This window comes from Physella acuta, unplaced genomic scaffold (genome assembly GCF_028476545.2).
Source record: "Physella acuta isolate Inbredline_101_S28 unplaced genomic scaffold, ASM2847654v3 ptg000389l, whole genome shotgun sequence".
Taxonomy (NCBI): domain Eukaryota; kingdom Metazoa; phylum Mollusca; class Gastropoda; family Physidae; genus Physella; species Physella acuta.
The window spans coordinates 1-72,089 of NW_026731908.1; the positions used below are offsets into that span (position 1 = coordinate 1).

Genomic DNA, 72,089 nt, shown 5'->3' on the forward strand with positions numbered 1-72,089 from the left:
ATAATAGACATGTAAGGAGTTTTTTTTTATTGTGGCCCAGTTGTTGATGTGATGTTATATTGTGAAGTGTGGGCTATAGCGAGAGTACCGGAATCCCTAATTACAATTAATTAGTCGAAGAAATGATTCAAGCTTCGTGATGTCTAGGGAAAATGCATTATTTGGAAGTTATATTGATCAATACAGATATTTGCCTACTTGGTGAAACTGCGCATCAAGAAATATCGCTGATAAAATTGCAACAAAACGTTACTGATAAGTTGGCCTATGCACACTCTCAACGGTTAATGTTAACACGTCAAAATGTTACAAACCGAAAACAAACACCGGGTCAGGAAAAAAATAAACCTCCTGATGAAACTCATCAGACATTGAAACTTTTTAAAAGATTACATTAAAATAACTGAGCAATAAATTCCTGTTGTTCTGGAGTAAACAAATATTTGTTTACGGTCGAGCGTGCGACTAAAGTTGAGTAAAAAATATATTAAATATCTAATTTATTGACCAGCGGAACGAAATGTTATCGTGATATCTGAATAATAAGCAACATAAAACCAGCGTATTATTGCCATCAGTAAACATTATAATGTAAGTTTAATTAAAATCTTTTTTTTTTAAAAGTTAAACCATTAAGTAAACGTTTCCCGTTAAAGTTGCCAGAAACCTAACTTTTAACTACGTGACGTAGACTGAAGAATTAGTCGCGTCATTTCTTAACAACACTAGATAGAGAAATGGTTTGAACTTGTTAAAAGGCTAAACAGTGTAGTTGAGGTAGTTGAGTGTATGTGTAGTAATGCAGAGGGCGTGACACCATTTAGGGGGGTGACACCAAGGCAAAAAATTGCAAAATGTACAGACTATAGATAAACATCGTTACTATTAAGTCTGCATGCAGTGATTAAAACTTATGCACATACATGTACTCGTATGTGGCATATATTTAAATTACAGGCCATATATGCCCACACATACACACACACACAAACACACACATATATATATATATATATATATATATATATATATATATATATATATATATATATATATATATATATATATATATATATATATATATAAAATTTGTTTCTTAGGGGGTTGACACCGCGAAGTGCCGCCCGGGTGACATCCTACCTTGCAACGCCACTGATCGAGGCGTAGCGAGGGGGGGAGGGGGGTGCGGACCGCACCGGGAGACACATTTAGGGGGGGGGGGGGTGACAAAATAGCAAAATATATAGAGAAAAATAATAACTCTAGTTAATTAAGTGATTCAGTCTGTTAAGAGGTGAAAATTCGAAAGTTTGAGGGGGGGGGGGGGGTGCAAATCAAAAGTTTCAGGGGGGGGGGGGGGGTTGCAAATCGAAAATTGAAAGTTTGTCCCCGGGGAGGGTCGCTACGCATTTGGGGGGGGGGGGGGGGGGGGTGACACCATTAAGTGCCGCACCGGGTGACACCCGACCTCGCTACACCACTGACACTGATTAAAGGATAAACTTACAAACCCACATACTTTCATATAAAATATAGTGAATCTATAGTAATCTACATCTAGATTCTAAATTTTTAGATACAAATCTACATCTAGATCTCGATTAGTTTTAATGATGCAAAAAAAAAAAATCTTTGGAGGAAAATGTTTTAAAACAACTATACAGGCCCCCCCCCCCCCCAAAAAAAATATAATGGGAAATACCCAATAAAATTATATTCGCTGGGAATTTCCCAAATCGAATTATTAGATCGTAGCTTTCATTTTTTTTAGACTTTCATATTTTCAATTGTTTTACATAGGCCTATTTGAAACAATTAGACCACTTTAGATCAAGAAACTGAAACCAACAACAAATGAAGACTTTCTTATTCTAACATGTATTGAAATAATAAATTTAAATAGGGCATAGATCTAGATCTAGGCCTAGGCCCTCCTATGCATTGGGCCTAGATCTATGCCTAAAATAAAAAAATTAAATTTTAAATAATTTTTGTAGAGGTAGGCCTACCTTACCACTAATAATTAAATAATACTAAATAAATAGTAAATAACTAATAATATTTTATTAATAATACTACTACTAGTACTAGACATTACTATTACTAGATCTATCTACTAACTTTTACTAAGATAAATAAATATAAGTGATATTATATTATCTTTTTATCTCGATCTAGACTTCTATACTCAGAAGTTTTCTCAGTATTCTAGATTAATCTAGAGTATTCTAGAGTGTCTAACTTAGTAACTATAGATTAGAAGCCGAAGAGTCAGAAGAGTTATAACTTTATAACTTATTGTATTATTGATTATTGTATTTGACCCCCCCCCCCCGAAAAAATTTTACCGCCCCCCCCCCCCCCTGAACGAAATGAAATTTATATAATTTATATAGAAAATATATACTTTTAACAGTGTCCCCCCCCCCCCCCCGAAAATTTCAAATCCCCCCCCCCCTCCCCCGGAGAAAAAAGTCTGGAAGAAACACTGGATGAGAGGACCTTGCGGGCCGCATACGGCCCGCGGGCCATAGTTTGGAGACCCCTGCTCTAGATCCATAACCTAAATATTAAATATATATCCTATATGATAGGGCATAGGGCCTATAATAGGCTATAGGCCTATAATAATATTCTAAAAAATGTATATGAGTAAATATCACCTAGCTTTTATAATAGTATATAACATATAGATTTTTACTGCATATAGTTACTATGTAATACTATATATATATAAACGCATTCATATAAAAATATATATAAATATTATCCTATACAGGCCTATACTATTATTATTACAAAATATGTAAATAGAACAATGCAGTTTGTATTTTATTATATCAATAAATAATATATAATTAAATACATTTCTCTTTATTCCATCTGAAAAGATAATAATAATGATAATGATAATAAATATATTAATAAATAATTAATAAATAAACACATATACATATATAATATGTATGTGTGAGTGTGTAAATATTTATGTCTCATTTGTGTAAGTGTATTTATACATACATTTTTTTTTTTAAAGAACCACACTACTCTTTAGCTCCAGTGATATGGCCAGTGACCTAGATGATATTTTTGAGGCCCTAAAAGATACCTTTCAGGAGTATATGCCAAATGAGGTGTCACAACTGATTGTTGACAAAATTAAACTATATGGTGAGTTTTGGTAAATATTATTATTTAAGCCACTGTACATATGTCATATAAAGAAACCCTCCCTTAGTTTATTTATTAGTTTTTTTTTTTTTGTAAAATCTATTTTTCTGTAAAGAAAACTACAACACTTCTGAAAATGGCATTCTATCCATCATGTTAATTATTAATTATAGCATAGTACTTAATCATAACATTAGCTCAAAAATTTTTGTTAATTCTCTGATATATCTTTAATTTGAGTGCACCTGAATTATTAAGTAAATTGAAAAATTCCTTACAATTTGTTTCATTGTAAATATTGATTAAAATGTTAAAACACTTTGTGTAGATCATTTATGTATTTAAATGTATATATATATATATATATATATATATATATATATATATATATATATATATATATATATATATATATATATATATATATATATATATATATATATATATATATATATATATATATATATATATATATATATATATATATATATATATATATATATATAATGTTACAGAAGGAAAGAAAATGATAGTTGAATTGGACAATACATCAACAGGGCTGTCAGTAACACATAGATTATTGGAATGGGTTTCAAACTCTAATGTTTGTTGCTTTATAGATGCATTAAATGATCTCTCCCTAGAAAAAGGTGGGTTTTTTTCTTTTTATTTAATATTACATAAGGATACATGTTGATTGCATGTTTTACATTTAGAAATTATCTCCTAACAATAGAATTAATCTGCAATTATTTGCTTCTCATTGATAATTATTTATGAATTATTTGTGTTATATAAAAAATTTTATTAGGTATGCTGTAAAAATGTACTAGAGATGTGTTTCATGTAAAGTATATCTAAAATTTTGCATCACTTATCACAGATGTACTTTTGAATAGTTAAAATGTTTAAAATTATTTATCCCTCCATCCTCTTTAGGATGAATCTGCATTGTCGAATGAGAACTATTTATATATTTTCTTTTTCTAGTTGAAAATATCTATGTCATATTTAAGACATCTATTACAAATTTGAATTTGTTCTCAGATATTCCTCTCTTGATGCTTCCTGAATCACTTGATGTGACACAAGATAGCAAAACATATGTCCAGTTTCTATGTCTTTTGTTAGATGGCAGTTTTATAACGGCACTGACCAAGCAGAATTTAGACGTCATCATTGATAATCTTGTTAAAGCTAATTGTATTTTACGGGTAAAATCTATTTTTTTTTAAGATTATATTTTAGCAATGATAAAAGTATAGACTTCGTTTTTGTAAGATAGTTTTTATTTTTTTTAATCATGAATATTAACAAAATTTATTTATGAAAATAATTATAGTTATGCAAGAAAGTTACATTTTGAATTACATTTTGCAATAAGGTATATTTTAAGATTAAAAATACAAATTTAAAAGTATCTAGAAAATATGGATATATATGTTCTTACCAGACATTCTTAATATAATTTTGTTTGGCTTGATCCAAAATTTCAGAAGTACATCCCTACTTGCAAGTGTATTGAAGATCCACATCATTGTTCAATGAAAATATTTAAATCTTTGTGTAAAAGAAAGCCAGTGTGGCCATTTATATTTATTGATGCTGCTCTTGTATGTCAGCCAAACCTTTCTGGTTTAATAAGTGATGGAGCTAGTTCTATTAACAGATGTAAATATTTGAATATTAAAATATTTAGTATACTTAGTAAAAATAGATAAAAAACATTTAAACTAATTATAACATTAATTCAGATAATGCTACTCACAATATTTTGTGTTTCAAAATTGTTTCTCTAGTATACTGTTCGCAGCAGTACCATTGAATGAAAAAATGTATATTTTCGTTTTCTTTACATACTGTTTATATAACTTTGTTTCCTGCACAGATAAGAGGAGATGTGTGAACTCACTTGAATTGCACAAAGATGTTTATATTCCAAAATCGGCATCAATAGCTAGTAGCTTACAAACATATTCTGTGACTTCAACAAGTTCAGAAGATCAGGATAATGAAAGTTTTACAGATTGTGATTTAGAAGGTTTTTAAAATTTGTGACAATTTACATTATTTTTTAGTTTTCCTCTTACGATCCTGCTATATAATTACCACATGCTGGAAGATCATGCATTATTTGTGTTCTATACATGTATTACTTTTTTTAAAAGAGTCATCCTATATTTTTTTAATTTAAAAATGTGTAAAAATGTACAGTAATTAATATTATTTTAAGGAGCTAAAAATGCAGCAAACCTAGTTCCAAGTGTTTTATTCTGCTGTTGATGCAATTTTAATTAAACACAAGTTACACTAATTAGTGACCATTTGGTGTTCACAAGTTATGGGACTGGTTCATGAATATATCTCCCTAATTTTTTTCCATGCTTAACTTGTAAGACAATAAAAATTATTGCTTGATCTAGAACAGGGCTTTTTGTTTTTAAAAATGTTCACAAAACAGTCATCAGAATTTTTAAAAGTACCCTTTTGGTGCAAATGAGGTAGTTATCAACTATTTCTCTAACCTCTACATTTTAAGGAATTATGTAGTCAGCAACATGTATGTGAACCTACTAAACTTAAGTTTCTTGACAAGTAATTTTCCATCATGATGAACTTAAATCATTTATGTTTAATGCAGGCTTGAAAATAAATATTTGGGATGACTGTAATGCGCTTTACTCTTCAACCATTCTTCCCTGTGAAATTCTTTGTCAATATTAATAATTCCTGATTTCACTTTAACCAGAGGACTTGCGTTATAAGCTTAACCCTGGAGATATTGGTGATTACAAAAATGAACAGATATGGAGCTTCATTTACACCTCTGGAGCTCTTGGTTATGATGAAATTTCTGAAGTTCCAAATAAAGAATCGGTTGTGGCAAGAGAGAATTTTGAACAATACAATTTCTCTGATGATGAAGATGAGGTAAACTCAGAACCTGACAATGACAATGAAGGTAATCTTCAGCTTATAAGTTTGTAATTTAATTATGCCTAAATGCTATATTATCATAAACTTTACCTCATATAATAAGACATTAAATTACATTTTATAATAAAACGCCAATAGGATATATTTTCCTTAAAACTTGAGCTTATTTTCAATTTTTTAAATGTCTAAGTCTCTAAAATTATTTTGCATTTAACAGTGTAGTAGATATTTTTTATTATTAATACTTTATTCTGTTGGTTTTTTTTCCTCTGATTGTTTATACTCAATGTCTGAATGGTATATTCCTGTACAGAAACTCCGGAGCTAGTACTAAGAAACTATCAGCATGAGCTTGCAGAAAATGCTCTGGAAGGAAAAAACACAATTATTTGTGCACCTACTGGGTCAGGAAAAACTAAAGTTGCTCTACACATCATACTTTCACATCTGCAAGAAAATATTCTTAAAAGTGTGTAAACTTAAAAAAAATTTGATGTATAACTAAGATTAATTTTATGCTAATATCTAATAGTTATAATCAATTTTAATTATTGATTTTAGATTTGACCATTGCTTTTTCTCCTGATCATTAATATTTCAAACTATTTCGATTTTTCTTCAGAAAATCAGCCATGTAAAGTTGCATTTATTGCTAAAACTGTACCATTGGTTATGCAGCAGTTTAGGTGTATTGAAAAGTTTTTGCCAACAAAATTTAAAGTATGTTTACACATTTCATCCTAATATTTAAATCCCTAACAATTGAGACTTAAAATAATACATTTTTTTTAAACATAAAAAAGTATTTGGTTTTAATTGTTAAATGTCTTTATAAAATTGAAATATGTATGCCCATAACAATAACTGTTTATTCCTTGTGGATAGGTTACCCACTTGACTGGAGATAGTGAGGACAGTACCAATCTTCACATTCTAATGAAAGACTTTGATGTTATTGTCATGACACCAAAGATCCTAGAAAACCACCTGATCAAGAAGTGCTTGCCCCACCTAGGTGTTTTTTCAATGTTGATATTTGATGAATGTCACCATACTCGCAAGGGGGAGACCTACAACAGCCTTATGTTTGAATACATAAAAACCAAATATAGTAATAACAGTCTAAGTCTCCCACAAGTAATGTTAATTATTTGTATTGTTGTTTTAATTAGATTAATGATAATTCAATTATTATAGAAATAATATTATTTAGTTAAGATATAAGATACTTTAATGTATAATTTATTCCTGAAGATATTACAAAACTTCAATTTTAAAGAAAATGTTTTGTAAATAATTTTTTCTTTATTACAATCTTGAAAATTAATTATATCATGACCAGATCTAAAATTTATCTAGCTATAAGAAAACATTACATCTTAATTGATAGTCTTAGAGTATTATTATTATAATAAAAAACACAGTGAATTAATTAATATATAATAATTTGTATACATTTTGATTTAATTGTAAAGATAATAGGTTTGACAGCATCAATTAGTATTGGAGGTGCAACTGAGGAGGAAGTAGCAGTAAAAAATATTTTAAAGATATTGGGAAACATGGATGTTGAATGCATATCTATGGTTGTGAAACATGAAGCAGAGTTGAAAGAAATAGTTCCAGTTCCAACTGAAAGTAACAAACTTAATTTTTTGAATATTTTATTTGTACTTAACTTTTTTGAGTAGCCTATTAACATAGAAATAATTCTGTTAAATTTTAAGACATTAATTATTCCCTTCTTAAAATACCTATGCATTAATTAGCTTACCTGTTTTGTGAAAAAAGGATTTGTTTCTCATTTTATTTCAGTGATGTTTCACCTGCAACAACGGCAGACTGAGGATTGTTTTGTTAAGATAATTTCATTAATTTCTTCATTGGAGCTCTTAATCAATGAACATGATGCAAGTGAGTGATAATATTTCAAGTATAAAATATATGGAAATTAAAAACACCTTTTTCACTAGCAATCTCATATAAACTTAAACCATCAAAAAATATTATTATTAATTTTTTTTTCAAAAACAGTATTTAACTATGTTTATGTTAATTCTAAATTTAATCTGTGTTATTAGATTTAAAGAGTACGTGGCTTGGAAATCATGTCAATAAAATGCCATGTCAAAAGAATGGCCAGCTGTATGGACAATGGGCAGTAAAACTGATGAATATTTCAAAGACTCTGCACAAAGTTAATGAGACTGAACAAAATCTAGTTTCTAATCAGTCTGCTAGATCTTTATACATAATAGCTGAGTACTTAATTGTAAGAACATAATAAAGTAATGTATCATAATTGGTTTTTATATATGAAAATAGATAAATTTCTACATACACATGCATATAAATATTGTATGTAACCTTTTCATGTACTACAATTTAATCTTTAATATTTTTTAAATATAGGCCTATAATTTTGCCCTTGAAATGTATGATCTTGTTCAAGTAAAAGATATGATGGATTATTTGAATAAACGTTTGGATAAATATAGTAAAAATAAAAAACAAACAAAAGTAGAAAAATTATGCTGGGATTATTTCCAGGGTAAGAATTCAAACAATTTTTTTTTTTTTTTTTTTTATATGAAAACAGAATTTTCATAACATATTTTATTTTTATTCTTCATTTTTTCTGTTTTGCATAATTTCTTATTGTCATAACCTTAATTAAATTGTTAATCTTCATTAGGTCTACTAAATAATTGATCCTGCAACTATTTATAAAAATGTAGTGTTTTCTTTTTTAACTTTTCAGATTTACAGGAATACATGAATAAAAACAAAGATTTGGATAACCCTAATCTTGCAAAACTTCGTGAGACAATTGTCAGTGTACTAACCAGTAATAATGATAGCAAATCCTGTGGAATAATTTTTGTTCGCACAAGAGCTCTGAGTTATGCTCTAACCTCTTGGTTGAAACGAAGTGCAGATCCACAGATAAGAAAGCTAAAACCTTCCATTTTTACTGGCACATCTTCGACCACAGATAAAGGAGGTTAGTGAACTGTAATATGTAAAGTAACATTTCTGAATAAATAAATTCTATTTTCAGATGAGTTTTTTAATATAAATATTTGTTCACCATAGTAAAATTTTGAAAATAATGTTAAAAACGGAATTTCTTCCTAACACCTCAATATAATAAAAACACCTCAATACAATAAAAACAGAAAATGTGTATAGTATCCACTGATGTAAGCACAGTTTGTGACTTTGTGATTGACAATATTATAAATGCTTAAAATATAAGCCTATTAAGCTGACAAGAAAAATAGCTTAAAAACCTTGAAAAACTATTTGGCATAACCTAGCATTCACTAGCCACTATTAATGAGTACAGTTGTTGTGATGTATAAATTTGTGTATATTTAGGTATGAGTCAAACAGCCCAAGAGAAGGTTATACAAGAATTTAGATCTGGTGTTGTTAGACTGCTTGTATCCACATCTGTGGGCGAAGAAGGGCTGGATATTCCAGAATGTAACTTAGTGATCAAGTACAATCATATTGGCAATGAAGTCACTACTGTGCAAACCAGAGGTAAATAATCATTCTTTATAATGTGTAGTTTAAAAAAAAAACGATTTTATTATTTTAGGCAACAAAGGCTTTCATTTAATACAGGGGTCTCCAAACTTTTCACCCCGAGGGCCGCATTAACTATCAAATATAAGTTCGGGGGCCAGAGTCTCTTCCAGGTCATCTCATTGGGGTGGCATTTTTCCGCAGCCACCTACAAAAAACATTTTTTTCCGTGGACAAAAAGATCTCCAAGGGCCGGATGAGGACCGTAGTTTGGAGACCCCTGATTTAATATAACATGATGTAGCTATTATGGAAAGCATTGAGTGTTTTATAAGTTTCTATAACTAATGCAAATGAATTCAGCAAAATATAAATGCATAAACACAAATTGATTAAATTAAGATACTATACAGTTTAAGAATGTATTGAATTTTGAGAACAGGTAGAAGTCGAAAAAAAGGTGGAATATCAATTCTCTTGGCAATGCCAGATCTCATAAATAAGGAGACTATCAATAAGGAAAAGGCTGAAATGATGCACAGAGCATTAAAGACTATCAGCGAGATGAAACATCATGAAATTTGTGATTCTAACCAAAAGAACCAGGAAGCAGCTTTAGATGAAGAAGCTAAAAGATTAGAAAGAGAGAAAAATAAAGAAAAAAAATTAATTAAACAACCTTTCAAGATGGTAACTATTGCTTCTAAACATTTTAAAAATTCTGTTTAATTTGAATAAGATTTTATATTATATGTTCTTTAAAATAATAATCAAACGAATAATATGGAAAACTCCACATAAAAATGAATTATTTTAGATGTTTTAAGGTGAAATATTTCTAAATTTGTAATACATATATGTATAAACATTATATAACACTACTACATCTGCTTGGTTATTTCACACACAAAACTTTTTAATGTGAGTAAACTGAAAAAACATAATTACATTTGTTGTTGTATTATTTCTTTTATATCAAAAGTGATACAAAATTATTTTTTTTTAATTGATTTGTGATTTAGGTTTTATAAGAAAGAAGAATGTGTAAAATATACTATTATGTGAAATATAGGCTACACTTTAACAACTAACATTATCCTAATAGTAACTTATCTGATTGTGAAATGAGAGTGACAATATATTGATTTTATTATTAGATATGCCAGATGTGTGGAAGCCTTGTGATTGACAGCAGTGACATCAGGACAATAAAACAATCGCACAGGGTTGTTGTAGACTGGTATGTTTTATCTTGAGCTTGATATTTATATTGACTACCGAATAGCTTATCAGCTTTATTCAAAAATGATCAAATGGAAACAATTCATTTTTAGAATTTAACGTGTTAAATATATTTTAGTTAATTTTTAACTTGAGCTTTATATTCCTTTTTTTAAGGAAGAGCATAACTTACACAATATCTAAGGCAGTTATATTTACTTAATGTACAGGAATGTATATTGTATGTGTCAGCTTTACAACACAATATTTCATACTGTTTTTCATTTGCAGGAAAATATTTGAGCAAGTAAAAGTTTATCCTTCTAGACAAACCAAGAGCTTTAATGGTGTTAAAAAAGTAGGATCAGTTCATTGCAGGAGGAATCCAGAAACTGGTTCTCTGTGCCATAATAAAATTGGCAGCATGATGATTTATTCAGAGATTCCATTCATAGCTCTAGGAATAGAAAATTTTGTTTTTAATTGTGATACAGAGAAAGTTGGCAATCAATTCTTCAAAAGATGGAAGAATGTACCTTATGTTATAGAGGAAATAACAGAAGCAGATTTTAAAAGGTATGAAATTTTATGGTCAAGATAACTGGTTGGAAAGGCAAATTTTTTTAGATTTTACTTATTTAAATCAAAACTTCATTTAATTTTTATTTTCACTGCTTTTCCTTTCAATAACTACTAACTGAATTTTATAGTAATAGCTGACTTAAAGTTGCATACAGAATTTAATGCAGAAAAGTGGGAATAGCTTTATATATACTAAAGGCTTAGTTACAAAATTTCTTGTAGTGTTTGATTGGAATAAATCATATGATTGGAGTTACAAGATGGGTTAAAATATCAATGTCACTGAGCTTCATTAGATTTACATATATAGTATTTATATAGAAGAATACAACTAGAAATCACCCAAAAATATTGGCTTGGTATAATTATTGTTCATTAACATTGACAGAATATGTTTTCACATAGGATTCTTTGATATAAAATATTACACACTTTATAGGGCCTGTTAGGTTAGCTTTCCAGGCACCTCTTTCCTGGGCTAGCCTCTCTAACTGTCCCCAGGTGTATCCAATCTTCTTGCTGTCTTCTTCCAGATCATGCCTCTAGGTCTTTCTTAGTCTGCCTCTTTTCCTTTTGTTCTGTGGATTCCAGGTGAGGGCCTGTCTTTTTATTCTGGCTACAGGCTTCCTCCATTTTCTCATAATTTTAGAGTAGTGCAATGTTAGTTTCAACATCTGCTGTCAGTGCTTCTGCCATCTATTCCTGGAACTTTCAAATTTTTAGCTACTTTATGGCTTTATGTATCTCTTCTTCTAAAGATGGGTTACAGTCTATAGAACTACCTCTTTCAACTAGTGGTATATATTGTGTGTCCTGATGTTTTGTTCTATTTAGTACTCCTTCAAAATGTTCTACCCATCTCTTTCTCTGTCCTTCCTCATCAGGTATTACATTTCCATCTTCTGTCTTCACTGGCCTCTCTGGCTTACTGAACTTCCAGACATCTTAATTGTACTAGAAAGGTCCCCAGTATTCCCATGGTAGAGTGCTTCTTCTGCTTCACTTTCCAGCAATTTTATTCTATATAATAGTTTCGCTGTCTCTCTATGTATCTATCTATCTATCTATCTATCTGTCTGACAAGAACGCTCTAGAGAAAACACAAGGAAATTAAAAACTCTCACAGTGAAACGAAAGACGAAGTATGACGCGGTCACATTTAGCATAGAGTAGAACATAATCTCAAACCAGAGAGTGCACACAGTAATATAATGACGTCATTGATTATCGCGTAAACATTGAATAAAAAGGAAATGTTGTCTAATCTAAATGGTTTGCGTGAAGAGTTTCTTGCATACAATTCTTCGGGTAGGGGCGAAGCCCCACCCCACGCGTAACAACGTCTGAGCCCCCCCCCCCCCCCCCCCCTCCCCAACTCAAAATAAATTTCTTCATCGATACTCTATAATAAAATTACCGCCTAATTAATGTGTCTAATCTAAAAAGTGGTTTTCTTGCAATTTCTTTAATGCAATTCTTCGGGTAGTGGCTAAGCGCGACACCAGTGTTTCTTTCAGACTTTTTCCTCCCCGGAGAGGGGTGGGGGTAATTGAAATTTTCGGGGGCGGGGGTAGAATTTTCGGGAAGGGGGGCGGACACTGGAAAAAGTATATAATTATATTTCGTTGAATGGGACGGTAGACATGATTTTTTTGGGAGTGGGGGGTGGGGGGTAGGGGTCGGGGGTGGTGGGGGGGGTGGGGTGGGGTGGTTTCCTCATCGATACTCTATAATAAAATTACCGCCTAATTAATGTGTCTAATCTAAAAAGTGGTTTTCTCGCAATTTCTTTAATGCAATTCTTCGCGTAGTGGCTAAGCGCGACACCAGTGTTTCTTTCAGACTTTTTCCTCCCCGGAGAGAAGTGGGGGGTACTTGAAATTTTCGGGGGCGGGGGTAGAATTTTCGGGGAGGGGGCGGACATTGGAAAAAGTATATAATTATATTTCGTTGAATGGGACGGTAGACATGATTTTTTTGGGAGTGAGGGGTGGGGGGTAGGGGTCGGGGGTGGTGGGGGGGGGGGGTGGGGGGGGGGGGGTGGGGGGGGGGTGGTTTCCTCATCGATACTCTATAATAAAATTACCGCCTAATTAATGTGTCTAATCTAAAAAGTGGTTTTCTCGCAATTTCTTTAATGCAATTCTTCGCGTAGTGGCTAAGCGCGACACCAGTGTTTCTTTCAGACTTTTTCCTCCCCGGAGAGAAGTGGGGGTACTTGAAATTTTCGGGGGCGGGGGTAGAATTTTCGGGGAGGGGGCGGACATTGGAAAAAGTATATAATTATATTTCGTTGAATGGGACGGTAGACATGTTTTTTTGGGGGTGGGGTTGGGGGGGTGGAGGTGGGGGGTGGTGTGTGTGGGGGGGTGGGTTGGTTTTAGTTTAGAGAAAAGAGACAGCACTATCAACCTAGCGCCCGGTGTATCCTTCCTCAACGGGCCATTTTTCTCGTATAATTATATTTGTCTTTTTTATGCTTTTTTTACTTTTTTTTGTTTTTGTATATTCTTCCAGGGCTTTGGATTTTACTCCCAGTGTTTGGCTGTTGTTTAATGTTGCCTTCTTCCTTTTTCTCTCATCAATAATTTTCAGGGTGTCTGTTGAGATCCAATCCTTATTTTGCCTTTAATAAATAATAGGGCTTTAGACTTCTTCACTGACTGATGTAATTAGATTGTTTTTTCACATTTTTCTTTAATGGTCTCTTCCACTATAGGACATATATTTCAAAGAAAAAATGAGATATCATGATGAGACTGATTTAATATACTTTTACCTGTTCAAAAATATTTTTTTCAGATATTCCACTGGACACACAAATCAAGCACAAATTTTTAATAACATAACTGGCAATGTTGAAGCAGTCAATTTATGAGTAACCAAAACTAGGCTGTAATAAAGCATATTATTTATCTCAACTCTCATTTGTCTATTTGTTATATTATATTGGTTTCAATGTTGTTTTAAAAACAGTGTTAATATTTAATGATATAACCCACATGTAAGTCTTTTCAACATGCTAAAAAACATGCTAAAAAAACACATTTCCAAGGTAAATAATAAAGTGTAACATTCATTAATCATAATCTTTACTTTTTTTAAAGTCTCTTTAGTCTTTAATTGATGTGTTGTATGTATTTAAAAAATTTTATCATTATTTTTTTGGAGGCCTAAATATAAAGTCACATCGACATAAATCATTTTCGTGTGTGTTACTTTTTTAAAATAAATTATCACACATTTTTGTATTTATACACACAAACTTTGCAAAAAAGTGAAGAAATCGTAGAAGTTTTAGAATGATTACCCAAGCAGATTTTTTTTAAATATCTGTCATAATGAATGTAGCTAAAAATAGTAAATACCAATGTTTTTGTGTATCCCTCCTAATCTCAAACACCTAATAGGCTTAAAAATTGATGATTAGTAAGCCACCCCTCTAATAAATTATCAAAAAATGTCTTAACATAAGTGTGTCACTGTATACCATATGCTTTGAAAGCCAATTTAATTCAAGGTATCATCACAGATCAGCACAACAACCCCTACCTACACACACAAATCCATTTCATAAAGATGTCACAAACTTATAGTATAACCCCCAAACTATAACCGAAAATTCACCCCAAAAATATTACTATAATCACACTCAGTAGGTCTTATTCTTATTGTGCATCATTAAGCCCTTGTGTTAAGAAGACTAATATACTACACCTCAAATTTTGCTTATGGGGTCGTCCGTAAATGACGCCACACACGTCGTAGAGGGGTCCGTAATGTTGTAACACTGTGTGGGGTGGGGAGGGGGGGGGGGGGGGTTCAGATGGTGTGACGTCACACTTTTGTATACAAAAAAAAAGCAATGTTAGAAAACGAATTTTAGCCGTTACCCTATTTCGCGTTTTAGAAAACTGTTTTAATAAAATGTAATGTAGGAATTAATTGAAAAAAAAACTCCATGTTGAAAAAGTTCAGACAAGATTTGGGAAAAATATTAAACTGCAATTTTGAGGGGGGGGAGGGGAGCGGGGAGGTTTGTAGGCTGAGGTGTGACGTCATTTACACTTTAGGGGGGGGGGGTGGTCTGGCTTTTCGTGACAATGTGTGACGCGAGAGGGGGGAGGTTAAAATTGTCCAAAAAAATGCGTGACATCATTTATGGATGACCCCTATGTAATTGTATGTAAACTATGTTGAATGTTAAGAACAGTCAATAATAAAACATCGCATTTGTCTTTTTATTTATTTTTTATTATCTAATTACTAATCGGATTTTTCCGTTCGAAATTTGCTTAAATCTCAAAGCTTAATTTTTAGGCTTAAAGTTTAATAATTAATTAAATAAAAATATTATTTTAAAGCATGGTACTGCAATTTTAATCTTTTTGTATTTTTTAAAACGCACATTCAATATGTAGTATGTAGACACTGCAATTTTGTTACCAATACCGAAACTGAAGCCGAAAGTGAAAACGGTATCGGGAAAAACTCTTGATAGGAAATACCCAAAAAAAATGTTTTATAAATAGAGATAGTACTCTAGTTAGATTGAAAAAAAAACAAAAAGATTGAACACTGAAATAACCATACCGAACCTTAAAAAATGAAACGGCGTCTTGGCTCTATAAATAATAAATATTAAATAAAAATTCTAGATCTAGATCTAAATCAAAATAAACATTTTAACTTAAACTCTCATTCTTCGTTGACGGCGAAGAAACTTTTTTTTTAATTCAAGTTGCTGGAATGTTGTCTACTAAATTTAACAATAATTAAATTTAAGAAAGACAGCATTATAATTGAAACATGGTAGAAAATCTGAATATTGATGATCTGCAAATTATACTGGACTCTCTTACAGACACATTCATCGCCTATTTAAAACCAGACGTCATCATTAAAAACAGTCCATTTCTGGGTAATTATATTTAATTATTTGTGCATTTAATGTGTATATTAAACTAATTAAACTATATTAGGCCTAATTATTTAATATATTAATATTTAAGCCGCAAAGCCTAATTTAATAAATGTATGATTGTATACAAAACTCTTGTGTTAAGTCTTAAGTTAAGTCTTAACTCTTACTCTTAAGATAATATAAAATTAACTCCCCCAACTTTTGCAACATTCTCATTATTTCTCTAGTTTCAATACTTTTTTTTTTCAAAATATGGATGATCTTTAAAATAAGATGAAATTATAATATAATCTGCTATTGTAAATGTGAAAAGTATGTTATGTTAGTATAGGTTACAATATTATGATAATGATACTTGAAATGATAGGCATTGTGATTCCAATGGGCAGAGCCCCCCCTCGGGCAGAGCCCCCCCCCCCCCCCCTCCCCCCCCCCCCGAAAATAGTCTACCCCCCGTCCCCCGAACGAAATGGAATTTATATAGAAAATATATACATCTAACAGTGTCCGCCCCCCACCCCTGCCAGAAGAAAGTCTACTGCCCCCCCCCCCCCCCCCCCCACCAAAAAAGCTGATATTTTGATAGACATTAATTTCTAAACAACCATCTACATAAGAATTCATATTTTTAATACTTCAACCATTCAGAGAGACACCAGGTTGATATCTTTTCAAATCAGCCACTGGGCAGAGAAGACAGTGTTAAGAAGCTTCTAGAATGGGTGCAGGATTACAACCACAGTACAGAGGAGTCAGCAATAAAGCACTTTACAGTAACTCTGATGCATTGCATGCAGGAGAAAGGTAGATATGTAAACAGTATCAATCCTGCTGTGTAGACCTTAATTATCTCTCTTGTATAGAGTTCTCTATCTTGTGTAGAGTTTTCTATCTTGATTCTGTGGAGGTAATCCATCCTGGTGGTTTCTGTATTTTGCAATTACTAAAGCTAAACAATGCGGTATAGATCTACCTGTTTGGTTGCGATACAGCTGTAGGCCTACTATATGCAAGGATAAACTGCTGCCCTATAAACTCAAGTGGTTTAGATAAATATTATGCCCCAGTGAAAAGCATTGCAGGTCTTGAGATTATCTATTCACATGTAACACTTCTGAAAAAGCGATGTATGTGTAATAACTGTGTAATAACTTCTATCTACTTAAATCTTTCTGGTCACTATTTTACAAAAGAGTTTATGTGAGACATTTATGTTAGACATTATGTTCATAATTGATTGTGGAGGGGATGAATTAAACTACATAAATAATAAATATTTCAAGATACATCAATTCAAAACACCAGATATCCATTAATGCTATTTTTTTTTTAAATTCTTTTTCTACCAGACAAATCAATTTTCTTACATCCTGTTCAAAGTGAATCAGAAATCAGCGAAGAGACTTATGTAAACACATGCATAGAGAATGTATTTAACACAGTCAATAAAGAGCTCTCACAAGATAAATGGTGTGTCATCCTTGATTACTTATATGAAAAGAAACTGATCAGTGAAGTGAGTATGGTTTTGATTTTATATGTTGCATCTTTTTTAAATTTATTGATAGATAAACTATATTTCGATATACTTTTATGTAGGTTTATTTATGAAAAAAAAATTATTTTATTATAGTTATGCCTTAAAATATTTTTATAACTGTGGGTTAAAACTAACACAGCGGAAAGCATTTTTTAAATTATAAAACGCCGGCATATGTGTTTTGGTGATTAAATATTATTGCAAATATCTGACTATTCTCTAATTCCAATTGTTCATTACAGAGAGACTTAAAGAATTGTAAGAAAACTAACTTATCCCAAGAGTGTTGCCTGGAGACATATAGATCAATCAAAAGACACAAACATGACTGGCCATTTCATTTCTATGATGCACTGGTCAAGTACAGACCTGATTGGTTTTCAAAACAAAATAATTCACAAGTTGAAAATCCACAAGGTAGTTTTATATAATTTTTCTGCATTGTTAAATGTATTCAATGTTATGTTTTAAGGAAATATTTTATATTTGTCACTATTATTATGTTAAAAGCAAACTTTAGCATCTGTCTGTCAGTGGAGTTGAAAGTTTCTGAAGTAATGAGATCTCCATGCCTTGAGTGCCTGCGATTGGTTTGCTGAACAAAATTTATTTGCAGACTCCCTTGTGAGCCTGGGTATGTTACCTCATGAAGATCATTACACAGTCGAAAGTGCATCATCTGCAGGAGAACTGAGTAGTTATGACACCCTCTCAACTGTTTCCAATGCTTCGCTACAACTAGAGAGTTTTAACAGTAGCCTTAAAGGTTTGTTTTAAATACATTCTGAGATATTTTAATACAAGTACTTTATGTTAAATAATTTTAAAAATCCACTAGATATCAAGCTTAAGTTATATCAAATTTATTTGTATGTAGCTTATACAATTGTAATCACAACAGTCAACACACAGTAAATCCATTTTGGGGTTAGTAAAGATATTTGATAAAATCACTAAACCAGCACTAGAATAAAGTCAAAACCCCATATAGCAAAATAATACCACCAGTGACCGATAAATCAATGAGAAATAAGTGCTATGTCATGAAGAAGGTATTTGTGAATAAGAATAAAGATTGTGGTGTCAGAACTGTTTTTTTTTGTGTGTGTAAAGAAAATCACAAGATAATAAAAATATTTTAAAAGTGTTTTTTTTTATTTAACAACAAAATGTATTTATCTTCATGTTTATAACTTCAAATTCTAATTAATTGATCAATATTTCTTTTTCATTCATAACTGCAGAAAACACAGGAGAAAAAGCAAAACTTTACATATCTGAAGAGGATCTAAAGTCTGGTCGCTGGCAACAACTGATAAAAAAAGGAACTGTTAAACTTAGTGACATAACAACTGAACCACAACATCAGAGAAGGAGGAGCTTAACAACCAGTGATTTTGACTTCTCAGATGAAGAAAGTTCTGATGAATCTAATGAGAAAAAAATTAGTTTAGGTTTGTCATATTACACAAAAAAGTCTCTCTTACTTTACACTTGTTAATGAATAATTTAGTTAATTCAAAGTTCTCATTTATAAAAAATAAAATTTAATAGGGGATTAAGTATACAACTAATTTAATAATAATTTTAAGGAACAAAAGGCTGTGTGACAATGAAAGTTAAAGCATTAGAAATTAATTATATTTATCAAGATATAAATATAATGTCATTTGGTTCACAGACAATGGTTTTCTTCAATGTAGAATATCTAACTGCTTTATAAAATGTCATGTTTGTTTACAGAAGCAGCTCTACAACCTATGAGAAAATACCAACATGAACTTGCAAAAGAAGCCCTTGCAGGGAGAAACACAATTATTTGTGCACCAACAGGCTCAGGAAAGACTAGAGTAGCCATGTATGTCATCCTGTCTCATTTACAAGCACAACAAGGTAGGCAAAAATATTTTTGTTAAACATACTTCATTGTTTTTTTATTGCAACAATCTTATATATTTTTTTGTACTAATGATTATTGTTTTCCTTTTGTGAAGGATTATAGTCATTATTGTTTTTAAAGAATGGAAATGGTTATTTCTTTCATCAGATGATGAGCCAAAAAGAAAAGTGGCATTTTTAGCCAGGACAGTGCCACTGGTTATGCAACAGTTCAAGTGTCTTAAAAAGTTTCTGCCAACACCTTTTCAGGTCAGTTGCTACTCCATCTCTATACATCTGATCGAGCTTTCACAAAAAAGTTGCCAGATTTTTAAATTTCAGCTTTGTCTAATGTCAACAACATAAGAATTCCTATTCCCAATTATTTTAATAAAGTTCCTCTTTAGATCTAGCGATCTATTGAGCAGATAAAGTAGAATTCATGTTCCTTGATCTCGGAATAAGAAGGACTACTGTGGTCAGCACTGTGCCTTGCCGACTTTCCCCAAAGTAAGTCAGGTGCCCATCTGAGCTGCGTGGACTCAGGAATGTCCTCGTCACAAGTCCAAACTGAGAACTCGCGACCTTCAGGCTATCTGCCAAATGCTCTACCATTCAACCACACCCTCCCATAATTTTATTTTTATATAGTTTATTTTAAAAAATGTTATACCATTTTCCTACAATAAAAATTGTTGACAAATTTCTTATTTAAATTCCTAAAGGTTACAAATCTGACTGGCGACAGTGAAGACAGTATGCACCTTCACATGATTTTACCAGACAACGATGTCATTGTGATGACTCCGAGGATATTAGAGAACCATCTGACAAGAAAGTGTCTACCCCATCTTGGCGTTTTCTCAATGCTCATATTTGATGAGTGCCACCACACACGTAAAGGGGAACCTTACAACACACTGATGTTTTCCTATCTGAAAATTAAAAGGGATTGTCCGGAAATTAAGTTACCTCAGGTAAGACTTTTGAATGTTTTTTTGCATTTATTATTTTTAAAATCAATCATTTTTATTTAATTTTGTATATTTAATGAACTACTAATTAATGCAATAAATGATGTCAAGTTTTTTACATTTTTATAACCCCTTCTTCACCATTGTCAGGCATGGTCACAAAACGACAGACCTGGTTCTTAAATGATGTCACACTTCAGTCTCACTTCCCCCCTTTAACACTAAAACATCAAATCACCCCTTTCTCTTTAGGAGTGTGACAGCATTTATAGATGGTCCCTTAAGGCTTAAGGATTTTGCTGTTACTTCTTCCTACTTTTTAAGTTCCTTATTAATGGATCTAATCTTATGAATAATGTTTTATACTTGGTAACTTCAAAATATCCACTTTATAATTTAAACTTACTTGAGTAGGCTTTTTTTTTTAAATATTGATGCAACTTAAGCATTAAAAAAACAAATTTGTCTGTAGATAGTTGGGCTGACTGCTTCCATAAGTGTAGAGAAAGCTGTGCAAGATGACGAAGCCGTGAAATGTATACTGAAAGTACTGGGAAACTTGGATGCTGACTGTATATCTGCAGTTGAAGAAAATGAGCAGGAGCTGAGAGACAAAGTTCCAGTTCCTGAAGAAAGTAAATTGACGCATTAATCAAAATCAATTATTTAATCATCATTGTTGAGACTTTAAACAATAGGTTCATTAAGATTAGCCTAATGAAAATGTTTAGGGACTAATAGACAAGACTTTTTTTTATTTTTCTTAAAATCTGAGTAAGTTTGTTTTATACAATACATTTTTAAAATCACATTTTGTATGCAATGATGATGCCCCATACTTTGATTTAAGAAATGCTAAGACTGACTGAGAGAGAAAATGATAAGCCTGTGGAGAAGATAGTCCGTAATATGAATCAGCTTGAAAAGTATATTCAAGGTTATGCAAGTGGTAAGTAGTATAGGCTTTTTTATTAGCAATATTCTTATGTTCATAAAGTATGTATAATTTTTTTTTAAATAGCTTTTAGTGGGCTAGAGTAAGTTTTAACTTAATGATGAGCACTCAAGTTAGTTTTAAATTTATAAAAACAAAGCAATAATTACTAGAAAAAGAGTAGGACTATTTTTAAATGAGCAGTAAATAATATTTTCATTATGTGGGCATCATGATTTTTTAAAATATTGATCCTGCTAGTTGAAAAGAGAAAAATAAACACACGAGCATTTCAGATAGTGATTTTTTAAATATCAAGCTAATTTTGAAAAACTTTTAAAAATAAAACACCTTTCTTTTTAGAAATTGAAAACAAAGAATTGAATAGCTATGTCAGCAAAATACCAACAGACAGGAAAAGTCAGCAGTATGGACAGTGGGCAGTAAAAATAAAAAACATAGCCAAGGCCTTACCAAGAAATGAAGAAAGGGAGACAAATCTACCAGTGAGGTACCTGATAATCATTGCTGATTACTTAGTGGTAAGTCCTGTTGTTTGTGGATATTTTTATAGGACATAAAGCCACATTTTGAGATTAGATAACTGTTTTTCCTTAGTATAAATAAAATATGTTTAACTTGGTCAACTTCTGATGAGAAGGAAACCCTTTTTCTTCCAAGTTCAAATCTTCATGTTAAATCAATTAGAAATTAGAATTTTTTTTTTACTTTACTCCCAGCATGCAAGAAATGCTCTGCCAATGTCAAACAAATTTCTACTATATATTTAACCTTTTTCTTATTTCTTATCTTCCTGCATTAGTGTATACATTGACCATTAATCTGTAATATAATATGCATTGTATATCACTTCTATATCTGAATCTGAGAAAAAGTAAAAATGTGGAGGTTGGAATATAGCAAAGAAATAATTATAGTGACAAATTACTGAAGTTTAGTCCTACTTTTGAAGTGGTCTAAACACTTTATTTAATTACATATTAGCATTAAATTACATTTAATTACATTTAATTACACATGTTAAGGTTCTGGTGCAGTCTGATAGTTCACTAAATAAAATGGTTTAAAACATTTTCAGGCTTACAATGTTGCACTTGAGACTCATGATCTTGTGGAGTTGAGGGATGTAATGGGATACCTGGAGAAATGTTTTGAAAGGTACCGCATTAATGAAAAAAAAACTACTGGCGAGGACATGTGCTACAGTTTATTTCTCTGTAAGTTTATTTATCATGCACAATGTTTGCCTTGTTTAACATTTATCTTTTAAAAAGAGTATATAAAATTATCTTAAATGGTAGTTTTTGTAAAAGTTTTATTTTTCATTTATCTATTTAATAAAATACATTTTTCTTTAAAATGAACAGCACTTAAAGATCTGGTAAAAAGACAACAAGATGCTGAAAACCCAAATCTCACCCTCTTAAAAAAGACACTTAAGGAGTATCTAATCCAAAAGGGAGATAAATCATCTGGTATTATTTTTGTAAGAACTCGAGCACTAACAGATGCTTTGGTATCGTGGCTGAATCGCTGTGGTGACCCACAGTTGTCTGAGCTTCATGCAACTGTTTTTACTGGAACTGGACCATCTGTTGAACAGGGAGGTGAGTGCTGTGATATCAATTTAATGTTAAGATGTTAAATGGTTGTTTGCACTTGTGAATGCTATATCTGTCAAATCTTGAAATATCAAGTGATTTGTTTGCACGAGTGTCGTATCAGTTTAATATTCAGATTTTAAATGGTTGTGTGCTCTCATTTTATGTTCAGATTTCACTCCACTATGTGCACTTTAGAGTGCTATATTGGCTAAATGTGTGAATATCAAGTGGTTTATTTGCACCTAAGAGTGTAACAATATCAGTTTAATATTTAGATGTACATTGGTTTTTGTGCATTTTGTAATTTAAACACAAATGTGGGATGGAATGGTTGAGTGGTAGAGCACACATCTGTTAACCCTAAAGTCTTAAGCTCAAATCATGGACTCAAGTCCATTTTACACCTCCGTATACTCATGGTTGTTTTTGAGTACCTGAATATAATCTGTGAGAGTTAAGGTGGATATCGGCTTAGTCCTTACCACTCAACCCCTTTGACTGCCAAATTCACAGGAAGAGGTAGACACTATTTCAACTGCCTTGTAGTCCATCACAATTGATAGTTTTATCTTATTCATTTTAAAACTACTACCAAAAAGTAATTTTTGGTTTATTTTTATTTAATATTTCAAATAGTTATTAAATGTAACCTACTTGTTACTATTAAAAATTATTATTTTCCTAGTAAAAACAGAAAGAAAATTTAAAAGTATTTTATTAACATTTATAAATTTTAGCATTCATCATTTGCTATTATCTGTAATGTAATGTAATGTTTTTAATCTGTCAACCAATTAGGTATGACTCAGTCTGAGCAGGAGGAAACCATCCAAAAGTTCAGGAAGGGAGAAGTGCGTCTGCTGGTGGCCACATCTGTGGGAGAGGAGGGCCTTGACATTCCAGAATGTAACCTGGTCATCAAGTACAACCATGTGGGTAATGAGGTCACAACAGTTCAAACCAGAGGTAAATAAATAATTTTTTATTTTGTTAAAAATCAGATTATATTAAAATAAAAATTTCATTTGTGTAATTGTTTGTAGGAAACGAAAAAATCAAATAGTTCTAAAACACTTGACTGTCCGAAATTTAAAAAACAAAAATTTTTACCCAAATTTAATTAAAAAACAAAATTTGTAGTTAAGCTTTTTTTTTACTTGAATAATAAATTTTAAATATTATCAAGAAATAGAACCTAGCCCAGTTTAGACCTAAATGAATTGTCATTACATTTTTACAAACAATTCTCTGTCAAAATGAAAACTTAAGTAGTCTTCCTAAGAAAAACATTTCTATTCAGTCTGCTTTTTTTTTATTTAAAAAAAAAATATATTTCTAGGCAGAAGCAGAAAAAGTGGAGGTGTCTCCATCTTGCTTGCAATGGACAAGATTTTTAGAAAAGAGAGAATAAACCAAGAGAAAGCATTGATGATGGAGAGGGCTATTAAAGTGATTCACAAAATGAGCCCGAAAAAAATACGCAAATTAAATAAAGAACACCAGGATCGAATTGTCAAAGAGGAGGAAATTTCAGAGATGGTGAAAAAACAAGAAGATAGTCGATTATCTAATAAATCATTTAAAATGGTAAAAATATTTGTCTACTAAATTACCTGTAATTTTTTTATATATTAAGCAATTTTTACTTGTTCCCTCAAAAAAAAATTAGAATAGTTTTAGTTTAATTAATTTTTTCATTATTTTATTACATTTAGTATTTTTTTAATGATTCAGGTTTGTCATTTGTGTCGTAAAGTTGAAATAGAAAACAACAACATCAAGACAATTTTTGGAGCACATAGGGTCGTTGTAGACAGGTACTTTAATTAATTAAATCACTATCATTATTTTAACTACATTTTTAAACAAGAGTAATATTATTAGTTTTAGAGGTTTACCTTTTAAAAGCATCTATAGGTCATTGACCCCACTTGAAATCCAAATGTTAAGAACAAAATTACTATTGCTGTAGAAAAACTTTACAGGAGTTGACTTGAGAAAAAACAAAAATGACACATACTTATATGAGTAAATGTGTTAACCCAACATCTTGTTTAGCTGATTAAAAATGCATGCCTGGAGAAAGTAATTAATGTTTACTGGAAGGTTTCGCCATAGAATTTGTATTGGTTTTGTTAAATTATGCAATCATCTGAAGAGATTTGCATTGGTTTATTTCTTCAGCCAAGTGATTGATTTAATTTGTTCGATTAAATGTATTAATGTACTAAGCTTGCAGTTTAAAAAACAACTTATGGTTATTCAATCTAAAGTGTTAAAAAAAATTACATTGAATTTTATTTTTATACTGATTGACCATCAGTGCACATAACAATTCAATCTAATTTTATTACAATTTAGTTCAGTTCATTTTCAGATTGCCTGGTTCTAATAGTTTTTTTTTCTTTTCTTTGTGATTTACAGGTCAATCCTGGATAAAGTTGAAATCAAGCCATACAAGAATGTGACCTACATGGATGAGATCCAGGTAGCTGGGTCTGTGGTGTGCAAAGGGGAGCCAGAGAAAGGGAAAAAGTGTTTGAACAAACTCGGCAGCATGATGATCTTCTCCAAAGTGCCGTTTGTTGTCTTGGGAATCAAATACTTTGGCTTTGATACAGGAAATAAATTTGGCCTAGAGTTCTACAATCAGTGGAAGAAAGTGCCATACCATATTGATGAGATTGAGCCGGGAGATATTGCAAGGTAAAGGGAAGAAAGCCATTACAAGTGGGAGAGATAAATAGTGGGATGAATATAAGGGGGAATATTATTGGATGAATATGAAATAAATAAATCAATATAAAATAAGTTCAATAGCTTGAAATACATACATATATATATATATATATATATATATATATATATATATATATATATATATATATATATATATATATATATATATATATATATTATAATAATTATTTGGTTGGGAAAGCTAAAGATGTAGTAGTTTTTACTTTATTAAAATGAATTATTTATATATATTTATAACTTTGTATGCTTTATTAAGCTCCATTTTAATTTGATTAAAAAAAATAAAGAAATGAATACAATGTTATTTCTTTAAAGGTACTTACCAGAAAACACATCATCACAGTCTGATGATGACAGTGATGAAGAAGACAGTTTAGAGAGCAGCAAGAGTCAGGACTCTAAACCATCTGTAGAACCAGCAACCAGTGTCAAGACCCTAACTGACAGTTCAGATCCACCCACAAGTATCACCCACCAGACCCCATCTGTCACTGCTTCAGCACAGCAATCAGATCTAAAGGCAGCCCCTGTTGGCACTCATCAGACCCTGTCTGTTAATCCTTCAGCACAACATTTGAACAGAGAACTGATGGGGGAGTTGCAGAGTCATAAGCTAGAGAGCGCCATGAATGATTTTTCTAATTTTTCAGCTATAAGTACAACAAAGTCGCCTTCTACTTTAGAAAGTTCAGCGTCGTCTTTTGCTTTAAGTCAGCAAAACAGCGAGGATGGGGAGGTCGCAAGCAACGAGAAAAAGGAAATGCCCTATCTTTCCACTATAAATGAGAGTGATAAATTATCATTACCAAGTCCACAAAGGTCATTGATTAGTGACGAAAGACTTCTCCCTCCTCCACTGAGGAGCCTACCCAGTAGCTCAGAGAGTGAGTCGTTTAATGAAAACAGTGCAAGGGCACCTGGTGGTAACATAGTGCAGGGAGCTGCAAGTACGGAAGTGGGTGGGGCTGGAATGAATGAGCCAAAACCACAGCCAATCGAAGCTGAACATGAGCCCATGGAGGAAGAGACCTATGCTAAAACTGCAATGGCAGATGAAACACAGCCAAAACAAGTTGGAAGTAGGGACAGTAGTCAAGATGATGTGAAAGGAAAATCTTTTTTTAAGTTTTTATAAACTGTGAGCTACACTTCAGTGTTGTATTTTGTTAAAGACAAGAGTTGCCATTTCTTGTCTTCTGATATATATATATATATATATATATATATATATATATATATATATATATATATATATATATATATATATATATATATATATATATATATATATATATATATATATATATTTATATATATATATATATATATATATATATAAATCATGTTTACATTTATAGGTGAAATAAGCAACTGACAATATTTTAATACAGATTACAATAAACCTCTTAAAATTGTTTGTTATGAAATAGCAATTAATTTTGCTTTAAATCCTCTAAATTATAACATTTAGTTTATTGGCGTTCTGTTTCTGGTAATAACTAGTATGATATGAAAACCTTGTTATTCATTGGATGGTGTGGATTTTTACTAAGTCAAAATGTGAATGACTGGTTTTGTAAAGATGACTCTCTATATATTACCTCTGTGCTGAGAAGTTTTTAAGCTCCACTGTATAGAAATGTTGTAACATTGATCTGGCTCAGTTGTTTTAGTAATGAAGACTGTCACAACATTTAAAAATTAGAACTAAACTTAATAGCTTCCTAAAATTTAAACTTTTGTGTGAACCACTAGCTTGATGTTACTAACAGGTAAACAAAGATGACTGTGATTTTATTTTTAAGAAAAACCTTATATTTTACCGTTAATATTAACTTTTGAAAATTGTATAAATTGTGAATTGGTTGTAATGTCCATTGTTCTTTGTGTTACACAATAATTTCAGACTTTAAGTTCATAACGTGACCAGTTTTATATTTAGACAGGCTCTTTATGCTAAGCAATGTGGGAAGGGTCTCTATTTAAATTTTTCTTGTTTCTTTGTTTTAACTTTTTGAGCTAATGCAGTTTGACAGTAAATGTTTGGTAATGTTTGATACTGTTTTTAAGTTTCACATCATTTTCTTAAAGTCAATTTGTCCACATTTACTGGAAAAATGAAATTAATAGCATCCTTACGTAATTTGATTTGTCCTACATTTTAGTAGGTAGTGTTAAAACAAATAATAACAGAATTAAGATAAATAGAAATTGTGTATTGCTGGATTTTACAGCTAGATTAAAAATGTTCAAGAAAACTGGATTTTAAAAATGTAAAATTTTAATAATCATACCAGTTTACATTGAGCATTAGGGTGCATATGGAATAAAATTCAGAGTATTGCATAAAAACACATATAAATAAAACAAAAAATTAGAGTATAAAATCTGTTGAAACTTATTGTGTCATAAATATCATTAGAAAAGTTGAGATTCCATTAAATATCATGGGTAAATGATAGTAATAACATTAACATTTATTCAACTTAAGGGACAATTATAATAATAATTAGATCTACATACAAAAATATTAGTGTATAAAATCTATTAAAACTTATTGTGTCATAAATATCTTTAGAAAGGTTAAGATCCCATTAAATATTATGGGTAAATGATAGTAATAACATTAACATTCATTCAACATAAGGGACAATTGTAATAATAATTGCATAAAAAAATTAGTGTATAAAAATCTATTGAGACTTATTGCATCATAAATATCTTTAGAAAAGTTGAGATCCTATTAAATTTCATGGGTAAATAATAGTAATGACATTAACATTCATTCAACATAAGGCATAAAAAAAAAATTCCATAAAAATTCTTACAATTTAAATGTATACAGATTTTTTAAAAATATATATTAGCTTTTCAAAATTAAATAAAAATTATTAACTTGGTGAGAAAAAAGGCTTGAATAGGCATAGCCTTGTATTTACAATTTTAATTAATAAAATCTTTTTTTAAATGTACACATTTGAGCAAAATATTTTAAACAGCAAACAGATAGCTTTTCAGCTCTACTGGGATTGGTCAATAAAACAAAAAATTGCTTTATTTTGACTTAGAAGATAAAATAAAAGTAACACTGAAATAAACACATCTTTATTAACTAGAAATAATAAATTTAAAAGTGTCAAATAAATGTGTTTGTCTGTTATTAAATTTGTCTAAGAATATCACTTTGTGCAGTATATGAAATATAATACCAAATTTTAAAAAAAATTATCTTGTTACCAGAAATACTATAGTACAAATATCAGTTTGTATTGGCAAATAAAATAACATATGTATATTCAATGAAGTTATCACAGTAGTAGCAAAAGGCTAATTTAAAGCTATTTTTTAATTTTATCTATGGCATTTGTAACAATAGTCAGTGATGTCAAGCTGTCAGCCTTCACCTTGCCTGTCAACAAGTTCAGCATAAAATTGTAGTAAAACTCTGGAGCCTGAAACACACAGTGAATACAAATTGTTACAGAAAAATAAACACATGCTTTTGAACTGATTTAAAACTAGTTAATCGAATATATATTTTAATGGCAAAATGAATGTTCACACACATTTGAGTTGATTTTTAATTAAATTATATTTTATTTAAAACATGTGTATTGTTTTTTTGTAATTGTCAAATACTCACACGAACAGAAATCTTTTTTAGGAACTCTAACTGGTCACTTGAAAGTGAAGAAAGTGAAGTGAATCTGAAAAAAATAAAAAGCTAGTAAAGTGAATTTTTCACAAAATGTAATAAACTTTTTTTTAAATTAAAAGTCAAATTTCTGTATTAGGACTACTAAGTTTTCGAATTCCTCTGAGTTTTTTTAATCCAGTATTATGAATTTCTTCAAAGACTTCTTAAATTGCAATGGCAGTCATAAAGCAAAAAGAAATATGTATTTGTCTGCAAAACTTAGCTTTTCTACCCATAAGGGTTAACTACAAATCATCAAAAAGTAAATTTCCTGAGGTTTTTTGTCCAGTTTTATTACAAACTTTTGATTTCCTTTCTTGTGTCCAACCTTTTATTTTCATTGGCTTAATAATAAGACTAGTAAAGCCACAAACTATATTTATATAGTGGTTCCAATGGAGCATGCTCTAAATGACTACAGCACTGACTAATTGTATCCTACAATGTTAACCAATTATTTTTTCAACCAATTCTATTATCTTATAGTTAAAGTCTCCAGAATATAAATCCAAATGGTGATTTATAGAAATTAAAAAATTTCAAATAAAGTGCCATAGTGCAATAAGAAATCAAAATAAGTTTTTAGAAAGAAGAAATAAATATATCAAATGCATCTCTACTTGAGTTTAAAAGTTTCCAGCTCACTTTGAAAGATTATTTTCTTTTATCCACTCAGCTACGTTCATGCTGTTAGATGTGGTTGGAAGAACAGCGCCTAATTGGGCAATTTCTTCCTTGACAATTACATCATGATAAGCCTTAAAGAAATAAAGTAAAGTTATATGAAAACTGCTTTGAGAATATGTGTTTTTAAAACTAATTTATTTATAAAGAATGAGCTAGGTTATATCAGGAAAAACATAAAAATGGTTAAGGTTTGTCAAATTTTTTTTTTTAAAATCAACAAGACCATAAAAACATATCTGAAGCGAATGGGTTCAATTTAGAGAGATAATAGGCAAAAAAAAATGTTTATGAATTAAATTTTAAGCAAAAAATAAAACATTTCATTTGAACATACACTAATTTTGCCTCTGTCTCCTATTTCCCGAATAAGTTCATCCATTTTTGCATCAAAAGGATATTTACCTATAGCATGAATAATAAATTAAAGAAAGTATAAAATATGGAAAAAGATATAATTTCATTTTTGATGAATATCAAAACAACATCTTGATTAAATTTGCGCATTGATTAAAATGTAAAATTGGCATACTTTAAAAAGAAAAAAAGTTCAAACTACAAACCTGAAAAATCATAGAAAATTTTTGATCCACGCAATATACCTAGCCAACCATCTGGTGTGTATTGCAATTGCATCATAAGAGGAATAATATCTTTATGCAAACTGAATGCATATTCTGCCTCTAGTTGAAAGTATGAGTATGGTTTTGATATATCAGGAATCAAAAGTAAAGTACTTACAGAGAAATTAATATTTTATTCAATGTTTTAAAAGTAAACAAATATACTAAATAATTAGATGAAAACATCTTTTAAATAAATAAATAATAGTCAAACATTAACTAAACTTTTTAATTTTCACTCTTAGTTTCAAAGTTTTTTTTTTATTACTTGGTAGTAGATGAAAACTAATGTTTTGTTTCACTACTAACCTGATCTGCAATTTAAGCTGTTTTTATACTTCTCAGACATACACATCAAAATAACATCAGCTTTCTCTACAGCTTCAGCCATGGCTTGAAGTGAGGAGCCAGTGATGTTGTCAATGTCCATCCATATCTTAAAACCATGGCTTCGTAAAACATCACGAATCTGTAGCAATTCACAAAATTTTGGCTATTTCATTATGTAAATGTTTTTAACATTTTCTCCTTTAGTATGTAAACATTATAATACCACATACATTGTACTCACATAAGGCTAACATGGTAAAACACATTTAAAGAAACATATTGTAAAAAATTAGAAAACCAACTCCATAAAACATATTTATTTTTACCTTGATTAACTTGGCTTGGTCACCCCAGTTATAACTTATCATAACATGACCTTGACTTTTTGTGCTTCCTTTTTTTTTATTTATTTCTTTAGCGTCTAAGAAAAGTATACATTCTTTTAAAACATACTGAACAACTGAAGCAAATTCTAATGATAATATTCAATTTATTACTAATTTTAAAAAATAATTCAATTCTAGAGCTCTACTTCTTTGCTTAGTTATCAAATTATTTAATTGCTTACCATATTTTAATTAGCATCTGACTCTTTAATCGTAGCAACTAATTTTATGTTTTGTATTTTATAGATAATTTATGTAAATTATGCACTGATTTACATAATGTAAACACTATTCAAAAAAAGTTAAAGGATCATACTTAAACTTATTTAATAAAACTATGAAAATCAAATTCTTGTAGGCTTTATGCATAAAATATCAACATTCCATACCCATTTTCTCTGGTTTATCTTGCCTAATAACCCAGAGTACTCCTTCTGCTGCACTAGATAACCTTTTGTCTGCATTTTTTGCACATTCTTTTACAGATTTCAAAAGAGTTTTATTTTCCTGAAAATATTTTTAACTATTATTACATTTTTATATATGTAAAAGATAAATATATAAATATCATTAAAATTTAATGATTACTATCTTTTTAATTTAGGAGTATAAAATATATAAGAGTATTAAATTTAAGTATATGGTATAGTTTAAAAGAACTAAAAGATAAACATTGGTTGTTAAGAACAAGTTTAAAAAGCAATGATTAAAATAAAACAAAACTGAATACTTTATTGGAAAAATATATTCGATTACAGTAAACAGTTTTTAAACAGTGCTTTAAAATTATTCTAAAATGACAAGGGCATACCTGAATTTTTACTTTATTGTCTTTGTCAAAAGAGAGTTCCCATAACAGTTTCAAAGCCTGAATTATTTCATTTCCTTGACAGCTGAGCAGCACATTCTGTACCTGATCAAGAATGCCCTTTTGTACCACAATTTTTTTGACTTCATCATTTTTACTTAAGCCGCTTAATGCTAGCAGTAACTCTTCAAGGCTGAATAAAAGAAAGATGTTATAATTTTCTTGACTGTTTATTAAGACAATCAGTAAATCATGCAAAAACTTACCATTATTTGTGCTTTTGTTCATGCTTTAAGAATAGAACACGACCCAAAAGAGTATAAAATTAAACAAGTGCTTGTGAAACCACATACAGCAATGTTCTATTTATCTCATGATCTATGAGTACTCAGATTCACAATAAATATACATATTCCTATGTATATTGTACTAGCTTATCTTGATTTTGATATGTTTGTTATACAATATAAATTATGTTAAGCTGGTAAAAAGCTTAATTTTGGAATAATCAATCTAATAATATGTTAAAGCTGCAGTAATTTTTCTAATAAAAAGTTAATTTCTTATATCCAAATTTCAGACACACATTGTGTAATTTATCTGATAACTTATTAATTAATTAATTAATTAATGTAACTTATTTAATTAATATTCAAAAGTTCATGTGTAAAAGTGAGCACAAGTTGAATGTTACTGACCTAAAGCCACTATAACGATGATCACTTCTTTTCATAGCCTCTTGGATAAGTTCAAAAATAAGATCAAAGACACTGTCCCTGGATATCAAGAGGTGTGTTTGATTTTCATCAATTATTAGTGCCAAGGTCATAAGCACCAACATTGTGACCTCTGAAAATAATCAAAACATTTCCAAGAATTTTAATTAAGTAGGCCTATAACAATAACAAAATGGAGGTCACGATGGAATATTATATATATATATATATATATATATATATATATATATATATATATATATATATATATATATATATATATATATATATATATATTTATATATATATACTAGCCGTCCCCAGGCCATGCACTGCACAAAACAGAGCAGTAAAAGACCATGACCAGGCGGTTTATTAAGCAGCATATACCCGGCGTGGATGTTTGACAAAAGAATACATTACCCATAACACAACTCTAACTTTAAACTTAACGCTAACCACAACCAAGAAAAACCAAAACTCAAACACAAAAATGAAAGGCAAACATAACGCAAGCACAAACACAAAAGCAAACACAAACGCAAACACACACACACACAAAAGCAAAAACAAACAAAAAAGAAACACAAACATAAACGAAACAGAAACACAGATACAAATATATATGGAAATCTTACTTGGCTGATCTTCATAATTAAGAAAATTGCCCAGGGTATCTACCACTTTTGCATCTCTGTACAGTTGCCTCAGACTTTCAACTTTTGCCATATTGTGTAGAGCACCTATAGCAGATTCAAAACAATGGGATTTTCCCTGCAGAAAAATCATGATAAAACATAGTATTTACTAATGTCAATAAAAATTCTAATAATAAATTAGTGTTCTTTAGTGCAGTTCCAATATTAAATGTAGGACACAGACATGAATGAAAATATAAACAGCCATTAGGAAGTAAAAATAGTAATAAAAATTATAAATTAACTTGATATAAAAAAAGGACTAATTGAACTTTTTTTTATAACTTACCAATATATTCCCCTCTGTGCCAATCAAGTTAACTAAGTCTTGAGCTAATTCCTTCAAAACACCTTCATTTGCCAAACTTATACAAAATTTAGTACTGGCATCACTAAAATTCCACCAGTGAAATCTTATATAGAACAAGACTTGCTGAGCTTCAGAATCTTTTATTTTGTATGAAACAAGACTGTCGTTAAAGTGTTCAAGGCCATTTGATTTCAAGAGAGATTTGTATTTCAGAAAACTTAATTTACCAAACTGGGTAGCAGAGAGGAAATCTCCAAAAATAGATCTGTCCTCATGTTGCATATCAAAGTATTTCTTGTTTATTTTTTCAAGATCATTTACCCATGAAGAAAGGTCTGCTTCAAAATGGTTGACACAGTCTATAGCCACTTCAAAAGCTGTTGATAATTTCACATTTTGTTTTATAATCTCTAATCCTTCTTGAAAATTTGGTTTTGGCAGATTGCATTTTTTTATTAGCATTTCTAAATTTTTAACTGAGTCAGGTGTATTAATGCCATCAGGATTGCTGTCTCCAGATGTGCTCTCTTTATTTTTGACATCATTGGTCTTTTTGTTTGATTCTATTGCAGATGTTTTGGAATCTGTTTAAAAATTTAAAAAAAAATCACAGCTATTATTAATTTTCAATTGTGGTTCATGTATATATTACATTAAAAAATTGTTTTAATAATTTTACCAATCCCTTATATTTCTAGTAGCAGTAACCCCTATATTAAATTAAAATATTTTTTTAGGAAGCATTGCCTCCATCCCCTGTACACACAACAAACACAATAGAATTTGATGATTTAAAAAATAAACTTAAGTTATCATAAAACTTTAGAAAAAAACTGCTTGCTACATCTTCATAAGAAACAAAAGCAAAGCCTTAAAAGATTGTGTGAAACAGAAACAAAAAGTAACTAGCAATAAAAAGATTATTTATTTCAAGTATTTTCCATAGACTGTAGACATTCACATAATATAGAGAGATTTGTATATTTACATGATTAAAATTATATTCTTATTGCTATTTAAAATCATACCTTCTCTTTCATTTATTGTCAAAGTTTGTGTAGACACAACTTCTCTTGAATGGCTGGGTGTTGAACCCATTTCTGAAAATCCTGTTTAGATTTGAAAAGCATTTAGGAGCACAATTTGTTTATGAAACTTAAGACAAGTACTCAAGTAATATATGTATGTTTAATTCAATACTGCATACATATCCTAGTCAAATTTACTATTTAATATGTCAATCATTGCTTTTTAGTTGATGGCTCTACATAAGTAATTTATGAATTATTTTTTTAGACTAATAGGCTATTTGTATTTGTGGTTAGGCTACTGGTTGCTCCTATTAAAACCAGTGAGCCATTAAATTTGTTTTCTAAAAAAATCAGTTAGCTCTGAAAATTGAAAATTCTTGTTACTCTCAGGTAAAATTAGAGACCGAGAATTTACTAACATTAGTAAATTGATAGTTGTAGCCTCAAATAATAAAAATAAGAATTACGTATGATTGATAATGATATAGTCAATAACTAATTGGGTTAGTGATCCTAAAGCCTAAGCTGTGCTATCTAGAACGATTAACGTGAATTTCTTGATGACTTATTTTCTCTACAAATAACAGATCTGCTGAGTCTAAACCAGTGGTATTTAACCAGGGTTCAATATAAACCACCTGGTTCGAGTCAGTTTCAGGGATTTTGGCTGGGATCATGTCACACACAGATTCATATGTGCGACAGAGCAACATAGTAATAAAGTGCTCAAGGGCAAGATGAAATAACTGTATCATATCATGATACTTCTTTATTGTTGATCCTTGATGTCATGACACACATTGTCATGAGTCTAGTCAATGCACCCTTCACAGGAGCGTGTAAATCATGAATATATGTGATGTGATAAACATTCAGAAATGGGTTGACTCAGGTTACATTTCCTGACTTGAACTCTGATTTTCACTTGAGACTATTTAAGTTAGCAGTCTAGTGACCTAGTGCTCCAGGATTCCCCTTCTGGTAAGTCAAACCATCCCATGTGGGCCTAAAACAAATCCAAATGATCATACTAGATCTAGATCTATATTCAATTCATTATTTGTTTATTGTTGTGTGGAAAAATATATAGGCCACTATTTAATAAATTTAATTGAATTTATAGGCCCCTACATTTTTATTACAAGCTTTTATTTAACTCACTTCCTCTGTCAGTCGTCAGCCTGTCTGTCCAGATCGAAAAGCCAGAGCGAAATTGCAGGCACTTCTAACTGACAGATACGGTTCGTAGTTGGTACGTGGGTCAAGGCATGAAGACAATGCAACACGACATTAAATTTGACTTAATTGGTTACCTGATTAATTATTTATGAATTAATTAAAATTTTGCCCAAATTAGTAGGCTGTCTCAGCCAACTACTCCACACTATTAGACACGAGTCATCACATTCAATAGGGCGTAATCACATTCAATAGGTGCGCAATGGTTTTTAGTCATGCAACTCTAGTGTAAATAAAACATGGAGGTCTAAAGTACTAAAAAATGTCATAAATAACTATAAAGAAAAGCGTGGGTTCCTAAATATTAGTAAAGGAATCCAATTGATATTAACTACAGTGACCCACATTTTATTTATATTTAAAGTTATTTAAATAGTTAATAGTTAATAGTAGTCTATAATTTATTTTTTCCTGTTTAGTGCATTATTACATCAGTGGCGTAGCCAGGATCGTCTCAAGGGGGTTCCAATTTTTACCCGGGGACAAACTTTCGATTTGCACCCCCCCCCCCTCAAACTTTCAATTTGCACCCCCCTCGACATACTTTATATATATATACCGAGGGGTCTATGGGGGGGGGGTTATGACCCCCCCCCAACCCCCCTGCCTACGCCACTGTATTACATAAAAGCTTGTTATTAAAACGATTTTTATGGAAAAAAAATTATGTTTAGTTTAGGCCTAGTTGACTTAGATCTAGATCTAGTTGCTGTTGGGTTATTGTTTTTTTTTTTTTTTTGCTTTGTTTTTTCTACTATTTAGGCCTAGTCAGTATTAGCGGCTATTAGCCTATTTTAGACTTTAGACGCGAATCCTCATATATATGAAGCTGATGGAGTTAGGCACTTCCTAAAAAGGTTAAGAACCACTGTTCTAAAAAGCTTACCAATTAAATTTACTAATCACACAATCAAAATTGGCGCAGAACTTCATACTTAGTTTCCATAGTGATTGAAATCTCTAAATACCGTAAAATATGTTACTTGTCAAAAAGAGTCCCGTATCTATAGTGTTATTATAAAATCTAAATCCAGAACGAAAGAGAATAATTAGCACTTTAAATTCTAAATAGTTTTTTCGATAACGAAAACCCTTAAGATATAAATTATTTAAGTAATAATTAGCATTAGAAATAGAATATTAATTAATTACTGCTTGGGTGGTTTCTTTAATGGCTCAAAAAAAAATATTTTTTTTTAATTAGCCTATAGTCTATAGGTCTATTCCAACAACAAAATTTCAGGCCCCAATTTTTTTGTTTTCGAAAAAGAATATTGAAAAGTTTCTTATAAGTTTATTATATAACTCTGTAAAAAAAATTACTAAGCTGCACTTATTCGTTTAAATAAAGAATCAAATTTAGCCCTGTAAGGCATATAAACTATTTAGACGGGCTTAATGCTTGGGATCTGCAGTAGGCTACATTAAAGTTTCAGTAGAAACAACACATGCGTTACGGAAAAAGCAGGGCTAAAAGTAACACACTGTCTATTTATTATACCTGATACCTTTAGAATTAGTAAATGTTATAAACTGAACCGTGACCACGATGAAGCCAAGGTTTCTTTCAGACATTTTTTTCTCCTGGGAGGGGGGGGGGGGGGGGGACTTTGGGAGAAACCTCTTGAAACTAGACGAGTGGCGGATAATGAGTAGTGCTATAAAGGGCTTATACAAGAAGTACAAAAATATTCACTATTATAAAAATATTTATACATTTTATTTTGTTCTAGGGGACGTGTGCACCCCCCCCCCCCCACTCCAAGCACCGGAGAGATGCTTGAAATTCAGGATACAGCAACACAAGGCTCTACATTATTTAAATAACAAATTAAACTATAAACATTAGCGTTATCTTTATTTCTTCTGAGATATTAAAACTATTTTGTTTTAAAAATGCTATGGCTGTGACTCATTGCCCTATAATATGTCGGGGTAGGATGACACAAAGAATGGAGCACACCACGGTGCAATCATACGACTGAAGTATATCAATTACATAGATCTACTATATTGGTGTGAATAGTTAAAAACTAAACGTTAATGGAGCTCATGCTTTTTTATGGGATTATGCTTGAAAATTATTATTTTTTTACTTTCTCGTGTACGAAGTATAGAGAAAATATTGTAATCGTGCAAAAAAAAAAAAAAGAGATTTTTGCAAATCTCAACGTTTTACACCTCCATCAGTCGGAAAAACATAGTTCTGCAATCTTGTCCGTATGTCTCTCTCTGTATGTGTGTGTGTGTGTGTGTCTGTGTATTTTATATCAAATTTGTAGTTCTGTATACTTTTCAGCGATTTCCGGTAACCGGAAGTGTAACTTTTTCTACTTTCAATTTTTCAAAAGCTTATAGCTTGAGTACTATTTCAGATAGATAAATGAAATTTCATATATAAGTAAAAGATCTAATTCTCTGCCTTCTGTCAAATTTTGAATAATTTCCGTTTACCGGAAGTAGTAATTTACTCTACTTCCGATTTCTCAAAAAACTAATGTAAATTTTTAAAGTAATAATAATATTGCGCACTCTTATGCACTTTTTAGCGCAATTTCCATTCTGGAGAATTGCGTTTATTAACCCGTCATTTCTGGATGTATGAATGTATGAATGAATGGATGGATGGATGGATGTGTGTCCGCAGCTTTAAGTCGTATCTCCTCCTCAACGAAGCAATATCGATGACTAGTTCCAAAAGTAATTATGTTAAGCAAGTTACGAGGATGAACATAGGCCATAAAAATTCCGGGTTTCTTTCATGGATTTCCCGGAAAAGCCAAACAACCTCGAAAAAAAAGCAGTTTTTGGCCCATATCTCGGCAACCAGACCACTTAGCGACTTGAAACATGTACCAATCGATTTCTGCCATAATTTAGAACAATATTGCCGAAGAAAGTTTTCAAAAATATCCTTTCGTTCGGTCACAAAAAATTTTTTTAATTAATTAAAATTTGGACCGAATTAGTAGGCATATTTATCCAACCACACCACACGCGTCATCACGTTCAATAGCTGCGCCATCACGTTCAATGGCCGCGTCATCACGTTCAGTAGGCGCGCAATGGTTTTTAGTCATGTAACTCTATTGTAAATAAAACATGTAAAATACTGAAAAAAAAATTAATAAAAAACGTTTCAATAACTAACCAATGGTTTTACTAACCCTGCTCTTGATTTACGCTACGACAGAGCTATTTTTAGATAACATAAGGAAATTGCGCTTAAATGTCACTAGACTTTTTAATTAACTTGTTTATTTGGCGTTCACTTGATGTGCAATTCTTTTGTCTACGAGATTTTATTCTATTTTTAAAACTTTAAGTATTTAAAATGGATTAACAATCATGTCTATAGCCCGAGTTCCCATCCCCTGTTATTTTATATAAGAATATTCGAGAAAGTTTAGGGGAGATCACTCCCGGTTTATTTTTTACTGATTTTGGTACATTTAAAATAGAATCACCGTGGCGGAGCACGGGTATGCAGCTAGTATTGTAAATATCGCTATAACATAAAAACTGTATATATTTGACTATTTTAATTTTAAACTATTTTGTTAATGCAAAAGAAGAATCACATATTGGGGTTGTTTGTCTAAGGTGACAGCAATGGTGTTTTGTTTTACAGATTGATAGAAAAAAGTGTGTGTTGTGAGTTCACGCGTAGGACGCAACACGTAAGTTTACACATGAATACACGGGGGTAAAGGTCAAGGATCAGCAACACACGTTACACGTGATAGATGTTACAAAACTCTGGAACAAGTTGTATTCGGAGCTCTCGAAGCCTTAGCGGTTTTGTTGGTTTCTTAATAAATACATTTTATGGCATTTATTAATTCAACATTATTTTTTGTTTTGTTTTTACCATTCAAAGTCTAAGTCACCGTCAAGTTCAAGGCCGTCTCCCCAGTCATCCATATCGTCAGACATGGCTAACATGAGAAGTCCCAAATTCGTGGCGGCCGCATCTTGAGCGGCCTGGGGAAGTAACCGGGGCGGTCTGGCGATAGGAAGTGCCGAGTACGGATTGCCTCCCCTGCTAATGATCGTCCTCGGCTGGTTAAAACTGTTGCCGAGAACATACGCGAACATCAACGCCGCCGTGTTCCCGTCGTCGCCAAGGTCACCAAAGCCGTCGGTCAGGGATCCCAGACCCTCGGTGAGGTCTTCCCTCAACTCTGCCACGCCCTCGCCCAGCTCGCCCATCTGTTCTGTTCACCCAACGCCTCGCCGGCTTTGCTGACGCCTTCGCTGATCTCTCCGAGGCCTTCGCCAATGTCGCCGATATCTGGGTCAAGGTCGACGTCTCCGACGATATCGCCGGCCTTGTCCACCAGGTCGGCGGCCGCGTCTTTGATGTTCCCGGCAGCATTCTGGATCCCATCCCCGATGTGTCCAAGATCCGGCGCGTCGATGACGTCACCGATCCTATCAAGCACATCGCTGACACCGTCACCCAAATCAGCTACACCGTCGCCGTTAACCACGGCGTCGCCTACGTCAGCCACAACGTCACCGGTGTCGCCGATGACGTCATCGATGCTCCCTACCGCATCTTTTACGGTATCCGCTACGTCTGGCACCACGTCCTTGACCGTGTCGCTCTAAGGATTAGAAAAAAGAAATGATTCCTTCTCGTTTAAAATAAGACAAACAATGCGTCTACTTAATTTACGGTAAATACAGACATTTATAAATGCCTCACATAGAACATGATGTAGGAAATCTCCTTTAAATTACTTACCAAAGCCACCAGTGGAAGGACCAGAAAGTTGGCTGCCGAGTCCAAAGTTTTTTTCTGGAAACTTCACGCCACCGACCGCTGACTTGCCGTCACTGTGGACCTGCAACATCGGCCAAAAAGGTTGGAGTTGTGTGTAGGTTGTAGGTTGTAGCTTGACACAAAACTAAGGTATAGTTATAGATCTTAGATATATAACACGGGAGTGTTTGTTAGGTATAGTACAAAGGTATAGTTAAATTTTAACATTATTTTAAAGCCTTAACACATGTTAACACATTATTTGAAAGCCTTAACAATAATAACACATTATTTGAAAGTCTTACCAGATGTTAACATATTATTTGAAAGCCTTAACACATGTAAAATCATTATTTAAAAGCCTTTACACATGTTAACAAATTATTTGATATCTTTAACACATGTTACACGTTTTTTGAAAGCATTAACACACGTTAACACATTATTTGAAAGCCTTAACATATGTTAACTCATTATTTTAAAGGCTTAACACATGTAAACATATTATTTGAAAGCGTTAACACGTGTTAACACATTATTTGAAAGCCTTAACACATGTTTACACATTATTTGAAAGCCTTAACATATGTAAACACATTATTTGAAAGCCTTGTCACATGTTAACACATTATTTGAAAATTTTAACACATGTTTATACATTATTTGAAAAACTTAACACATGTTAACACATTATTAGAAAACCTTAACACATGTTAACACATTATATGAAAGCTTTAACATATGTTCAAAAATTATTTGAAAGCTTTAACATATGTTAACACATTATTTGAAAGCCTTAACACACGTAATACACTATTTGAAAGCCTTAAAACATATTAACACATTATTTAAAAGCATTAACACATGTTAACACATTAATTGAAAGCCTCAACACATGTTAACACATTATTTGAAAGACTAAACACATGTTAACACATTCTTTGAAAACCCTAACAAATGTTAACACATAAAATAAAACACGAAACACAAGTAAACACATTATTTAAAAGCTTTAACACATGTTAAAACATTATTTAAAAGACCTATCACATGTTATCACATTATTTGAAAGCCTTAACACGTGTTAACACATTATTTGAAAGCCTTAACGCATGCTAAGACATTTAATTGAAAGCGTTAACACATGTTAAAACATTATTTGAAAGCCTTAACACATGTTAACACATTATTTGAAAGCCTTAACACACGTAATACATTATTTGAAAGCCTTGAAACATATTAACACATTATTTCAAAGCCTTAACACATGTTAACACATTATTTAAAAGCGTTAACACATGTTAACACATCAAATGAAAGCAGTAACTCATGTTAACACATTTTTTAAATGCTTTAACACATGTTAACACATTATTTAAAAGCCTTAACACATGTTAAAACATTATTTGAAAGCCTTAACACATGTTAACACATTATTTGAAAGCCTTAACACACGTAATACATTATGTGAAAGCCTTGAACCATATTAACACATTATTTCAAAGCCTTAAAACATGATAACACGTTATTTTAAAGTCTTAACACATGTAAACACACTATTTGTAAGCCTTAACACATGTTAACACATTATTTGAAAGCCTTAACACTTGTTAACACATTATTTGAAAGCTTTAACGTATGTTAACACATTATTTGAAAGCTTTAACATATGTTAACACATTATATGAAAAACTTAACACATGTTTACACATTATTTGATAGCCTTAACACATGTTAACACATTATGTGAAAGCTAAAACAAGTAAACACTTATTTAAAAGCCTTAACACATGTAAAAACATCAAATAAAAGTCTTAACACATGTTAACACCTTTTTTGAAAATTTTACACATGTCAACACATTATTTGAGAGCCTACCACATGTTAATACTTCAAATAAAACCCGAAACACATTGAAACACATTATTTGAAAGCTTTAACACATGTTAATACACTATTTGAAAGCCTTAACACATTTTAACACATTATTTGAAAGCCTCAACACATGTTAACACATTATTTGAAAGCCTTAAGACATGTTAACACATTATTTGAAAGCCTCAACACATGTTTACACATTATTTCAAAGCGTTAACACATCAAATGAACGCCGTAACACATGTTAACCCATTATTTAAATGTTTTAACACATGTTAACACATAATTTCAAAAGGCTTGACACATGTTAACACATTGTTTGACAGTGTATAACACATGGTTACACTTTGATTGAAAGGATTAAAACATGTTTACACTTTATTTAAAAGCCTTAACACATGATAACACATTATTTGAAAGCCTTAACACATGTAAACACATTATTTGAAAGCCTTAACATACGTAATACATTATTTGAAAGCCTTGAACCATATTAACACATTATTTCAAAGCCTTAACACATGTTAACACATTATTTTAAAGTCTTAACACATGTAAACACATTATTTGTAAGCCTTAACACGGTCCTAGGACCTTTGACCACAGGTGCTTTGACCATAGGGGGTTTGACCATAGGGGGTTTGACCACAGCGGACCTTTGACCATAGGGGCTTTGACCATAGGGGGTTTGACCACAGCGGGGCTTTGACCATAGCGGTGCTTTGACCATAGGGGGTTTGATCATAGGGGGTTTGACCATAGGGGGTTTGACCACAGGTGTTTTCTCAGCAGAGGGTCTTTGATCACAGGTGGTCTATCAACGGGTGTTTGATCACAGGTGGTCTATCAACGGGTGTTTGATCACAGGTGGTCTATCAACGGGTGTTTGATCACAAGCGCTGCGTCCGGCTTTGATCATAGGGCATAGGGTCTTTGATCTCAGGTGTTTTGACCACATAGGGTCTTTGATCTTAGGTGGTTTGTCCAATGCTGCCCATATATGGTAAGGATTTATTTTAAAAGTTGCTAAATTATATTTTAAATATCGACATGATGTAATAATATGTTAAATCATCATGTATAAATACAAGTCATCTAAACTACTCTATGTCAAAACCATGGAGAATCTCGGAGAGTTTAGCACGTCGAAAAAAGGTAAAATAACTTTGTTGTATCGTGGCCACGAGTTTTGGCTACACAGAGAACGCCAGGACGGGTCACGCGTTTGGCGGTGTACGAAGAATCGCACTTGTAAGTGCAAAGCTTCATTAGTTGCACAAGATCTTATGATTATAGGGGAGAAGAATCCTCAACATTCACACGAAGGAAACTTTAGCTATGGTTTGGCAAAACGAGCTGTTGGAGAAATGAAAAGAAGACTGGAGGATACTCTTGCTACTCCAGCAGCAACACAAGCGACAGTCGCTTCAACTCTCGCAGATCATGTTTTGCAAGCTTTACCAAAGAAAACTAGTTTATCGAGAGCATTGAGAAAGCACAGACAGAAGAGTAAAGCAATGCCTACTATTCCTCATGATCTTGATTTTGAGATACCGGAGCGTTTTCGTCACTTCGTTCAATTTGATTCGGGTCCAGGCGATGATCGAATCATCATACTCGGTTGTCACCAGCTCATCGATGGCCTGGCACGTGCACCTGTATGGCTAGCAGATGGAACCTTCAAGACAGTGCCAGACTTATTTTTCCAGTTGTACACAATTCATTTTCAATTTGTTAACGGCATCAACCCTGCTGCGTTATACTGTCTCTTGCCAAATAAAACACGTGCGACATACGACCGTTTACTGCGAGAAGTTGTACGTCTCATTCCTTTGGCAGCACCAGAAATTATTCTTACAGATTTTACAGATGGACTGCACACGGCAAAAGACAACTTTCTTGCAAGGTGTCGCAGGGGCAAGCTACCCAGCTGAGAAGCGATACAAGATGCTGCACGAAAAAGTACAACGTGCTGTCCAGACATATGGTCAAACAGATGTACTGACATATTTGCGTGCTATAGCACATCTGTCATTTAGTTAACCATTTTATGTATTACATCTTTGACTATATTGTTGGCAAGTTTTGTATCATTTTTTATCCTTTATATATGCTATGTATTTTCAAGTACATCTACATTATTTATTTGTGAAACTTGTTATATGTCGCATTATTTGTGTTTCATTTATATTTAAAATAAAGCTATGAGGCCTAGCACCAGCCTTTATGTGGAGACTAAAATATTAACGTACTATCAGGAAACATGTATAAAATCGTGTTAATGGTATCACACCTATGATCAAAGCCGGACACAGCGCTTGTGATCAAACACCCGTTGATAGACCACCTGTGATCAATGACCCTCTGCTAAGAAAACACCTGTGGTCAAACACCCTATGGTCAAACCCCCTATGATCAAACCCCCTATGGTCAAAGCACCGCTATGGTCAAAGGCCCGCTGTGGTCAAACCCCCTATGGTCAAAGCCCCTATGGTCAAAGGTCCGCTGTGGTCAAACCCCCTATGGTCAAACCCCCTATGGTCAAAGCACCTGTGGTCAAAGGTCCGCGCACCCTTAACACATGTTAGCATATTATTTGAAAGCTTTAACACTTGTTAACACATTATTTGTAAGCCTTAACACATGTTAACACATTATTTGAAAGCTTTAACATATGTTAACACATTATATGAAAGCCTTAACACATGTTTACACATTATTTGATAGCCTTAACACATGTTAACACATTATGTGAAAGCTAAAACAAGTAAACACCTATTTAAAAGCCTAAACACATGTAAAAACATCAAATAAAAGTCTTAACACATGATAACACCTTTTTTGAAAATTTTACACATATCAACACATTTTTTGAGAGCCTTATCACATGTTAATACTTCAAATAAAACCCGAAACACATTGAAACACATTATTTGAAAGCTTTAACACATGTTATGACATTCTAAGACATCATATGAAAGTCGAAACACATGTTAACTCATCATATGACATTGTATGACAGCCGTAACACATGTTAACACATGATATGAAAGCCGAAACACATGTTAACATATTCTATGACAGCCGTAACACATGTTAACACATCATATGACAGTCGAAACACATGTTAACATATCATATGACAGTCGAAACACATGTTAACATATTCTATGACAGCGGTAACACATGGTAACACATCATATGACAGTCGAAGCACATGTTCAAAACATCATAGGAGAGTCGTAACACATGATAACACATGATATGAAAGTCGTAACACATGTTAACACATGATATGTGAGCCGTAACACATGTAAACACATGATATTACAGCCGGAACACATGTTAATACATCATATGACAGTCGTAACACATGTTAACTCATGAAATGAAAGCCGAAACACATGTTAACACATTCTAAGACTGCCGTAACACATGTTAACACATCATATGACAGTAGTTCAACATGATAACACATGATATGAGAGCCGTAACACATGTTAACACATGATATGAGAGCCGTAACACATGTAAAAACATTATATGTAAGCCGTAACACTTGTTAACACATGATATGAAAGCCGCAACACATGTTAACACATGATATGACAGCCGGAACACATGTTAACACATCATATGACAGTCGTAACACATGCTTACACATAATATGAAAGCCGTGTCACATGTTAACACATTGTATGACAGCCGTAACACATGTTAACTCATCATATGACAGTCGAAACACATGTTAGCACATCATATGACAATCGTAACACATGATAACACATGATATGAAAGTCGTAACACATGTTAACACATGATATGAGAGCCGTAACACATGTTAACACATGATATGAAAGCCGTAACACATGTTAACACATTGTATGACAGCCGTAACACATGATAACACATGATATGAAAGCCGTAACACTTGTTAACACATTATATGACAGCCGTAACACATGTTAACACATGAAATGAAAGCCGAAAAACATGTTAACACATTCTAAGACTGCCGTAACACATGTTAACACATCATATGACAGTAGTTCAACATAATAACACATGATATGAGAGCCGTAACACATGTTAACACATGATATGAGAGCCGTAACACATGTAAAAACATTATATGTAAGCCGTAACACTTGTTAACACATGATATGAAAGCCGCAACACATGTTAACACATGATATGACAGCCAGATTACATGTTAACACATCATATAACAGACGCAACACATGTTAACACATGATATGAAAGCCGTTACACATGTTAACACATGATATGACAGCCGGAACACATGTTAACACATGATATGAAAGCCGTAACACATGTTAACAAATCATATGACAATCGAAACACATGTTAACACATCATATGACAGTCGTAACACATGTTAACACATCATATGACAGTCGTAACACATGATAACACATGATATGAAAGTCGTAACACATGTTAACACATGATACGAGAGCCGTAACACATGTTAATACATGATATGAAAGCCGTAACACATGTTAACACATTGTATGACAGCCGTAACACATGTTAACACATAATATGACAGCCGGAACACATGTTAACACATCATATGAAAGTCGAAACACACGTTAACACATGATTTGTGAGCCGTAACACATGTAAACACATGATTTGTGAGGAGTAACACATGTTAACACATTGTATGACAGCCGTAACACATGTTAACTCATCATATGACAGTCGAACACATGTTAGCACATCATAAGACAATCGTAACACATGATAACACATGATATGAAAGTCGTAACACATGTTAACACATGATATGAGAGCCGTAACACATGTTAACACATGATATAAAAGCCGTAAAACATGTTAACACATTGTATGACAGCCGTAACACATGTTAACACATGAAATGAAAGCCGTAACACATGTTAACACATTCTATGACAGCCGTAACACATGTTAACACATCATATGACAGTCGAAACACATGTTAACACATCATATGACAGTCGTAACACTAGATAACACATGATACGAAAGCCGTAACACTTGTTAACACATTGTATGACAGCCGTAACACATGTTAACACATGATATGAAAGCCGAAACACATGTTATCACATTCTAAGACAGCCGGAGCACATGTTAACACATAATATGAACGCCGTAACACATGTTAACACATGATTCAACAGCCGTTACACATGTTAACATATTTTATAACAGCCGTAACACATGTTAACACATCATATGACAGTCGAAGCACATGTTAAAACATCATATGAGAGTCGTAACACATGATAACACATGATATGAAAGTCGTAACACATGTTAACACATGATATGTGAGCCGTAACACATGTAAACACACGATATTACAGCCGGAACACATGTTAACACATCATATGACAGTCGTAACACATGCTTACAAATAATATGAAAGCCGTGTCACATGTTAACACATTGTATGACAGCCGTAACACATGTTAACTCATCATATGACAGTCGAAACAAATGTTAGCACATCATATGACAATCGTAACACATGATAACACATGATATGAAAGTCGTAACACAAGTTAACACATGATATAAGAGCCGTAACACATGTTAACACATGATATGAAAGCCGTGTCACATGTTAACAAATTGTATGTCAGCCGTTACACATGTTAACTCATCATATGACAGTCGAAACACATGATAACACATGATATGAAAGTCGTAACACATGTTAATACATGATATGAAAGCCGTAACACATGTTAACACATTGTATGACAGCCGTAACACATGTTAACACATGATATGAAAGCCGAAACACATGTTAACACATTCTATGACAACCGTAACACATGTTAACACATCATATGACAGTCGAAACACATGTTAACAAATCATTTGACAGTCGTACAATATGATAACACATCATATGAGAGCCGTAACACATGTTAACACATGATATGAGAGCCGTAACACGTGTAAACACATTATATGTAAGCCGTAACACTTGTTAACACATGATATGAAAGCCGCAACACATGTTAACACATGATATGGCAGCCGGAACACATGTTAACACATCATATAACAGACGCAACACATGTTAACACATGATATGAAAGCCGTTACACATGTTAACACATGATATGACAGCCGGAACACATGTAAACACATGATATGAAAGCCGTAACACATGTAAACACATGATATGACAGCCGGAACACATGTTAACGTATCATATGAAAGTCGAAACACAAGTTAACACATGATTCGACAGCCGTTACACATGTTAACACATGATATGACAGCCGTAACACATGTTAACACATCATATTACAGTCGAAATACATGTTAAAACATCATATGAGAGTCGTAACACATGATAACACATGATATGAAAGTCGTAACACATGTTAACACATGATATGTGAGCCGTAACACATGTAAACACACGATATTACAGCCGGAACACATGTTAACACATCATATGACAGTCGTAACACATGCTTACACATAATATGAAAGCCGTGTCACATGTTAACACATTGTATGACAGCCGTAACACATGTTAACTCATCATATGACAGTCGAAACACATGATAACACATGATATGAAAGTCGTAACACATGTTAATACATGATATGAAAGCCGTAACACATGTTAACACATTGTATGACAGCCGTAACACATGTTAACACATGATATGAAAGCCGTAACAAATTTTTACACAAAATAAAAAAGTCGAAACACATGTTAACACAAGATATGACAGCCGCAACACATCTTAACACATGATATGTCAGTCGTATCACATGTTAACACATGATATGAAAGCCTAAACACATGTTAACACATAGTATTACAGCCGTAACACATGTTAACACATGATATGAAAGTCGCAACACTTTTCAACACATTGCATGACAGCCGTAACACATGTTAACAAATCATATGACAATCGAAACACATGTTAACACATCATATGACAGTCGTAACACAAAATAACACATGATATGAATGTCATAACTCATGTTAACACATAATATGAGAGCCATAACACATGTTAACACATGATATGAAAGCCGTAACACATGTTAACACATCATATGACAGTCGTAACACATGATAACACATGATATGAAAGTCGTAACACATGTTAACACATGATACGAGAGCCGTAACACATGTTAATACATGATATGAAATCCGTAACACATGTTAACACATTGTATGACAGCCGTAACACATGTTAACACATGATATGAAAGCCGAAACACATGTTAACACATTCTATGACAACCGTAACACATGTTAACACATCATATGACAGTCGAAACACATGTTAACAAATCATTTGACAGTCGTACAATATGATAACACATGATATGAGAGCCGTAACACATGTTAACACATGATATGAGAGCCGTAACACGTGTAAACACATGATATGAAAGCCGTAACACTTGTTAACACATAATATGAAAGCCGCAACACATGTTAACACATGATATGACAGCCGGAACACATGTTAACACATCATATAACAGACGCAACACATGTTAACTACATGATATGAAAGCCGTTACACATGTTAACACATGATATGACAGCCGGAACACATGTTAACACTTGATATGAAAGCCGTAACACATGTTAACACATGATATGACAGCCGGAACACATGTTAACATATCATATGAAAGTCGAAACACATGTTAACACATGATTCGACAGCCGTTACACATGTTAACACATGATATATAAGTCGAAACACATGTTAACACATCATATGACAGTTTAAGCACATGTAAAAACATCATATGAGAGTCGTAACACATGATAACACATGATATGAAAGTCGTAACACATGTTAACACATGATATGTGAGCCGTAACACATGTTAACACATGATATGAGAGCCGTAACACATGTTAACACATGATATAAAAGCCGTAACACATGTTAACACATTGTATGACAGCCGTAACACATGTTAATACATGCTATGAAAGCCGATACACATGTTAACACATTCTATCACGACCGTAACACATGTTAACACATCATATGACAGTCGAAACACATGTTAACAAATCATTTGACAGTCGTACAATATGATAACACATGATATGAGAGCCGTAACACATGTTAACACATGATATGAGAGCCGTAACACATGTAAACACTTTATATGTAAGCCTTAACACTTGTTAACACATGATATGAAAGCCGCAACACATGTTAACACATGATATGAAAGCCGGAACACATGTTAACACATCATATAACAGACGCAACACATGTTAACACATGATATGAAAGCCGTTACACATGTTAACACATGATATGAAAGCCGTAACACATGTGAACACATGATATGACAGCCGGAACACATGTTAACATATCATATGAAAGTCAAAACTCATGTTAACACATGATTCGACAGCCGTTACACATGTTAACACATGATATGACAGCCGTAACACATGTTAACACATGATATGAAAGCCGTAACACATGTTAACACATGATATGACAGCCGGAACACATGTTAACACATCATATGAAAGTCGAAACACACGTTAACACATGATTTGACAGCCGTAACACATGTTAAAACATCATATGAGAGCCGTAACACATGTTAACACATGATATGAAAGCCGTAACACATTTTTACACATGATATGAAATTCGAAACACATGTTAACACAAGATATGACAGACGTAACACATGTTAACACATGATATGACAGCCGTAACACATCTTAACACATGATATATCAGTCGTATCACATGTTAACACATGATATGAAAGCCTAAACACAAGTTAACACATTGTATTACAGCCGTAACACATGTTAACACATCATATGAAAGTCGAATAACAGGTTAACACATGATTCGACAGCCGTTACACATGTTAATACATGATATATAAGTCGAAACACATTGTAACACATTATATGACAGTCGAAGCATATGTTAAAACATCATATGAGAGTCGTAACACATGATAACACATGATATGAAAGTCGTAACACATGTTAACACATGATTTGTGAGCCGTAACGGATGTAAACACATGATTTGTGAGCCGTAACACATGTTAACACATTGTATGACAGCCGTAACACATGTTAACTCATCATATGACAGTCGAACACATGTTAGCACATCATAAGACAATCGTAACACATGATAACACATGATATGAAAGTCGTAACACATGTTAACACATGATATGAAAGCCGTAACACATGTTAACACATTGTATGACAGCCGTAACACATGTTAACACATCATATGACAGTCGTAACACATGATAACACATGATACGAAAGCCGTAACACTTGTTAACACATTGTATGACAGCCGTAACACATGTTAACACATGATATGAAAGCCGAAACACATGTAAACACATTCTAAGACAGCCGGAGCACATGTTAACACATAATATGAACGCCGTAACACATGTTAACACATGAATCAACAGCCGTTACACATGTTAACACATCATATGACAGTCGAAGCACATGTTAAAACATCATATGAGATTCGTAACACATGATAACACATGATATGAAAGTCGTAACACATGTTAACACATGATATGTGAGCCGTAACACATGTAAACACACGATATTACAGCCGGAACACATGTTAGCACATCATATGACAGTCGTAACACATGTTAACACATGATATGAAAGCCGTGTCACATGTTAACACATTGTATGACAGGCGTAACACATGTTAACTCATCATATGACAGTCGAAACAAATGTTAGCACATCATATGACAATCGTAACACATGATAACACATGATATGAAAGTCGTAACACATGTTAACACATGATATGAGAGCCGTAACACATGTTAACACATGATATGAAAGCCGTGTCACATGTTAACACATTGTATGACAGCCGTTACACATGTTAACTCATCATATGACAGTCGAAACACACGTTAGCACATCATATGACAATCGTAACACATGATAACACATGATATGAACGTCGTAACACATGTTAGCACATGATACGAGAGCCGTAACACATGTTAATACATGATATGAAAGCCGAAACACATGTTAACACATTCTATCACGACCGTAACACATGTTAACACATCATATGACAGTCGAAACACATGTTAACAAATCATTTAACAGTCGTACAATATGATAACACATGATATGAGAGCCGTAACACATGTTAACACATGATATGAGAGCCGTAACACATGTAAAAACTTTATATGTAAGCCTTAACACTTGTTAACACATGATATGAAAGCCGCAACACATGTTAACACATGATATGACAGCCGGAACACATGTTAACACATCATATAACAGACGCAACACATGTTAACACATGATATGAAAGCCGTTACACATGTTAACACATGATATAAAAGACAGAACACATGTTAACACATGATATTAAAGCCGTAACACATGTGAACACATGATATGACAGCCGGAACACATGTTAACATATCATATAAGAGTCGAAACACATGTTGACACATGATTCGACAGCCGTTACACATGTTAACACATGATATGACAGCCGTAACACATGTTAACACATGATATGAAAGCCGTAACACATGTTAACACATGATATGACAGCCGGAACACATGTTAACACATCATATGAAAGTCGAAACCAACGTTAACACCAGTTCGACAGCCGTTACACATGTTAACACATGATATATAAGTCGAAACACATGTTAACACATCATATGACAGTCGAAGCAGATGTTAAAACATCATATGAGATTCGTAACACACTATAACACATGATATGAAAGTCGTAACACATGTTACCACATGATATGTGAGCCGTAACACATGTAAACACATGATATGTGAGCCGTAACACATGTAAACACATGGTATTACAGCCGGAACACATGTTCACACATCATATGACAGTCGTAACACATGTTAACACATGATATGAAAGCCGTGTCAAAATGTTAACACATTGTATGACAGCCGTAACACATGTTAACTCATCATATGACAGTCGAACACATGTTAGCACATCATATGACAATCGTAACACATGATAACACATGATATGAAAGTCGTAACACATGTTAACACATGATATGAGAGCCGTAACACATGTTAACACATGATATGAAAGCCGTAACATATGTTAACACATTGTATGACAGCCGTAACACATGTTAACACATGCTATGAGAGCCGTAACACATTTAAAAACATTATATGTAAGCCGTAATATTTGTTAACACATGATATGAAAGCCGCAACACATGTTAACACATGATATGACAGCCGGAACACATGTTAACACATCATATAACAGACGCAACACATATTAACACATGATATGAAAGCCGTTACACATGTTAACACATGATATGACAGCCGAAACACATGTTAACACATGATATGAAAGTCGAAACACACTTTCACACATGATTCGACAGCCGTTACACATGTTAACACATGATATATAAGTCGAAACACATGTTAACACATCATATGACAGTCGAAGCACATGTTAAAACATCATATGAGAGTCGTAACACATGATAACACATGATATGAAAGTCGTAACACATGTTAACACATGATATGTGAGCCGTAACACATGTAAACACATGATTTGTGAGCCGTAACACGTTGTAAACACATGATACTACAGCCGGAACACATGTTAACACATCATGTGACAGTCGTAACACATGTTAACACATGATATGAAAGCCGTGTCACATGTTAACACATTGTATGACAGCCGTAACACATGTTAACTAATCATATGACAGTCGAACACATGTTAGCACATCATAAGACAATCGTAACACATGATAACACATGATATGAAAGTCGTAACACATGTTAACACATGATATGAGAGCCGTAACACATGTTAACACATGATATGAAAGCCGTAACACATGTTAACACATTGTATGACAGCCGTAACACATGTTAACACATGATATGAAAGCCGTAACACATGTTAACACATTCTATGACAGCCGTAACACATGTTAACACATCATATGACAGTCGAAACACATGTTAACACATCATATGACAATCGTTTCACATGATAACACATGATACGAAAGCCGTATTACTTGTTAACCGATTGTATGACAGCCGTAACACATGTTAACACATGATATGAAAGCCGAAACACATGTTAACACATTCTAAGACAGCCGGAGCACATGTTAACACATAATATGAACGCCGTAACACATGTTAACACATGATTCAACAGCCTTTACACATGTTAACATATTCTATGACAGCCGTAACACATGTTAGCACATCATATGAGAGTCGTAACACATGATAACACATGATATGAAAGTCGTAACACATGTTAACACATGATATGACAGTCGAAACACATGTTAGCACATCATATGACAATCGTAACACATGATAACACATGATATGAAAGTCGTAACACAAGTTAACACATGATATGAGAGCCGTAACACATGTTAACACATGATATGAAAGCCGTGTCACATGTTAACACATTGTATGTCAGCCGTTACACATGTTAACTCATCATATGACAGTCGAAACACATGTTAGCACATCATATGACAATCGTAACACATGATAACACATGATATGAAAGTCGTAACACATGTTAATACATGATATGAAAGCCGTAACACATTTTAACACATGATACGAGAGCCGTAACACATGTTAATACATGCTATGAAAGCCGATACACATGTTAACACATTCTATCACGACCGTAACACATGTTAACACATCATATGACAGTCGAAACACATGTTAACAAATCATTTGACAGTCGTACAATATGATAACACATGATATGAGAGCCGTATCACATGTTAACACATGATATGAGAGCCGTAACACATGTAAACACTTTATATGTAAGCCTTAACACTTGTTAACACATGATATGAAAGCCGCAACACATGTTAACACATGATATGAAAGCCGGAACACATGTTAACACATCATATAACAGACGCAACACATGTTAACACATGATATGAAAGCCGTTACACATGTTAACACATGATATAAAAGACAGAACACATGTTAACACATGATATGAAAGCCGTAACACATGTGAACACATGATATGACAGCCGGAACACATGTTAACATATCATATAAGAGTCGAAACACATGTTAACACATGATTCGACAGCCGTTACACATGTTAACACATGATATGACAGCCGTAACACATGTTAACTTATGATATGAAAGCCGTAACACATGTTAACACATGATATGACAGCCGGAACACATGTTAACACATCATATGAAAGTCGAAACCCACGTTAACACCAGTTCGACAGCCGTTACTGATGTTAACACATGATATATAAGTCGACACACATTTTAACACATCATATGACAGTCGAAGCAGATGTTAAAACATCATATGAGAGTCGTAACACACTATAACACATCATATGACAGTCGTAACACATGATAACACATAATAAGAGATCCGTAACACATGTTAACACATGATATCAGAGCCATAACACATTTTTACACATGATATGAAATTCGAAACACATGTTAACACAAGATATGACAGACGTAACACATGTTAACACAAGATATGACAGACGTAACACATGTTAACACATGATAACACATGAAATGAAAGTCGTAACACATGTTAACACATGATATGAGAGCCGTAACACATGTTAACACATGATATGAAAGCCGTGTCACATGTTAACTCATCATATGACAGTCGAAACACATGTTAGCACATCATATGACAATCGTAACACATGATAACACATGATATGAAAGTCGTAACACATGTTAACACATGATACGAGAGCCGTAACACATGTTAATACATGATATGAAAGCCGAAACACATGTTAACACATTCTATCACGACCGTAACACATGTTAACACATCATATGACAGTCGAAACACATGTTAACAAATCATTTGACAGTCGTACAATATGATAACACATGATATGAGAGCCGTAACACATGTTAACACATGATATGAGAGCCGTAACACATGTAAACACTTTATATGTAAGCCTTAACACTTGTTAACACATGATATGAAAGCCGCAACACATGTTAACACATGATATGACAGCCGGAACACATGTTAACACATCATATAACAGACGCAATACATGTTAACACATGATATGAAAGCCGTAACACATGTTAACACATGATATGACAGCCGGAACACATGTTAAAATATCATATAAGAGTCGAAGCACATGTTAACACATGATTCGACAGCCGTTTCACATGTTAACACATGATATGACAGCCGTAACACATGTTAACACATGATATGAAAGCCGTAACACATGTTAACACATGATATGACAGCCGGAACACATGTTAACACATCATATGAAAGTCGAAACCCACGTTAACACCAGTTCGACAGCCGTTAGACATGTTAACACATGATATATAAGTCGAAACACATGTTAACACATCATATGACAGTCGAAGCAGATGTTAAAACATCATATGAGAGTCGTAACACACTATAACACATGATATGAAAGTCGTAACACATGTTACCACATGATATGTGAGCCGTAACACATGTAAACACATGATATGTGAGCCGTAACACATGTAAACACATGATATTACAGCCGGAACACATGTTAACACATCATATGACAGTCGTAACACATGTAAACACATGATATGAAAGCCGTGTCAAAATGTTAACACATTGTATGACAGCCGTAACACATGTTAACTCATCATATGACAGTCGAACACATGTTAGCACATCATATGACAATCGTAACACATGATAACACATGATATGAAAGTCGTAACACATGTTAACACATGATATGAGAGCCGTAACACATGTTAACACATGATATGAAAGCCGTAACATATGTTAACACATTGTATGACAGCCGTAACACATGATAACACATGATACGAAAGCCGTAACACTTGTTAACACATTGTATGACAGCCGTAACACATGTTAACACGTGATATGAAAGCCGAAACACATGTTAACACATTCTAAGACTGCCGTAACACATGTTAACACATGATATGACAGTCGTACAACATGATAACACATGATATGAGAGCCGTAACACATGTTAACACATGCTATGAGAGCCGTAACACATTTAAAAACATTAAGCCGTAACATTTGTTAACACATGATATGAAAGCCGCAACACATGTTAACACATGATATGACAGCCGGAACACATGTTAACACATCATATGAAAGTCGAAACACACTTTCACACATGATTCGACAGCCGTTACACATTTTAACACATGATATATAAGTCGAAACACATGTTAACACATCATATGACAGTCGAAGCACATGTTAAAACATCATATGAGAGTCGTAACACATGATAACACATGATATGAAAGTCGTAACACATGTTAACACATGATATGTGAGCCGTAACACATGTAAACACATGATTTGTGAGCCGTAACACATGTAAACACATGATACTACAGCCGGAACACATGTTAACACATCATATGACAGTCGTAACACATGTTAACACATGATATGAAAGCCGTTTCACATGTTAACACATTGTATGACAGCCGTAACACATGTTAACTAATCATATGACAGTCGAACACATGTTAGCACATCATAAGACAATCGTAACACATGATAACACATGATATGAAAGTCGTTACACATGTTAAAACATTCTATGAGAGTCGTAACACATGTTAACACATGATATGAAAGCCGTAACACATGTTAACACATTGTATGACAGCCGTAACACATGTTAACACATGATATGAAAGCCGAAACACATGTTAACACATTCTATGACAACCGTAACACATGTTAACACATCATATGACAGTCGAAACACATTTTTACACATGATATGAAATTCGAAACACATGTTAACACAAGATATGACAGACGTAACACATGTTAACACATGATATGAAAGTCGCAACACATTTCAACACATTGCATGACAGCCGTAACACATGTTAACAAATCATATGACAATCGAAACACATGTTAACACATCCTATGACAGTCGTAACACAAAATAACACATGATATGAATGTCATTACTCATGTTAACACATAATATGAGAGCCATAACACATGTTGACACATGATATGAAAGCCGTAACACATGTTAACACATCATATGACAGTCGTAACACATGATAACACATGATATGAAAGTCGTAACACATGTTAACACATGATACGAGAGCCGTAACACATGTTAATACATGATATGAAAGCCGTAACACATGTTAACACATTGTATGACAGCCGTAACACATGTTAACACATGATATGAAAGGAGAAACACATGTTAACACATTCTATGACAACCGTAACACATGTTAACACTTCATATGACAGTCGAAACACATGTTAACAAATCATTTGACAGTCGTACAATGTAATAACACATGATATGAGAGCCGTAACACATGTTAACACATGATATGAGAGCCGTAACACGTGTAAACACATTATATGTAAGCCGGAGCACATGTTAACACATAATATGAACGCCGTAGCACATGTTAACACATGATTCAACAGCCGTTACACATGTTAACATATTCTATGACAGCCGTAACAATTGTTAGCACATCATATGAGAGTCGTAACACATGATAACACATGATATGAAAGTCGTAACACATGTTAACACATGATATGTGAGCCGTAACACATGTAAACACACGATATTACAGCCGGAACACATGTTAACACATCATATGACAGTCGAAACACATGTTAGCACATCATATGACAATCGTAACACATGATAACACATGATATGAAAGTCGTAACACAAGTTAACACATGATATGAGAGCCGTAACACATGTTAACACATGATATGAAAGCCGTGTCACATGTTAACACATTGTATGGCAGCCGTTACACATGCTAACTCATCATATGACAGTCGAAACACATGTTAGCACATCATATGACAATCGTAACACATGATAACACATGATATGAAAGTCGTAACACATGTTAACACATGATACGAGAGCCGTAACACATGTTAATACATGATATGAAAGCCGTAACACATGTTAACACATTGTATGACAGCCGTAACACATGTTAACAAATGATATGAAAGCCGAAACACATGTTAACACATTCTATGACAACCGCAACACATGTTAACACATCATATGACAGTCGAAACACATGTTAACAAATCATTTGACAGTCGTACAATATGATAACACATGACATGAGAGCCGTAACACATGTTAACACATGATATGAGAGCCGTAACACGTGTAAACACATTATATGTAAGCCGTAACACTTGTTAACACATGATATGAAAGCCGCAACACATGTTAACACATGATATGACAGCCGGAACACATGTTAACACATCATATAACAGACACAAAACATGTTAACACATGATATGAAAGCCGTTACACATGTTAACACATGATATGACAGCCGTAACACATGTTAACACATGATATGAAAGCCGTAACACATGTTAACACATGATATGACAGCCGGAACACATGTTAACACATCATATGAAAGTCGAAACACACGTTAACACATGATTCGACAGCCGTAACACATGTTAACACATCATATGAGAGCCGTAACACATGTTAACACATGATTTGACAGTCGAAACACATGTTAACACATCATATGACAGTCGTAACACATGATAACACATAACAAGAGAGCCGTAACACATGTTAACACATGATATGAAAGCCGTAACACATTTTTACACATGATATGAAATTCGAAACACATGTTAACACAAGATATGACAGACGTAACACATGTTAACACATTATATGACAGCCGTAACACATCTTAACACATGATCTGTCAGTCGTATCACATGTTAACACATGATATGAAAGCCTAAACACATGTTAACACATTGTATTACAGCCGTAACACATGTTAACACATGATATGAAAGTCGCAACACATTTCAACACATTGCATGACAGCCTTAACACATGTTAACAAATCATTTGACAATCGAAACACATGTTAACACATCATATGACAGTCGTAACACAAAATAACACATGATATGAATGTCATAACTCATGTTAACACATAATATGAGAGCCATAACACATGTTAACACATGATATGAAAGCCGTAACACATGTTAACACATGATACGAGAGCCGTAACACATGTTAATACATAATATGAAAGCCGTAACACATGTTAACACATTGTATGACAGCCGTAACACATGTTAACACATAATATGAAAGCCGAAACACATGTTAACACATTCTATGACAACCGTAACACATGTTAACACATCATATGACAGTCGAAACACATTTTTACACATGATATGAAATTCGAAACACATGTTAACACACGATATGACAGACGTAACACATGTTAACACATGATATGACAGCCGTAACACATCTTAACACATGATATATCAGTCGTATCACATGTTAAAACATGATATGAAAGCCTAAACACATGTTAACACATTGTATTACAGCCGTAACACATGTTAACACATGATATGAAAGTCGCAACACATTTCAACACATTGCATGACAGCCGTAACACATGTTAACAAATCATATGACAATCGAAACACATGTTAACACATCATATGACAGTCGTAACACAAAATAACACATGATATGAATGTCATAACTCATGTTAATACATAATATGAGAGCCATAACACATGTTGACACATGATATGAAAGCCGTAACACATGTTAACACATCATATGACAGTCGTAACACATGATAACACATGATATGAAAGTCGTAACACATGTTAACACATGATACGAGAGCCGTAACACATGTTAATACATGATATGAAAGCCGTAACACATGTTAACACATTGTATGACAGCCGTAACACATGTTAACACATGATATGAAAGGAGAAACACATGTTAACACATTCTATGACAACCGTAACACATGTTAACACTTCATATGACAGTCGAAACACATGTTAACAAATCATTTGACAGTCGTACAATATAATAACACATGATATGAGAGCCGTAACACATGTTAACACATCATATGAGAGCCGTAACACGTGTAAACACATTATAGGTAAGCCGTAACACTTGTTAACACATGATATGAAAGCCGCAACACATGTTAACACATGATATGACAGCCGGAACACATGTTAACACATCATATAACAGACGCAACACATGTTAACACATGATATGAAAGCCGTTACACATGCTAACACATGATATGACAGCCGGAACACATGTTAACACTTGATATGAAAGCCGTAACACATGTTAACACATGATATGACAGGCGGAACACATGTTAACATATCATATGAAAGTCGAAACACATGTTAACACATGATTCGACAGCCGTTACACATGTTAACACATGATATGACAGCCGTAAAACATGTTAACACATGATATGAAAGCCGTAACACATGTTAACACATGATTTGACAGCCGGAACACATGTTAACACATCATATGAAAGTCGAAACACACGTAAACATGATTCGACAGCCGTTACACATGTTAACACATGATATATAAGTCGAAACACATGGTAACACATTATATGACAGTCGAAGCATATGTTAAAACATCATATGAGAGTCGTAACACATGATAACACATGATATGAAAGTCGTAACACATGTTAACACATGATTTTCGAGCAGTAACACATGTAAACACATGATTTGTGAGCCGTAACACATGTTAACACATTGTATGACAATCGAAACACATGTTAGCACATCATAAGACAATCGTAACACATGATAACACATGATATGAAAGTCGTAACACATGTTAACACATGATATAAGAGCCGTAACACATGTTAACACATGATATAAAAGCCGTAACACATATTAACACATTGTATGACAGCCGCAATATATGTTAACACATGATATGAAAGCCGTAACACATGTTAACACATTGTATGACAGCCGTTACACATGTTAACACATCATATGACAGTCGTAACACATGATAACACATGATACGAAAGCCGTAACACTTGTTAACACATTGTATGACAGCCGTAACACATGTTAACAAATGATATGAAAGCCGAAACACATGTAAACACATTCTAAGACAGCCGGAGATCATGTTAACACATAATATGAACGCCGTAACACATGTTAACACATGAATCAACAGCCGTTACACATGTTAACATATTCTATGACAGCCGTAACACATGTTAACACATCATATGACAGTCGAAGCACATGTTAAAACATCATATGAGAGTCGTAACACATGATAACACATGATATGAAAGTCGTAACACATGTTAACACATGATATGTGAGCCGTAACACATGTAAACACACGATATTACAGCCGGAACACATGTTAACACATCATATGACAGTCGTAACACATGTTAACACATGATATGAAAGCCGTGTCACATGTTAACACATTGTATGACAGGCGTAACACATGTTAACTCATCATATGACAGTCGAAACAAATGTTAGCACATCATACGACAATCGTAACACATGATAACACATGATATGAAAGTCGTAACACATGTTAACACATGATATGAGAGCCGTAACACATGTTAACACATGATATGAAAGCCGTGTCACATGTTAACACATTGTATGGCAGCCGTTACACATGTTAACTCATCATATGACAGTCGAAACACACGTTAGCACATCATATGACAATCGTAACACATGATAACACATGATATGAACGTCGTAACACATGTTAGCACATGATACGAGAGCCGTAACACATGTTAATACATGATATGAAAGCCGAAACACATGTTAACACATTCTATCACGACCGTAACACATTTTAACACATCATATGACAGTCGAAACACATGTTAACAAATCATTTAACAGTCGTACAATATGATAACACATGATATGAGAGCCGTAACACATGTTAACACATGATATGAGAGCCGTAACACATGTAAAAACTTTATATGTAAGCCTTAACACTTGTTAACACATGATATGAAAGCCGCAACACATGTTAACACATGATATGACAGCCGGAACACATGTTAACACATCATATAACAGACGCAACACATGTTAACACATGATATGAAAGCCGTTACACATGTTAACACATGATATAAAAGACAGAACACATGTTAACACATGATATTAAAGCCGTAACACATGTGAACACATGATATGACAGCCGGAACACATGTTAACATATCATATAAGAGTCGAAACACATGTTGACACATGATTCGACAGCCGTTACACATGTTAACACATGATATGACAGCCGTAACACATGTTAACACATGATATGAAAGCCGTAACACATGTTAACACATGATATGACAGCCGGAACACATGTTAACACATCATATGAAAGTCGAAACCAACGTTAACACCAGTTCGACAGCCGTTACACATGTTAACACATGATATATAAGTCGAAACACATGTTAACACATCATATGACAGTCGAAGCAGATGTTAAAACATCATATGAGATTCGTAACACACTATAACACATGATATGAAAGTCGTAACACATGTTACCACATGATATGTGAGCCGTAACACATGTAAACACATGATATGTGAGCCGTAACACATGTAAACACATGGTATTACAGCCGGAACACATGTTCACACATCATATGACAGTCGTAACACATGTTAACACATGATATGAAAGCCGTGTCAAAATGTTAACACATTGTATGACAGCCGTAACACATGTTAACTCATCATATGACAGTCGAACACATGTTAGCACATCATATGACAATCGTAACACATGATAACACATGATATGAAAGTCGTAACACATGTTAACACATGATATGAGAGCCGTAACACATGTTAACACATGATATGAAAGCCGTAACATATGTTAACACATTGTATGACAGCCGTAACACATGTTAACACATGCTATGAGAGCCGTAACACATTTAAAAACATTATATGTAAGCCGTAATATTTGTTAACACATGATATGAAAGCCGCAACACATGTTAACACATGATATGACAGCCGGAACACATGTTAACACATCATATAACAGACGCAACACATATTAACACATGATATGAAAGCCGTTACACATGTTAACACATGATATGACAGCCGAAACACATGTTAACACATGATATGAAAGTCGAAACACACTTTCACACATGATTCGACAGCCGTTACACATGTTAACACATGATATATAAGTCGAAACACATGTTAACACATCATATGACAGTCGAAGCACATGTTAAAACATCATATGAGAGTCGTAACACATGATAACACATGATATGAAAGTCGTAACACATGTTAACACATGATATGTGAGCCGTAACACATGTAAACACATGATTTGTGAGCCGTAACACGTTGTAAACACATGATACTACAGCCGGAACACATGTTAACACATCATGTGACAGTCGTAACACATGTTAACACATGATATGAAAGCCGTGTCACATGTTAACACATTGTATGACAGCCGTAACACATGTTAACTAATCATATGACAGTCGAACACATGTTAGCACATCATAAGACAATCGTAACACATGATAACACATGATATGAAAGTCGTAACACATGTTAACACATGATATGAGAGCCGTAACACATGTTAACACATGATATGAAAGCCGTAACACATGTTAACACATTGTATGACAGCCGTAACACATGTTAACACATGATTTGAAAGCCGTAACACATGTTAACACATTCTATGACAGCCGTAACACATGTTAACACATCATATGACAGTCGAAACACATGTTAACACATCATATGACAATCGTTTCACATGATAACACATGATACGAAAGCCGTATTACTTGTTAACCGATTGTATGACAGCCGTAACACATGTTAACACATGATATGAAAGCCGAAACACATGTTAACACATTCTAAGACAGCCGGAGCACATGTTAACACATAATATGAACGCCGTAACACATGTTAACACATGATTCAACAGCCTTTACACATGTTAACATATTCTATGACAGCCGTAACACATGTTAGCACATCATATGAGAGTCGTAACACATGATAACACATGATATGAAAGTCGTAACACATGTTAACACATGATATGACAGTCGAAACACATGTTAGCACATCATATGACAATCGTAACACATGATAACACATGATATGAAAGTCGTAACACAAGTTAACACATGATATGAGAGCCGTAACACATGTTAACACATGATATGAAAGCCGTGTCACATGTTAACACATTGTATGTCAGCCGTTACACATGTTAACTCATCATATGACAGTCGAAACACATGTTAGCACATCATATGACAATCGTAACACATGATAACACATGATATGAAAGTCGTAACACATGTTAATACATGATATGAAAGCCGTAACACATTTTAACACATGATACGAGAGCCGTAACACATGTTAATACATGCTATGAAAGCCGATACACATGTTAACACATTCTATCACGACCGTAACACATGTTAACACATCATATGACAGTCGAAACACATGTTAACAAATCATTTGACAGTCGTACAATATGATAACACATGATATGAGAGCCGTATCACATGTTAACACATGATATGAGAGCCGTAACACATGTAAACACTTTATATGTAAGCCTTAACACTTGTTAACACATGATATGAAAGCCGCAACACATGTTAACACATGATATGAAAGCCGGAACACATGTTAACACATCATATAACAGACGCAACACATGTTAACACATGATATGAAAGCCGTTACACATGTTAACACATGATATAAAAGACAGAACACATGTTAACACATGATATGAAAGCCGTAACACATGTGAACACATGATATGACAGCCGGAACACATGTTAACATATCATATAAGAGTCGAAACACATGTTAACACATGATTCGACAGCCGTTACACATGTTAACACATGATATGACAGCCGTAACACATGTTAACACATGATATGAAAGCCGTAACACATGTTAACACATGATATGACAGCCGGAACACATGTTAACACATCATATGAAAGTCGAAACCCACGTTAACACCAGTTCGACAGCCGTTACTGATGTTAACACATGATATATAAGTCGACACACATTTTAACACATCATATGACAGTCGAAGCAGATGTTAAAACATCATATGAGAGTCGTAACACACTATAACACATCATATGACAGTCGTAACACATGATAACACATAATAAGAGATCCGTAACACATGTTAACACATGATATCAGAGCCATAACACATTTTTACACATGATATGAAATTCGAAACACATGTTAACACAAGATATGACAGACGTAACACATGTTAACACAAGATATGACAGACGTAACACATGTTAACACATGATAACACATGAAATGAAAGTCGTAACACATGTTAACACATGATATGAGAGCCGTAACACATGTTAACACATGATATGAAAGCCGTGTCACATGTTAACTCATCATATGACAGTCGAAACACATGTTAGCACATCATATGACAATCGTAACACATGATAACACATGATATGAAAGTCGTAACACATGTTAACACATGATACGAGAGCCGTAACACATGTTAATACATGATATGAAAGCCGAAACACATGTTAACACATTCTATCACGACCGTAACACATGTTAACACATCATATGACAGTCGAAACACATGTTAACAAATCATTTGACAGTCGTACAATATGATAACACATGATATGAGAGCCGTAACACATGTTAACACATGATATGAGAGCCGTAACACATGTAAACACTTTATATGTAAGCCTTAACACTTGTTAACACATGATATGAAAGCCGCAACACATGTTAACACATGATATGACAGCCGGAACACATGTTAACACATCATATAACAGACGCAATACATGTTAACACATGATATGAAAGCCGTAACACATGTTAACACACGATATGACAGCCGGAACACATGTTAAAATATCATATAAGAGTCGAAGCACATGTTAACACATGATTCGACAGCCGTTTCACATGTTAACACATGATATGACAGCCGTAACACATGTTAACACATGATATGAAAGCCGTAACACATGTTAACACATGATATGACAGCCGGAACACATGTTAACACATCATATGAAAGTCGAAACCCACGTTAACACCAGTTCGACAGCCGTTAGACATGTTAACACATGATATATAAGTCGAAACACATGTTAACACATCATATGACAGTCGAAGCAGATGTTAAAACATCATATGAGAGTCGTAACACACTATAACACATGATATGAAAGTCGTAACACATGTTACCACATGATATGTGAGCCGTAACACATGTAAACACATGATATGTGAGCCGTAACACATGTAAACACATGATATTACAGCCGGAACACATGTTAACACATCATATGACAGTCGTAACACATGTAAACACATGATATGAAAGCCGTGTCAAAATGTTAACACATTGTATGACAGCCGTAACACATGTTAACTCATCATATGACAGTCGAACACATGTTAGCACATCATATGACAATCGTAACACATGATAACACATGATATGAAAGTCGTAACACATGTTAACACATGATATGAGAGCCGTAACACATGTTAACACATGATATGAAAGCCGTAACATATGTTAACACATTGTATGACAGCCGTAACACATGATAACACATGATACGAAAGCCGTAACACTTGTTAACACATTGTATGACAGCCGTAACACATGTTAACACGTGATATGAAAGCCGAAACACATGTTAACACATTCTAAGACTGCCGTAACACATGTTAACACATGATATGACAGTCGTACAACATGATAACACATGATATGAGAGCCGTAACACATGTTAACACATGCTATGAGAGCCGTAACACATTTAAAAACATTAAGCCGTAACATTTGTTAACACATGATATGAAAGCCGCAACACATGTTAACACATGATATGACAGCCGGAACACATGTTAACACATCATATGAAAGTCGAAACACACTTTCACACATGATTCGACAGCCGTTACACATTTTAACACATGATATATAAGTCGAAACACATGTTAACACATCATATGACAGTCGAAGCACATGTTAAAACATCATATGAGAGTCGTAACACATGATAACACATGATATGAAAGTCGTAACACATGTTAACACATGATATGTGAGCCGTAACACATGTAAACACATGATTTGTGAGCCGTAACACATGTAAACACATGATACTACAGCCGGAACACATGTTAACACATCATATGACAGTCGTAACACATGTTAACACATGATATGAAAGCCGTTTCACATGTTAACACATTGTATGACAGCCGTAACACATGTTAACTCATCATATGACAGTCGAACACATGTTAGCACATCATAAGACAATCGTAACACATGATAACACATGATATGAAAGTCGTTACACATGTTAAAACATTCTATGAGAGTCGTAACACATGTTAACACATGATATGAAAGCCGTAACACATGTTAACACATTGTATGACAGCCGTAACACATGTTAACACATGATATGAAAGCCGAAACACATGTTAACACATTCTATGACAACCGTAACACATGTTAACACATCATATGACAGTCGAAACACATTTTTACACATGATATGAAATTCGAAACACATGTTAACACAAGATATGACAGACGTAACACATGTTAACACATGATATGAAAGTCGCAACACATTTCAACACATTGCATGACAGCCGTAACACATGTTAACAAATCATATGACAATCGAAACACATGTTAACACATCCTATGACAGTCGTAACACAAAATAACACATGATATGAATGTCATTACTCATGTTAACACATAATATGAGAGCCATAACACATGTTGACACATGATATGAAAGCCGTAACACATGTTAACACATCATATGACAGTCGTAACACATGATAACACATGATATGAAAGTCGTAACACATGTTAACACATGATACGAGAGCCGTAACACATGTTAATACATGATATGAAAGCCGTAACACATGTTAACACATTGTATGACAGCCGTAACACATGTTAACACATGATATGAAAGGAGAAACACATGTTAACACATTCTATGACAACCGTAACACATGTTAACACTTCATATGACAGTCGAAACACATGTTAACAAATCATTTGACAGTCGTACAATGTAATAACACATGATATGAGAGCCGTAACACATGTTAACACATGATATGAGAGCCGTAACACGTGTAAACACATTATATGTAAGCCGGAGCACATGTTAACACATAATATGAACGCCGTAGCACATGTTAACACATGATTCAACAGCCGTTACACATGTTAACATATTCTATGACAGCCGTAACAATTGTTAGCACATCATATGAGAGTCGTAACACATGATAACACATGATATGAAAGTCGTAACACATGTTAACACATGATATGTGAGCCGTAACACATGTAAACACACGATATTACAGCCGGAACACATGTTAACACATCATATGACAGTCGAAACACATGTTAGCACATCATATGACAATCGTAACACATGATAACACATGATATGAAAGTCGTAACACAAGTTAACACATGATATGAGAGCCGTAACACATGTTAACACATGATATGAAAGCCGTGTCACATGTTAACACATTGTATGGCAGCCGTTACACATGCTAACTCATCATATGACAGTCAAAACACATGTTAGCACATCATATGACAATCGTAACACATGATAACACATGATATGAAAGTCGTAACACATGTTAACACATGATACGAGAGCCGTAACACATGTTAATACATGATATGAAAGCCGTAACACATGTTAACACATTGTATGACAGCCGTAACACATGTTAACAAATGATATGAAAGCCGAAACACATGTTAACACATTCTATGACAACCGCAACACATGTTAACACATCATATGACAGTCGAAACACATGTTAACAAATCATTTGACAGTCGTACAATATGATAACACATGACATGAGAGCCGTAACACATGTTAACACATGATATGAGAGCCGTAACACGTGTAAACACATTATATGTAAGCCGTAACACTTGTTAACACATGATATGAAAGCCGCAACACATGTTAACACATGATATGACAGCCGGAACACATGTTAACACATCATATAACAGACACAAAACATGTTAACACATGATATGAAAGCCGTTACACATGTTAACACATGATATGACAGCCGTAACACATGTTAACACATGATATGAAAGCCGTAACACATGTTAACACATGATATGACAGCCGGAACACATGTTAACACATCATATGAAAGTCGAAACACACGTTAACACATGATTCGACAGCCGTAACACATGTTAACACATCATATGAGAGCCGTAACACATGTTAACACATGATTTGACAGTCGAAACACATGTTAACACATCATATGACAGTCGTAACACATGATAACACATAACAAGAGAGCCGTAACACATGTTAACACATGATATGAAAGCCGTAACACATTTTTACACATGATATGAAATTCGAAACACATGTTAACACAAGATATGACAGACGTAACACATGTTAACACATTATATGACAGCCGTAACACATCTTAACACATGATCTGTCAGTCGTATCACATGTTAACACATGATATGAAAGCCTAAACACATGTTAACACATTGTATTACAGCCGTAACACATGTTAACACATGATATGAAAGTCGCAACACATTTCAACACATTGCATGAC

General features: G+C 33.3%; 3 protein-coding genes across 5 annotated transcripts; 2 read left to right on the forward strand and 1 right to left on the reverse strand.

Annotated features, from left to right (window-relative positions):
- The first annotated feature begins 1,741 nt into the window (after positions 1–1,741).
- LOC131942128 (antiviral innate immune response receptor RIG-I) lies at positions 1,742–14,366 on the forward strand. Of its 3 annotated transcripts, none has more exons than XM_059301860.1 (20): positions 1,742–1,878; positions 3,038–3,171; positions 3,687–3,821; positions 4,219–4,385; positions 4,668–4,842; positions 5,060–5,212; positions 5,921–6,133; positions 6,422–6,577; positions 6,731–6,828; positions 6,994–7,245; positions 7,584–7,746; positions 7,924–8,022; positions 8,190–8,365; positions 8,521–8,659; positions 8,870–9,112; positions 9,490–9,657; positions 10,085–10,332; positions 10,800–10,882; positions 11,155–11,439; positions 14,248–14,366. In XM_059301860.1, the coding sequence occupies exons 2-20, from the start codon at positions 3,066–3,068 to the stop codon at positions 14,321–14,323; spliced, it is 3,135 nt and encodes a 1,044-aa protein (XP_059157843.1). In that variant the 5' UTR covers positions 1,742–1,878; positions 3,038–3,065; the 3' UTR covers positions 14,324–14,366. The 3 variants fall into 3 exon arrangements, with proteins under 3 accessions (XP_059157843.1, XP_059157840.1, XP_059157842.1); XM_059301857.1 differs by having other exon boundaries at positions 1,743–1,878; positions 8,190–8,380; XM_059301859.1 differs by having other exon boundaries at positions 1,743–1,878; positions 3,056–3,171; positions 8,190–8,380.
- Positions 14,367–15,995: 1,629 nt separating this feature from the next.
- On the forward strand, positions 15,996–27,275 carry LOC131942129 (ATP-dependent RNA helicase DHX58). The gene is made up of 19 exons (XM_059301861.1): positions 15,996–16,366; positions 17,018–17,173; positions 17,719–17,885; positions 18,152–18,326; positions 18,526–18,675; positions 19,154–19,363; positions 19,653–19,802; positions 19,957–20,057; positions 20,513–20,764; positions 21,234–21,396; positions 21,612–21,710; positions 22,059–22,237; positions 22,795–22,933; positions 23,084–23,323; positions 24,119–24,286; positions 24,660–24,907; positions 25,055–25,137; positions 25,745–26,026; positions 26,396–27,275. The coding sequence occupies exons 1-19, from the start codon at positions 16,255–16,257 to the stop codon at positions 27,213–27,215; spliced, it is 3,894 nt and encodes a 1,297-aa protein (XP_059157844.1). The 5' UTR covers positions 15,996–16,254; the 3' UTR covers positions 27,216–27,275.
- A 1,683-nt stretch (positions 27,276–28,958) lies between these two features.
- On the reverse strand, positions 28,959–34,909 carry LOC131942130 (uncharacterized). Its single transcript, XM_059301862.1, has 12 exons — positions 34,312–34,909; positions 33,963–34,098; positions 33,307–33,457; positions 32,612–32,801; positions 32,190–32,307; positions 31,741–31,835; positions 31,394–31,553; positions 31,025–31,144; positions 30,799–30,866; positions 30,423–30,535; positions 29,724–29,787; positions 28,959–29,532 (listed from the first exon to the last, which is right to left on the reverse strand). The coding sequence occupies exons 1-12, from the start codon at positions 34,792–34,794 to the stop codon at positions 29,419–29,421; spliced, it is 1,812 nt and encodes a 603-aa protein (XP_059157845.1). The 5' UTR covers positions 34,795–34,909; the 3' UTR covers positions 28,959–29,418.
- Positions 34,910–72,089: the final 37,180 nt, after the last annotated feature.

Coding starts and splice junctions, on each gene's coding strand:
- LOC131942128 (XM_059301857.1), top strand. CDS start 3,066: ATGGCCAGTGACCTAGATGATATTTTTGAGGCCCTAAAAGATACCTTT. Junction 6,829..6,993: donor TTTTGCCAACAAAATTTAAA/GTATGTTTACAC, acceptor CCTTGTGGATAG/GTTACCCACTTGACTGGAGA. Junction 8,381..8,520: donor TAATAGCTGAGTACTTAATT/GTAAGAACATAA, acceptor TTTTAAATATAG/GCCTATAATTTTGCCCTTGA.
- LOC131942129 (XM_059301861.1), top strand. CDS start 16,255: ATGGTAGAAAATCTGAATATTGATGATCTGCAAATTATACTGGACTCT. Junction 19,364..19,652: donor TGAGAAAAAAATTAGTTTAG/GTTTGTCATATT, acceptor GTTTGTTTACAG/AAGCAGCTCTACAACCTATG. Junction 21,711..22,058: donor TATTCAAGGTTATGCAAGTG/GTAAGTAGTATA, acceptor CTTTCTTTTTAG/AAATTGAAAACAAAGAATTG.
- LOC131942130 (XM_059301862.1), bottom strand. CDS start 34,794: ATGCTAATAAAAAAATGCAATCTGCCAAAACCAAATTTTCAAGAAGGA. Junction 32,802..33,306: donor CATCGTTATAGTGGCTTTAG/GTCAGTAACATT, acceptor TCTTTTATTCAG/CCTTGAAGAGTTACTGCTAG. Junction 30,536..30,798: donor GAGACAGAGGCAAAATTAGT/GTATGTTCAAAT, acceptor TATTTCTTTAAG/GCTTATCATGATGTAATTGT.